The sequence below is a fragment of the Cricetulus griseus genome, assembly GCF_003668045.3.
Source record: "Cricetulus griseus strain 17A/GY chromosome 1 unlocalized genomic scaffold, alternate assembly CriGri-PICRH-1.0 chr1_1, whole genome shotgun sequence".
Classification (NCBI taxonomy): Eukaryota; Metazoa; Chordata; class Mammalia; order Rodentia; family Cricetidae; genus Cricetulus; species Cricetulus griseus.
Genome location: NW_023276807.1, coordinates 49,179,477 through 49,251,565, shown reverse-complemented (window position 1 = coordinate 49,251,565; position 72,089 = coordinate 49,179,477). Strand labels below are relative to the sequence as shown.

General features: G+C 41.7%; 1 protein-coding gene across 1 annotated transcript; it reads left to right on the top strand.

The window, feature by feature from the left end:
• The first annotated feature begins 21,603 nt into the window (after positions 1-21,603).
• Positions 21,604-70,776, top strand: LOC103160853 (prolow-density lipoprotein receptor-related protein 1). The gene is made up of 33 exons (XM_027391243.2): positions 21,604-22,124; positions 25,234-25,347; positions 27,422-27,541; positions 28,203-28,442; positions 29,278-29,403; positions 31,535-31,654; positions 34,944-35,069; positions 35,541-35,744; positions 36,770-36,938; positions 37,240-37,408; positions 38,220-38,445; positions 39,575-39,700; positions 41,004-41,228; positions 46,355-46,666; positions 48,016-48,228; positions 50,084-50,266; positions 50,753-50,968; positions 52,679-52,911; positions 54,865-54,994; positions 55,156-55,340; positions 55,986-56,172; positions 57,059-57,277; positions 57,655-57,835; positions 59,118-59,319; positions 59,408-59,572; positions 59,890-60,090; positions 61,811-62,360; positions 63,219-63,344; positions 65,233-65,343; positions 67,652-67,888; positions 68,254-68,731; positions 70,214-70,313; positions 70,703-70,776. The coding sequence occupies exons 1-33, from the start codon at positions 22,049-22,051 to the stop codon at positions 70,730-70,732; spliced, it is 6,300 nt and encodes a 2,099-aa protein (XP_027247044.2). The 5' UTR covers positions 21,604-22,048; the 3' UTR covers positions 70,733-70,776.
• Positions 70,777-72,089: the final 1,313 nt, after the last annotated feature.

The following is a 72,089-nucleotide window of genomic DNA, read 5'->3' as shown; positions in this document are numbered from 1 at the left end:
AGTCACCTGAAAAGGCAGGTCCACCAGAATAGCAGATTTATGAAATAAAAATTTAAAGCTATAGGGACAGGACTAGAAGGATATAGTAGTACCAGTCATAATAGGAGGGCAAAAACTTTCCATGATAAAAATAGGCTAAAGGAATTCATGACTACTCAGCTTTACAGAGGTACTTAGAAGAATGCTCCAGACTGAAGAGAAAAAGAATTCCAGCCATAAAGCTGCAGGGAAGGATAAGTCACACTAGGATAATAAGTATGAGAAGAAGAAAACACCAAACATTACAAAATCAGCATAGTGTGAATGAATACACATGTTTAAATAATAACCGAATGTCAATGGTCTCAACTTCCCAATCAAAAGACACAGAGTAGTAGATTGGACTAACAGTCAGGAACAAGTCTGCTTGCTGTTTTTGGGAAACATACCTCACCACAGAAAAAGGGTGAAAGGATGGTAGAAGGAATCAAGCAGATGCCTCTGTTCTAAGAGTTGACAAAATAGACTGCAAACCAAAGCCAATGAGAAAAAAGTAAAGGCTCCTTCATACCAATTAAGGGAACAATCCATCCACAGGACATTATGATTCTAAATATGTATGTTCCAAACATGAGTGAAATTACTTTCATAATACATACTTTACTAGATGTAAACTCGAAGATCATCTCCAGTACAGTAGTAGTGGGTGACTTCAGTAGCCCACTCCCACCAATCCACATGCCAGGACAACAAAGAGCAAAAATACATATCTAAATGAAATGATGTCATAGATCAAATGGATTAAACAGACATCTATGGAACATTTCATCCAAACACTGCAGAATATACATTTGTCTTAGAAACCCATCAAACTTTCTAAAAAATATATCATATATTAGGGTACAACACAAATTTTAACAAATACAGGAAAATTGAAATAATTCCTTATATTTTATATGATCACAATGGAATAAAACTACAAATCAACAGCAACAAAAACTCTAGAACATACAGAAACTAATGTAGATTAAACAAACACTATTGAATAATGAATGCATTCTTTAAAAAATCAAGAAGAAAGTTAAAAAGTTCCTAGAATCAAATGAAAATGAAAACACATTTACCTGAACTTTTGGAATACAATGAAAGCAGCCCTAAAAGGGAATTTTATAGCTCTAAGTATCTACATAAAGAAAGCAGACTGATCTTAAACAAATAACTTAATGATGTACCATATGGTCCTGGAAAAAAAAAAAAAAGCACAAGCCAAACCCTAAGTCTGCAGTTAGGAAGAAATGTAAGATCAGGGAAGGTAGCAATTAATGAAATGGAAACTAACAACTACATTGAAATACAATGAGTCAATGAAGTAAAGAGTTGGTTTCTTGGAAAGATAAACAAGACCCATAAACCTTAGCTAAGCTAACCAAGAGAAAGGGAGAGAAGTACCAAATTAGTAAAAGTGGACATGAGAGGGAAGCCATAGTGACAGCTATCAGTGAAGTTCAGAAAATCACCGGATCACACCTCACAAACAATATTCCACTGCATTGAAAACTTCTAAAGAAATTTTCTAGTTATAGATGGCATACTCAAATTAAACCAAGATGAGATAAATTAAGCAAATCTATAACAAGAAGTGAGATTGAAGCAGTAATTAAAAGAAAATCTCACAACTAAAAAAGGAACAGGCCCAGATGGATTCACTGGTGACTTTCACTAGACCTTTAAGGAATTACTAAGACTTGTTTTCCTCAAACTTGTCCATAAAACAGGAAAGGAAGGAACACTGTCAAACTCTTGATGGAGTTAGTAGTGTCCTGATACCCAGCCAAATAAACATGTAACAGCAACAAGGAAGTTATACACCAACCCCTCTGGTGAACATAAATACAAATCTTATAAACAAAATACAAACTGGATTATTATGATAAATTTAGCTTTAATTTAGAGACATAGAGATGATTTAATATATGTAAAACAATAAATGTTATAAATTATGTAAATGGATCCAAGGCATATCACATCACGATCTCAAAAGATAAAGAAAGGGCTTTTTGACAGATTCTAGTATGTTTTCATTATAATGGTCATAAAGAGACTTAGAGTGTTTTGTTCTGTGAAAAACATCATGACTGGAAACTACTTGGGGAGGAAAAGGTTAACCTCACTTTACATTTTATAGTTCATCATGAAAAGAAGTCAGGGCAGGAGCTCAGAGGCAGGAACTGAGGCAGAGACCAAGTAGGAATGCTGCTCACTTGCTTGCTCTTCATGGCTTTCTTAGCTTGCTTTCTTACAAAACCCAAAACCATCTGCCCACAGAAAGCTGGGCCCTCCCATGTAGATTATTAATTATGGAAATGTCCCCATGCCTAATAATAGGCCAGTCTGGTGGAAATAATTCCTCAACTGATGTTCCCTCTTTCCAGGTGACTCTAGTTTGTGTCGAGATGACAAAAACTAACCAATACAGGTCATGATCTAGTAGTACTAATAGTACTGAATAGACACAGTTATTGAGTAAACCAAATTCTCTTTGGGGTGGGGGGAGTAAAAGGAAATTAACCCTATCTGGTTCTTCCAGGGAACAGAAGCAACGAAGAGAAAGAAATTGTTGGGCAACATTGGGGCAGACATCTAGGAGGGGCATGTGAGAGGCACTGAGGGTTGAGCTCAGGTTGGGTAATGGCCATAAAGCAAGCATAGGAGAGACAGAAGAGAACTGATGGAATTACCTGCCCCACTGGACTCTAGACTGAACCACCAAGGCAGGGTGAGCACAGTATAGAGATGTTAGAACTCTATGTTGTGATCACCTGCTATTGCCATTGCCTGAAAGCTTTCCATATCTGTGCCACTTGGGGTTTCCTTTTCATGATAATTCCATGCTGCAACAATGATCTCTATATTCATGTTGCCTAGAATTCATATGCTGAAATCTAGTAATCGACTTCATCTGTGAGGATGGAGCCATCATCAATGAGATTAGTGGTTCATTTTTGAGTCTATAACTCTGTCCCCAGTACCTTGCATCTTCTACTGCAAGAAGACACATCCCAGACTGGCTATCTGTAAACCAAGAAGGAAGCCATGACAGACATTGAATCTGCTAGAGCTTTGATGTTGAACTTCCCAGGTTCCAGAACTGCAAGTGTGTCTCTGTGTAAGCTCCCCAGGTTATGGTCATAGCACCGAATCCCAGATCAATGTGTGTGATAGAATTTATCACTGATGTCTTAAATAGCAAGTGATAAGCTATAAACAAAACACCAACAACACACTATTCCTTTCTACAACTTCCAGGTCTTGTCTCTGAAGTTTGCATTGAGTCTTCAGTAAAGGAGAAGCATGGGAAAAGGGAGTTAATGAAGATAAACCTAAAAGGGAACAAATAGTTAGCCCACTCTAACAGTCAGTGACATTTCAATGACTTCTTATAAGTGGAAAGAGTGACTTTTTAAGCTGAAATACTTCACGAGTGGCACAAGTTTGGATAAGGAATGAAAATGGTCATTGGTGAAGAAGTGGCTTGTCACTAAAATGGGCACAATGTCAGAGTGCTTGTTGTCAACACTAGATTTTGCCAGCCTCCTGTTAACCACACACACACACACACACACACATACACACACAGAGAGAGAAAGAGAGAGGGGGGAGAGAGAGACCTGGGAGATAGTTCTCAAAAATTTTATTAAGGTTGATGATGATTCTTTTAAAGTGATAGTTGGCCACATTACCCAACGAACCACTAAGAAAATTCACCTAGATTTGACTCTAAGCCCCTGTGTTGGTTTTCTCTTCTTTCTTTTTTTCTATCAAATTTCTTGTTTCTCTTCTTTAAATCTTTTTAGATTCTTATCTCCTAGCTGTCATCTCACCATCTTTTCCCTTTTGTTGTCTTTGTCACATATGGAGACACCCACACAGTTCTCTGTTACTCATCACGAATAAGTCTAAGTGCTGAAGAATCAACTCACTGATGGAGATGCACTATCCTTAATGAACAGAAATTATCAAAGTTTATAATCAGAAAATACGATTTGAGTCAAGTTAGTCACTGTAGTATCAGTCGCTTCTGTAAAGCTATAGCATTATCTGTCCTAGCATTTTGTCATTAATCATACACTTTGGAATTTCTGCCAGTAAATTTGAAACATGAAACTACATTCATAATGGTCACATTCATCAGATTACTATAACTTATGCATATACTATGCTAAACACATGCTCCGGTTCCCATGAGTCATTTTTTGGGGTGTGTAGTCCATTAATATGCTATTTTGTTAGTTTAGGTTTATGCTTATGATTGAGTGGGATGTACTTTTTCTCAGGGATGCAATGTTGGCTTAACATTTTAAAGTGAATCAATGTAACACACCATACTAACTAAATAAGGACTAAATCCCAAGGTTATCTTAATAGATGGAGAGAAGGCATTACACAAAATCCAGTGTCAATTTACTATAAAAAGTACCAACTAGGTAGAAATAGAAGGACACTCCCTAACATGTATGGTAAACCCACCATTGATATCTCAATAATGCAGGAAGACTGAGTGCTTTCCCACAGGATGGACAATAGCTTTATTCTTGGCTCAACATTAGAAGCCTTAGGGGAAACTGAACTGGCCAAGCTTGCATTGCATGCCTACATCCTTCTATCATGGGCAGCCAACAGGGTCTAACTATGGTGGGAGGCAGGGACCAGGCACAATAGGGAAATGTAGATGCTTTTGGGAAGAGCCCAAATTTCAAATGATTAAAAGGTCAGCTACGTATAGAGTTACAGTGAGACCTTCTTACTCTAAGTATCGTGGTGGGTTTTTCCTCTCACTGCTATGCTTTTCAAAGTGTACCACTGATCATTCAGACAATTGTGTGTGTGTGTTTGCATGTATGTACACATGTGTGAATTTATGCATACATGTATGCATGTTGGTATGGAGAGTATAGATCAAATTCAGGTGTCTTCCTTAATTGCTTCCCTACCTTACCTTCTGAGGCAAGGTTTCTGACAGAGTGTAGAGCTCCCCAAGTGTTCAGACTGGCTGTCCTCTGGTCCTAGGGAATCCTTCGGTCCCTGTCCCCACAGAACTGGGATCACAGGCATGCACTGCCATACTGAGATTTTCACTCATGTGCAGGAAATCTGAACTTGGGTCCTCATGTTAGTGCAGCAAACATTCTACCTCCTGAGCTATTCCTTCAGCCCTCAGATAATGTTAAAGCTCTTAATTATGAACATTAATGTTATTAAAGATGTGTGGTTAGTGTATTTTGAAATAGAGTTGGTTGGCTAGACTCACTCACTCCCCAATACCTCCCCTTTTGGCAGATCACGTGTAAGGTGACTCTGCCCTTCTGAGGACAGTATGAACAAAGCCAGCAGGGTGTGTCAGGTTTCCTATTTTTAGTTGGTAAACTACTGCATCATCTAGTTAGAAATTAGAGAATTACTGTGTTAGTTACCTTTCTTGTTGCTCTGACAATGTAGCTGTCAAAGGCGACTTAAGAAAGGGAGGATTTGCTTTGGCTTGGGGTTTAAGGGTAGAATCTATTACATTGGAGAAGATACAGCAGTAGGACTGTGAGGCAGAGGTCTCTTCCTACCTGTTCAGGAAACAAAGAGAAATGTAGGCTGGTGCTCCACTGCCTTCCTCCTTTCAGCCTCATAGTCTAGAACCTCATGGAGTAGTGCAGCCCACATTCAGGCCAAGTCTTCTCTCTTCCCTTCAGCATCTCTGGAAAGAACACCCCGGTCACACACATAGACGCATGTCTCCCAGCTGATTTAAAATCCAGCAACAGTGAAGATGACTTTACTGTACTTACAGCTCTCTTCCTCTACCTGGATGGCTTCTTTACTTCCTGATGCTCAGCCTGGGCCCAGTGTGAATTGTTTTGCATCTTTGTGTACTAAGCATTGAACCCCAGGTCATCACCAACCAAGCTGCTGCTGAGGGACTCTTTCCTTCCTCATTGTCTCCCTGTGTTGAATCAGCTTTTCCTTCTCAGAACACTATTGGGGGTTGTAACGAGCAAGGCACCATCTTATAGTCACTCCTTGAAAGCCTTCAGGAGCCCTTGAAGTAGATATTTTGGTAAGAATGTGAATTCACTTTAGTGATTTTTCCATATTTTTTTTATTCTTTCAAGTTTCTCTTCAGCACAAATGATTTTAGATAAGAAATTCCATTCCTTTATTGTACTTTGAATCTTGTCAGTGTTTTTGAAATTGTGCTTTCAAACTGGGAGTGCTCCCCTTTCATTCCAGTACTTGGGAGACAGAGGCAGGCACAGATCTTTGTGAGTTTGAGGCCAGCCTGGTCAACATACTGAGTCCCAGGCCTGAGAGAGGTGGGGGACAGAGAGGCGGGAGGAAAAGAAAGATTGAGAAAAGTGTGCATTCAATAATGCCCCCTCTTTGTTAAGGGTTTTTCAAAATTTCTCCAGGAATTATCTTAATTTTTCTTGCCCTCATCCTACCTGTCTAACCAGCTTTATATTTTGCTAATGCCCTGTAAAAATCCCTCACTCAAGTGATTCTGCACAAACAGCCATTTTTAGATCCTTCATCTGTGCCTTCACATTTTCTATTCTTATCAACTGTAATGCTCTTTATATGCATATCTTATCTGTTCAATATTATCTCAGTTTAATGTACTCCTTGCAGCTGTCCCAGACTGTGCCTCCCCCACTCCAATCCTTGTCTTCCTATGTTTGCATCCATGACACACTCTGCATGCACCTTCCTGAGCCACACTTATCACACCATTCTGCAATCTTTGCTTTGCTGGTCTGTTCCCATTGTGGAAAGTGGTAGGAAATGGTATTAGTCAGAGTTCTCCAGAAACACAGCACAAACTAGACAGGTAGATCAATTGATCAATAGACAGACAGACAGACAGACCGACAGACAGACAGACAGGTAGGTAATGAACAGATGTATGGATGTATATGTATATAACCCCCAGTTCAAATGGGAAGCCCTGAGAATCAGATGTGTCAATTATAGAAGTTCTGTGTCAAGTGCAAAGACCCAGGAGCCAGAGGGCTGATGGTGTAAGCCTCCAGGCTCCAAGAATGAGGATCACTACTCTGGGGGCAGGAGAAAATGGACATTTGAGTGGAGCACTGCCTTGGCTCTGCCTCTGTCATGTTGAGGTCTTCTATAATTTGATGCAGCCATCTGCATGGATGAGGTTATTTTCTTTTCCTGGTCTGAGTACTTAAATACTAACCTCTACTAGAAATATTTTGACAGAAATACCTCCAATTAACATCTGTGCATCCCATTGCCCAGTCAAGTCAATACATAATGAACAGTCATAGTCATGCATCTTGAATACTTTTCAATCTCAAATGCTTGGTGTTATGTAATATTACAAAATCTCCTATGGCCCAGGGAGCTGAGCCAATTAATTATCTTAATATACTTTAGTTTGAATCAACTAGGTCTAAGCATGCTTGTAGTTTTATTAATCTTATTGATAATGATGCCTTCGCTATTAGATTCAACTCAAAAGGCACTAATTGTATTTGATAAGAATTCTTCCCTAAGGATGATCAAAGGCTAATGGATTAAAATTTAAAAATCACAAATAAGGCAAGAAAAACTAAAATGATATACTTTTATATTTTTCTTTGTGTGTATGTATGTGTATATGCCACATGTATGGTGAAAGAGGCCAGAAGAAGGTGTCTGATCTGCTGCAACTGTACTTCCAGGAGTTGCTGAGCCATATGACAAAGATGCTGGGAAATGAGGTTGGATCCTCTGAGAGAGCAGTAAGCACTCTTAACTGCTGAACCATCTCTGGAGACCCCAAAGTAGAATGCTCAATAGCAGTTCAGCTTAGTATTCATGACATATCTTTATGTAAGACACTAATTACTAAGATGTTGGTTCACTTTCAACCAAACATTGAGATTTATGGAAGTACAAACTTTCATTATGAAAATATTTTAATTTCTATATAAATAGATTTTAGCTCTAAGGCTATAATCGTAAATGCCAGATCTTCTACTAGAATATGTACAAAAATAGGAAAACTTTGAAATCAAAATTTTCTAGGAAGAATCTTAATAATGCATGAAAATTACCTAATAGAATTCTAGATATCCTGGGTTTGATGTCTAGATTTTGATTTTACGCATAGTTCAAATTTCATAGGAATCCATTTATTTTATGACACTATTTCAGGTAGCTGCAATGGAAAATTTCAAGATGTGTCAATGGTCATAGACATGTCAATGGTCATAGACCCTAAACATACATAACCTCTCCTAGTCTCAGAAACTAAGCAGAATCAGGCTTGGTTAGCTTTGGATGGGAGAAAAAAATGAGCTCAAGGTGCACCTTGTTGAGCCATAGCAAATGTCAATAAAATGCATTTTCAAACCATGGACATCCTTCAGTAATGGCAGAAGGAAACTGCCCTTAGGCTATAGATCAATGGGTCCACTCATGCAACAATTTTGGGTTTTTTTTCTTATCATGTATTATAAAAATATGCTAGGGCTGGAAAGATGGTTCAGACTGTAAAGTACTTGCCGTAAAAGCAGGAAGCCATGAGTTGAGATCTCCAGTTAAAAACATTTGATGTGCCAAGGTGCATGCATAGTCAAAGTGCAAGAGAAGCAAAGACGGGAGGATCTCTGGGGCTAGCTGCTAGCCAGTCTAGCCAAGTAATAAGCTCCAGGTTCCGTGGGAGATTCTGCTTCAAAACATAAGATGCAGAGTGAGAGAGGAAGGCACTTGACATCAATCTCTGACATCCACACACATGCATATTCCCTGCGTGAGTGCACACACGTGATCACACACATCAAATGTTAGATGTTGGGTCTCAGAGATGGTTAAGACAAGATTATTGTCTTATAGAATGAAAACACTGGGAGTTGGGGAGATGATCAGTGGATATGTGTCTGTTTTGCAAGCATGAAGACCTGAGTTCAGAATCCCAGCACCCACATAAAAACAGAAGCTAGATACGCTGGCGCAGGTCTGTAACCCCAATGCTGGGGACAGCAGATACTTACCCAAATTGATCATCTTCAGGTTAAGTGAGACCCTTTTTTGTAGGCAGATGTTTCTTTCCTCCCTGCCAGTTCCCAAATATCCAACATGGAGATTTGATATGTGTTATAAGTGCTCAGCCAATAGCTCAGGCTTGTTATTAGCTAACTCTTAGAGTTAAATTAACCCATATTTCTTATCTATGTCTTGCCACATGACTTGGTACCTTTTCTCAGTACAGCATGCCTATCTTGCATCTCTCTGCATCTGCTCATGATTCCAGACTCCATCCTCATCCTCCTACTCTGGCTCTGCCTCCCAGTCTCTTCCTGCCCAGCTATAGGCCAGACAGTTATTTATTAACCAGTGAGAGTAATTCACAGTGTACAGAAGGACTATTCCACAGCACTTGCCAAAGTAGAAAGTGATAGAGGAAAATACTCACTTTCACCTTTGGCCTCCACACAGGCACACATAGGTGCATGTCCACTCATATACATACACATACATGCACATACACACACACACACACACACACACACACACACACACACACACACACACACACTGCACAAACACATACACACACAAATTTAAAAAGTAAAAACTTTCAAGGACACTGGGTGCCAGATCTACAAAGACATAATTAGAGTTCAAAGGTATGCAATAATATCAGAGTGGTGACTAGTGTTGTGATTTTTTTCTAGATTAGGTCATTTGAGATAGAGTGACCATCCTAAATATCGGTTCTGGATCGACTATGAATGCCATGTGACCAGCAGCTTTAAGCTCTTGCTACCAGAACCCACTCACTGTGATAGACTGTACCCTCAAGCTGGGAGCTAAAGTAAACCTTTTTTCCCCTAAAGTCCTTTGTCAGGGTACTTCACCAAAGCAATGGTAACTAATATAATTGGTAGTCCACAAACTGCCAGCAAAGTCAACGTTTTTAGTTATAATGCTGCTCAGATAATTTAAAATGTTTTAAATCTTTTTGCTTTCAATATATTTTACGTGTAATGTTTATGAATTTTATTTCTGGAAACAGGTATATATTTTTCCTTTTCTTATCCCTATTTATTTATTATTTGGGGGACTGGGTCTAAGGTACAGCAGCCTTGAACTCACTATGTAAGTGAGGCTGACCTTGAAGTTCTGATCCTCCTGTTATCACCTCTCACGACCATATATTGTTTTTAATTCTGATAATATTTCATAATTTTACTTTGTAGATTTTTGAAAAACTTAATGTTTACATGATGTTTAATACTATACACATTGTGAAATGATTACCACAACTAAGCTTGTTAGTATTCCCTGTCACCTCACCCTATCTTTTTATGATATGAATACTGAATATCTACTCAGCAAATTTCAAGGAAGCATGACATTATTATGCATTATAGATATAATTCAGTACATTAGTTTTCCCGAACATACTATTCTTATAACTAAAATTTCATAACCACTGATACAAATCCCCCATTTTCCTGTTCCCATCCCCTGACAGACCTTCTGTTCTCTGCTTTTATGACTTGGACCCTTTGGGATCGTGTAGTATTTGTCCTTGTGTACCTGACTTATTCTACTTAGCATAATGTCTGTGTTCACTCACATCATTGCTAATGGCACAGCCTCCTTCTTCTGTCAGTCTGAATAACATTCCATTGTGTCTGCGTTCTCCACATTTTCTTTGTCCTTTTAATCACTGATGGGGGCTGAGGCTGTGTTCTTATCTTTTCTATTGTGGATACTGCCTCAGTAAACATGGATGACATTTTTTTGAGATACTGATTTCAATGCCTTTGGATGAGTACCCAGAAGCAGAATTGCTGGATCGTGCAATGAGTTTTATTTTTAATTTTTTAAAAGAACTTTGATATTGTTTCCCACAATGCCTGCATCAATTTAAGGTCCCTAGTAACTGTGCACAGTCCTTTTATTCTACACGCTCTTCAAGGATACATATGCAAACATACCTAGATGCTCTTTGCCAGGAGCACTGAGCTTTACTTCAAAACTGTCTGATACATCTTTGTGGCTACCCAAAGGCATGGGAAGACATATTTCTCAAACATGTGTGGTGCTCATTGCCACTTTAACAAAAAATTCATAGTATTTGTTGCCAGTGTTGAAGTTTAGAGTTTTAGAGGTAAAATTAAAATTCCCAAAACTTGTATCTAGTATCTTGCACTTGATGCTTTCCCAATAGTTGGGTTATCTTTCCTGATGATGTCCTTAGAAATATTAACAAGTGAAATTTTAAAATATTATATTAAAAATGTGTGAACAGGGCTGGAGAGGTGACTCAGAAGTTAAGAGCGTTTGATGCTCTTGTGAAGGACCAGAGTTTGACGCCCAGGAGCCATATTTGGCAGCTCACAGTTTTCTGTAATTCTAGCTCCAGGGGATCCAATGCCCTTCTCTTGTCTCCTTGGGTACTTGCATGACTGTGGAAGGTGCATATGCACACATGCACGTGCAAGCACACATACATACACGCACACACACACACACACACACACACACACACACCACACACACACTCACACTTTTTAAAAAATTGTTGCTATTTGGAATGTCCTCATATCCTAATGAACCAGTACAGCCTAAGTGACCAAATATTACAAAGTCATACATGGAGGAAAGATCTATACAAAGTACAAGGTGTAGGAATGATGTTAGTAAGACAAGATGTAATGCTGGCAGTTTCTGATTCCACAGGACTACTAGGTATGAAACTATCACTTCTTAAGTTTTGGTGTTAGTGCCTGTGCTAATTTCTTTGAGAGACAGAAACATCTTGCCCCACAGTTCTGGAGGCAGGAGTCTAAAATAAGAGGTGTGAGCGAGACCATGATTCTTTGCATCTCTAGGGGAAGATTCCCCCTGTTCCTTCCAGCTCCTCAAGAACCAGGGTGGTCCCTGGTTTGAGGCATCATATCCCTAACTCTGCCTCATCTTTCCATAGCATTCTCCCCATGTCTTTTCATATATCTTCCCATGTATTTATACCCAATGTCCCGATTCTATTTTATTAATCCTATAGGATTTGGACCCACTGTAATCAGCCCATCTGATTGGTTAAATTTGTGATAACTGCATTGTTTGGAAAAGCCAGGAATTAGGACTTCAACACATTCTTTTGTGTGGATATATAGTAACCATCACCATTGCAAAGGCATATCTATGCTATCTGGAAAGGCAATACTTTTTTTTATAGCCAACCACATATCTGTGTCTGATGAGATTTTATTCTAGACTGAAATCAAAATACCATTTCCTAACAGACTGAGTTTTAAAGCCCATATGAAAATTCAGCTGTCTTCTGTGAAGGTCAGTAAAGAGATTTTTGACAAATGTAAAACAGTGTGGTTGAGCTCATTGGCTTATTTTAGAAAAAAATGACTTTTTCATAAAATATGTTACTACCATTAATGTGTGACAGGCTTATCTTTTCATTAACTACAATTATAACCTGTGGTATGGGAAATCTTGATAGATACAGATAAAACTTGATAAAGTTTCTTACTGAGGAGACGTCTTCAATAGCTTTCAAACCTTTGCTTTAGTGATAGTAATATGGATATTCAATAACATCTCTGAAACTCAACTGTGTCTGAACTCTATTGTATTAGTGACTTTCCCCCATGCTGTGGAACAGAACACCTGACAGAGACAACTTAATGGAAGAAAGATTTACTGTGGCTGGTGCCTGGTGCCTTCAGATGGTTCAGTCCATCATGGCAGGAAGGATATGGTGGAATGGATTTCATGCCATTGCAGGCTAGGAAGCAGGAAGAAGGGAATGCCAGCAGTGTTGGCTTTTCCATTTTCCCTTTTAGTTCTATCCAGGTCTCCCATCCATGGCGTGGTACCATGAGCCCTCAGGATGGGTCTTTCCCTGTTCTGTTAATGTGTGTGTCCTCACAGATACACCCAGAAGTGTGCCATAAACCTGAGGTGATCCTAAATCCAGTGGAGTTGGAGTGAAAACTGACAATTTTACACTCCAGGAACTGTCTAGTTCATGACTTTAATAGGTATGCTTTGTCTGGTCAATAGAATCCCACACTGTAAATGGGTAGTTTAGAATTTAATAAAGGACTCCAGTGAACCAATGTGCCGATGTTGGCAACCATTGTTCTGTGTAACTTTCTGCTCTCTGGCTTTTTGGTCTTCAAGTTCTGGCTGCTCCAGGCTGTCTCTTCCGTTCTGGGTCCCCATCTGCTTCCAGTATTGGTAGAGGACGCTAGATAGAAAGTCTAGACATTATGGGGCTCCTTTGCACTTCCTTCACAGGGATTACTCTCTTGTGCTGTCTTTGCCAGATTCTTGGAAACATTTGTCTCATAGTTTCCTCAGTTTTCTAGTTACATAAACTGGAAAGTCAGTATCTGTGCTGGCAAGTGTTTATCATCCTGACCCAATCTAGTTTCATCGAGGAAGAAGACTCTCAATTGAGAAAATGTCCCCACAGCTTGTCCTGTGGGCATTTTTTATTGATATAGGTAGATTCAGCTTTCTGTGGGAAGTGCCACCCCCGAGGCTGGTGGTTCTAGGTGGTTTAAGAAAGCAGACTGAGCAAGTCATATTTCCAGCCTTTGAGATTTCATTTAATTGTTCTCTCCTTATACTTTTAATTAGCAGCAAACACCCTTATCAACATCAAAAATCTATTTACATGTAGTTTGCATTGTACTGAAAACATTAGTCCAGTGGGCTTCAGATCATCTTTTCAGAACTACCTCTGTGTGGTAAATAAAGTTCCCTACAAGAAATTACCTCATGGTGCAGTAAGAATGTTAAGAGAGTGGCTGCTTCCTTACTTTCAGTTTTCCTGAAGGAGACTCTGAGGTGAAGATTTTAGTGGAAGTGGCTTATTTTGGAACATGATTGCTGGAAAGATGGGGTGGGAGCTTGTGAGAAAATGTGACAGAAAAGAAAATGGAGTGCAAATGTTGCCTGGCTGCTACTGTGGCCAGCTGCAGGATCATCAGAAAACATGCTCACCAGTTATTCTACTACAAAGTGTGGGAATCAAGGTACTCAGTTACCAATGTCTGTCAGCCTCTGGCTGATGGCTGCTTCTGGGGAGTATGAATCCCAGTATCTCACATGAGAAGGTACAGTAGGAGATGAAGACCAAGAAATACACACAGTTGGCAGCTGGAAATTATGTGCAGAAGTGGTAATGGATGCAGAGGCTGGGACAGGACAAAACTTTTGCTACACACAGTGATTCTGTTGAGGGTGGTCTTACACCTTCATTCAGAAGCAGCCAACAGTTGCTAACAAGAAAACTAAATGGACCCAAGGTTATATATACATGTGTACGTACACACACAGACACACACACATATACATACATACATATAAATGTGTATATACATATAACAATAATAAAAGAATTTGGAAGGGAGCATGGTAGGAGTTAGGAGTGATAGAGATTCAGGGTTCATGTATGAAATCCCTCCCCAAAATTGTAAAAAAATAGAACTCATTTTTCATCTCCTTATAAACTTATGAACTTGAAGTTCATCAATCATGTCAATGTAAAAAGTGTCATAGGCATTAAAACAAAATGTAGGTAAGTAAAAGAAGAGGAAGAGAATGAAGAAGACATGGAAGAGGATGATGATGAGGAAACCAGTGTGTCACCCACTGCAAGCTGAATACTTGAGTTGGAAAGACTTGTGTCACATAACTTTTGAAGCTTAAAGCAGTATTTAATTTTAGTGACAAAAACATTCTTGCCTTCTACATCACATTTATCTTGGAGTTTAGTGAATGTTCTTTATATCTAGGTTACATATCAGAGATATAACTGTGCTGTTTCTCCTTCATCCTTGCCTGCTGTAGTCTTCAACAGTAAAGCCAGCATGATCCTTTACTAGCACAACATTCCGTTGTTCTCAAAAAGCCTTCCATAAAGTCCAGGAGAACTTCTGCAATGGTGGACACATTCCTTCCATGCCTTCCCTGTGCAGTGTGGAGCCACTAGGCAGCCATCAGCTGCCCAGCACTGTGGACCCTGAGCACACTGTTAGGCCTGACATACTGGGTGGAACATTCCTAGTGACCTCCCGGAGCACTGAGTAAGTCTTTGCAATGTCTGTCACCACCTCTGAGTTTTGCCAATTTGCCACAAGTCAGGGTCATCTGGGGAGAAGGAACTTCATTTGAGAAAATTCCTCCATCGGACTGGCCTGTAGGCAAGTGTGGAGCATTTTCTTGATTAATAGATGATGTGGGATCCACAGTGGTCCAGGCCTTCCCACCACGGGCAGAGGGTCCCCGGGTGGCATAAGAAAGCAAGATGAACAAGACATGACAAGCAAGCTGGTAAGTAGCATTCCATCCTGGCCTGCTTCATTTCCTGCCTGTGTATAGGTTCCTGCCTTGATTTCCTGTCCTGACTTCCCTGGATGATGGACTATAAACCATTAGCTGAAATTACCCCCCCCCCAAGCTGCTTTTGGTCATGGTCTTTATCACACCGATAGACAGCTGACCAAGACAGGACCTCTTCCACACTTCTGGGTTCAGATCCACTTGTCCCTCACTCTGTATCAGCAACATGGTCTCTTTGCTTCGCTTTGTTGCTCCCACATGCTTCTTGTATTCTCTGCTTTCAGTGTTCTTTCTTTAAATATCTTCATGGCTCAGTTCCTCACTTGCTTTAATTGCTGAGTTTAGAACATTTACATTTTGTGTGCTTATTGATTGAAATCTATGCATCGACACCGCCCATGGACTGTTTGTTTTATATTTGTACCATCTGTCTCTTACTTCTCTTTTGGCCTCTATTTTCTTCTGCTTTTTTCCCCCTCAGAACTAACACTTCCGCCTTTTGTAACTTTGTATCTCTGAGGGCTCATTGGCCTCCTTGTTTTGTGTTCTCAGTGGTTGTTTAGAGTTTATATTGACCACATTGTAACTTGGGGTAACATTCCAGCACTGTACCCCCTGCAGCACACAGTCACACTGAATGTAGAGTCTTCTTCCTGGCCTTCGAGTCACTGTTGTCACATAGTTGTCTCCTGTATATGTCATGAATACTAAAATTTGCCATGTTTATTTTTGCTTTAAATAGTTAACTACTTTTCAGAGAAAATAAAAAAAAATGAGATGTTCAATATTTCTGTTGTCCTTTTTCCTTGTGTAGATTCAAGTTTTTGTTCTTGATCTGGTGCCATTTCTCTTCCACTGGTCAAAGTCCTTAAACAAGACTTACTTTCTTTTTTTTGTTTTATATTTTATTTATTTTTATTTTATGTGTATGAGTATTTTGCTTCCATGTATGTACCTGCATCATGTGTGTTCCTGGTGCCCAGGAGGCCAGGAGAAGGCATCAGATTCCCCCTCCCGGAAATGGGAGTTACAGACAGGTGTGAACTGCCATATGGGTGCTAGAAACCAAACCCAGTTCCTCCAGAAGAGCATTTAGTGGTCTTAACCACAGAGCCATCTCTCCAGCCCCATTCCCATCCTTTAAATATTGTTTTAAATAAATCAGGTGTGCAGTTGACAACATAATCGTTCAGCTTTCAATATGATAAATTTTGTACTCTGTTTTTCCTGTTCAGGTTTGTTTTTTTTTTTTTTTGTATACAGAATTTTAGGTTGACATTACATTTGTTCCTTTTTTCTGTTAGCATTTTAAAGGTGTTGCTTTGCAGTTTTCTGGCTGGTAGAGTTTCTCCCGAGGCTTCTGCTGTTGTTTTTGTCTTTGTTTCACTGCATATGTATCATTTTGCTCTGTAGCTCTTAATATTTTCTATTCATCATTTGCTTTTTATTTTTCAAAAAAGATTTATTTTATTGTGTGTGTTTCCAATCTTATGATATTGTGACATGATGTTGTCACAGAACTATGCAATAGGTTTTTTTTTAATCATATAAATATTTTTAATGCTTTAAGTCTACAGTTTTGTGTTAGGCAACATTCATAGTTGTCCTTGTACACAAGTTGGACATAGGCAATAGAGTATCATTTATTCTGGGAGAGTTTATTTATTTATTTATTTATTTATTTATTTATTTATTTTCAACAGGAACACATTATGTAGACCACGCTAGCCTTCCTTTAACTCACAAGAATCTGCCTACATCTACTTCTCCAGGGCTTGTATTAAAGTCACGTATCACTACTATGACCAGTTAGGAATATTTGTTGCTCACTTAAAAGTCCTGGACCTATGAAGTCTCTACCAAATACTTTAATGCTCATTGAAGTATTTTCACACTTGCTGGAGAAAACCCAGTTCCTTCTAGACAATTTTGGAATTATTATCTATGATAAGATGTTCTTTCATTTATTCAATATTTAACTTATATGTATGTGTGTGAGCCTGTGTGGGTATAAGTGAACCATGTGTGTACAGGGGACCATGAAGTTCAGATGGAAGCACAAGATCTGCATTGAATCCAGGTCCTTTGCAAGAGCAGTAAATACTCTTGAACACCAAGCCATTTCTTCAGCCCCTGCAGTAAATTTTCTTCATTTCTCCTGCCCTTGCCCAGCTCCATGGCATTTTACATGATGCATACACAAACTGGTCCAGCATCCTCTTAAAGGGTACCATGTACAGATTTCTACATTCTTTGTCTGGATTTCTTCTCTTTGGAGCTCTGTCCTGCAATTCTAGCCTTCTCAGCCTCCCAGAACTCTCACCCCTATGCTCTAACAAGGTTGATCTGTGTGATCTTCCTTTTCCTGGGATCTAACCAGGAAGTTACTCCCAGGGAAGTGGTAGGCCAATTGTTTGCTCTCAGTGGTCACCACTCTAAACTGCCTGCTGTTTCCTATATTCCAACCAGTTTCCTTGTGGTGTGTGATGGTGTTTCCCAGTTCTGTATTCTCCCTTTGTCTTCCTTTTGCACAGGTGACACCTTCTCCGTGAGTGTCACATGGCAATGTGCTTGAGTGTTGAAACACTACCCTCTACTTTCACCCTATATTCCTCTTACTTTATTTTCTCCACAAGAATCATCGCTTTTTAATAAACTATAACATGCTGATTGATCTTATTTTTTGCCTGTCTCTTACTCTACCCCTTGCTGCCAACCAAATTTACTAGAATGAAAGCTGTATTGGTAGATACTTTGTCTGTGTTATTTATCAGTGCAACCCTGAGGGCCTAGAGCAGTGCTTGGAATGTTAATCAATATTATGATGAATGATGTTCTGTGATGTTACAGTTTGAAATGAAATGTTCCCCTAATACACATGTTTTGAAGTTTTGCTCCCAGTTAGTGATGGCTCTCTGGGGGGCTGTGGAATATATAGTGGCTGTGGCCTAGTTGGCAGACATAGGTCACTTGGTCACTTTGAAAGTGATGCCTAGGCTCTGCTCTGACTGTTCTCTCTGCTTTCTGGTCTGCCATATTGTCAGGAGTCCCTGTTTCATAATCTCCGGGTGCCATGAGCTCTACCATGATGGGCTGAATGCCTCGAAACTATGAGCCAAACTAAATCTTACTTCCATTAGTTGTTTCTCTCACAGGTGGTCACAGTGAAACAGAAATATTAATGGATTTAAGGCTGGTGGACATTTCTAAGATTGGCATCTGGAGGTCTGAACACTGAGAAAAGAGAACATAAAAACAAACATAAGGAAATACAGTTCAACACAGTTTCTGAACTCAACAAGTCAGTTAAGAGCCAGTGAGGTGACTCAGCAGGAAAAGGCACCTGCCACCAAGACTAACTTCCTAAGGTCAGTCTCCAGGAACTATATGGTGGATGGACAGAACCACCTTCTCTGAGTTGTCTTTGGCCTCCACACATGTGCATGGCCCATCCCTCCCCACAAGAATAAATAAAATGAATGTAATAATTTTTTAAATTCAGTCACAAAACCAGATTAAGTTGAAGATTCTCAAGACAAATCTAGTCAAGTGTTAAACCATGCTATGCAGGCATTACCTGCTGAGGAGGTGAGCTTAGAGGAAGTGCGTGCTCTGAAAGGGCTTTGAGACTTTGGAGCCACCAAAGATCAGGAAAAACAATCTGAAATGCTTTCTATGTCCCTAAGCACCTACGCTTCCTGATCTCTGAGCCCACAGCATCACTCGGGGGTCATTCTTTTGGTTGGGGAACAGAAAGCAGAACAGCCAGTGATAGACACAGTGAAGGAATGGTGACATTAGAGATAAGAGTGAGCTCACTGGGGCTCTGCATTGGGTTGTCACTGCTTCAACCTGTAAATGTCCAAACAATTCAGGTGTGCTATCTCACAACCATGGGAGTCACTGATCTCAAGTGACTATGATAATACAAGGTTATCAGAATCGCATTCCTTCTGGTGGCCATTAAGAAGAATCCATTTAAAAAAAACAAAAAACATGTTGAGTTCCTAGAAGCTCCCCATTTCTTTGCTTCATGACACCCAGCCAGCTAGCTCATCATTCTAACCCTGGTTCCTATCAGAATGCGCTCTCCCTACCCATGTCCTACCCTACCTCCCCACTCCCAGAAGAATTCTTGTGATTATATTGAACCAATGCAGGGTAATCTCCCATTTTAGAATCCTTAATTTAAATACATATGGGAAGTGTTCTAGCCATTGTCTTAGTTAGGGTTTCTATTGCTGAGAAGGGACAGCATGGCCATAGCAACTCTTATAAAGGAAACATTTAATTGAGGTGGCTTACAGTTCAGAGGTTTAGAACAGGTCATCATGATCGGACATAGCAGCTAACAGTTAGACATGGTGCTAGAGAAGGAGCTGAGACTTCTACATCTTAATCTGAAGGCAACAGGAAGTGAACTGGATGAGCATAGGAGACCTCAAAGCCCACCCCTACAGTGACAATAACAAGGCCATACCTTATGCCTATGCAACAAAGCCATACCTCCTAATAGTGCCCCTCCCTATGAATTTGTGGGGGTCAATTACATTCAAACTACCGCAGCCACAGGCTTTGAGTATTAAGATATAGACTACTTTTAGTCTATTGTGTGGGAAAATATTCTGGCTACCACAGACTTACAAAAAGAGACAAAATGTCACATGTGGGGAGAGAAAAAAAAAGGACAATGAATATAACTAAAGAAAATGAGGTCCAAAAATAAAATGATTTTAAAGACAAATTAAATGTTATGTAATTATATCACCTATGTCTACAGTTTCTCTGCTGCTAAGAGCTTTTAAGAGCCAATGCTATTTATAATACAAACAAAAAAGCAGCCATTATGGTGTATATATGTTATGGACTACATGTTTGTGTCACCCCACAGTTCACATGGTGAAATTTTAAGATGATAGATAGTGATGAGATAGTATTAAGAGCTGGAAACATTGTGAGTTAACTAAGTCATGAGGGTGAAGCCCCCATCATTCGATTTGTAACTAGGCAATGGGGTGTGGAGCCTCCATCATGGGCATTTAAGGGGCATACAACAGGGCTTGCTTTGTTGTGTGTTCTTCCTCATGTGAGGATTTGACAAGAAGAAAGCCATCTACAAAGCAGGAAATGGCCTCTCAGCAAACCCTGAATTTACCAGCACCTTCATCTTGGACTTCCAACCTCCAAAACTGTAAGAAAATAAATGTCTGTTGACCAAGCCATTTATCTATGGTAACTTTTTGTAGCAGGCCAAACTGGCTGAGACAACATATAATCTCATTTAACTGATGAATGGTCCCAGGTGTATAGGTTCCTGTGAGAGCAAGTCTATATGCTCTCTGCTCTGATTGGCTCTCTTTGCCACTGGATATTATTAAAGCATCTAAAATCATCTGATTTCAAAGCACAGACATTACAGCAGAAACCAATCTAATATCTTGGAAGATTTTTGTTAAAACCAGGCATTTTTTAAAAAGTTGGCTTATGCAATCAATGCATACAAGACATTCAAAGAAAACTTCATAGCATATGGCATTGTGGTGCCTTTGGTTCAGTGTGATGGGGCCACAGCGAACATGAAGAGGAGGTATGAGCTAAAGCGAAGCTGTGGCTACAGTGCTGCAAATACGATCTAAGGAGGCACTTTGCAATTCATTTTTCTGTTTCTATTTTTTCTGGTGCCTTATTGCTGTCTCTCATTCCCACAGACTATAAATGCTCCTTGCCAGTTTAGCATAATAAATTCTAACTCCATTCTGTTCTTTCCAAGAAGCTGACATCCACCTCCCCTGGCTTGCTGGAGAGAAAGAATGTTGACTTCGCTGAGAAAACCGGGTGGGAGGAGGTACAAGGTGGGAAGAACCGGTGAAAACCGCTCCACCCTTCCTGAACAGTGGTGTTCGTGAGCAGGATGGTCACTAGCTAAGCTTGGGTTCGTGCTTAACTCTGTTCAAATTCGACTTGCCCAGTCAGTAACATAGACTGAATCAGGAGTGTGTTTCCGGACTTTAGCCGTGAAAGAATGGTGTCTTTAGCGTCTTCAACACCATCACTGAACCTGGGTGGGAGAAAGGTTGAATTCTGCCTAGGTACACAGAGAAGGCGCTGGAAGGGGAAAGGAAGTGGGGCTGGGAAGAGATGCTCGATCAGGATACACCACAAACACGTTGGGGTTGAGGTGGAGAGGGGACGGGGAGAGGGAGGAAAGGAGAGAAGGGGAGAGGAAGAGACAGGGAATTCTATGCTTTGCAAAGTGAAGTTAGAGCACCAAGCATACTACATCACCTGAGAGACAGACATGCTTCGGGTTTGTAAAGGTAAAATCTCTGAGTGAGATTTCCAGGTGTTTTGTGTGTAGACCAACCCTTTCTGTGTCCCTAAGGGCTAGCTCCCAGTGAGCCCAGTTATATTTCCAGTCCCATTGAGGATCGGGAGACGCAAAGTCCGCATCCACAATGCGAGGAGACCTTCCTGGATAGTGGCAGGTCTTGCCCTGATAGCTCTTGATAGCGCTCGCACAAGATGCGCACCGGCACACCCCAGGCTTGGATTCAGCAGCCTGCAAGGAGGCGTGGGTATTGTACCCCACCTCCACCGCATCCCGCGCCCCTTGCCTCTCGCTCCTCCCTCTAGGGCTTTCCTCACTCAGGCGCCTGGCGAGAGAGCAAGATCCCAACGTCTGTTCCTCCCAGGCATGCGGGGCCGGACGCTCCTGCTTCTTTTTTCGATGGTGCAGGTATTGCTGGGCAGCGTCGGGCGCTCAGGGGCAGGTGAGTGGGGCCGGTGGGCAGGGGCGCCCTTGGATGGGTCGCAGCTCGGGTTTGCAGGGTGCAGAATGTACGGTGCAGGGTAGCAGTAATGTACTAGCAGCGCGCTGCAGAGACAGAAGGCAAACTTCAGGCGGCCTCGCCGAGCTAAGCGCTAAGCGTGAAGTCCCCCGCTGTGCAGTGGCAAGTAGGGTATAGAAGGGTGAGGCCGGGCACCCTGCAGGGACAGCCCTGGATCATCCAGGATTGCCAGGCCCTTTGCAAACCTGTGGATAGGAGGAGAGGAAAGGTCAAGGACATAGGTTCTCTTTTCTCCTATGGGGTCATCCAGTAAGTACAAGAGGCTTAGCTTAGAACACCATACCTTTTAGATTGTTCCTTCCTCAAAGTCCAGACCTGGTGGGACTCGCTTCCTAGCTCCAGTTTCCCACAAGTCGCCGTGGGGGTGGTTTATAAGCACTGAGAATAGCCACTCTCCAAAATCTGCTCCTGGGAAAGAATGGATGGGAGGACTTCCTGCAGCACCTGTCGGGGCTGCCTTCATAGACACATCCAGAGATGTGATCTGGGGAAGGGAGGACAAAGTGTCGCAGGGTGGTGGAGACAGGTACAGTTCCCGGTGGATGAAGATGCTAGCTGCTGATGTCGACAGAGGTCGGAAGTACCCAGCATTTGAGAAACACCTGCCTAGTGGGGCTGGCAATCCCCCCCCCCCACACACACACACAGGTGTGCCTGATCCTACCCCAGTCACAAAGGGAAGAAGGCACATGTGAAGTCGTGTTTGCATCTTTAATCACTTTAATCCAACTTTAATCACTTTGGAGGAGACCTTCCAAGGCTCCGGCCCTCAGGATTTGTGCCTAACCTACCTGCTCCAGCATCTACTCTGTGGCTGAACTCCCCATACTACTTCTGAAACAGGATTTAAAAGTCATTTGTATTTTTTTTAACTAAGCAGTGAGTTCATGTCTTTTAGTAGAAACTTATCTTTTCATGTGCTTTAGGACAACATTATTCATAATTATGAGAAAGTCACTGCAAATTTAGTGCCAATAGATGTTAGCAAATGCCATATAAATGCCTTTATAGTAAGCCCCCACTTACATTATGAAAGTATGGAAAACCAGTCTGCAGGTAATGTCTAGAATTCATATGCATTTTTGGTTCCTAGATAGATAATCTCCGAGATAAAATATTCTTCAGTTGTGGCTCACCTAATGGTCTGAGATTTTGACAGTGAACTGCAACCCTGAGATCTTTCTTCAAGGATCTGCTTCAAGAGGTAGCAAAGGAGTTACTGTTTTGTGAGCATTGATTCAGTAGCTTCTGTGTCAAACAGCTTTGTGCTTGATTGAGGTTTCACTTTTTAGGATCACTTGTAGCCTAGGCTCATTGTAAACACACACACAAAAAAAAACTGCGGTCACATTATCAGTGTGCAAGAGGGTACACGGAAGAAATGGCTCACTTGACAACTTCATGACATGGCTAAGGTTTTTAATTGTAGATGGGGGGGGGAGCAGCCAGAGGCATCTGAAAGAGTCCAGAGCAGAGCGAGAAAGAAGTAGACTGAACATAGCTAAGCAGACTGAACATGGCCAGGGCCAGGAAAGTGGGGTAGGATAGTGGAGTTAGCAACATAGTAAGAGACAGAGAATACAGCATAGTGACAGAGAGAAAGAGCGTAAGAGAAAGTGCTAGAAGAGTAGACACTAGCCAGTTATAAAGAGGGTGTAAAACTGGGAGGAGAGAAGGGCCAGGAGACTGGTGTGGGTGCTTTGAAATGTGTAAGAAGTGCTTGAGAATAGAGCCTGAGGGAGCCCAGGAGGCCAGCAGGGCTTTGACAATGGAGCCATATGTCCCTTCTGCCATAGGTAAGGAGAGTAACTCCTTTTGACAAGTTGGAGTCACTTTCACAAGTTCCTAAAAATGCCTGCTTTTATCTAACCACCATAAATCCCCCTATAGTACAGGTTAAGCTCATTTCTTGGTATTCAGACAGCTTGAGACCTAATAGTCAGTCAGCATGTAGTCCAACCAAAATGCTTCAACCCAGGGGGTCTGTTGACTGAGCCTGTCCCCATAGTAGCAGTTACCAGACATCAAATGGTCTCTGCAGCTTTATTCATATGATAGCCTAGATGGAATATGAGGAGATGTTAAAGGTGGCAGCTAATCCAGTAATAAACAGTATTCCTGGGGGCTTTATTTCTAGTGCTTTTTGTAGGCTGCATTTGCTTTAAAACCAACTAAGTTGATAACATAGTCTTAGAAGAAAACAAGTAAGACTGGGATACAGTCTCTTGAGAGAAGCGGTCTGGAAACAGCCTTCATATCCACTTTCATCAATTAGCTACCCAGGTTGCTGCTGCCAGAAGAACTTCTTGAGTCACCCATACATAGTGTAGAGATTCCAGCAGGTACAGGCAATACAGCTTAAGTTTTCTAGGAACCAAATATTGTCTTTCCTCTGGAAGAGTTCGCTAGTAAATCTAGTATCCCCCTGAGGATATTCCACATCAGGCTTTGGTTAACCATTGAACACCAGACCTAATAAATAGAAGCTCATGACTTGAATGAAACAATATAAATTCAATTTGCAAATGACTCAAAGCTTCCAAATACTTATAGCAGAGCTGTTAGGGAAGTATCCCCTAAAAGGATGTTGTTTTGGACTGTCAACTCCGACTCTCAATAAACATGGGTCTGTACATGTCTAAGATTAAATGCAAGCACTTAGACTCCAAGTCTTAGAACTAGACCTCAAACTTGTAAGTGCTCACCTTCCATAGCTTTGTGACCAAGCTAGAGCTGGACGTACTGCACCCATGTCTATTGGGGCATAAGCATGAGTCTCCTTCAGTCTAACAGGAGTTAGAGGAGGCACACAGTAAACCTCCCTGAAGCAATTCTGTTACCAGAAAGACGCATGGTTCCCAAGGAATTTCCTGGTGAACCCAAGTGGGATGGGGAGGGGGAGCTTAGTCCTCCTTGAGGAAAGAAGGTCTTTTACCATGACACTCCATGTCTTCTTACCATGAAGAAATGTTGCCTTGTGCTGTAGAGGCCAGAAATTCTCATGACTCTGCTTCTTGCTTATCTAATGCAGGTGAAATAGAGTGCAACAGGACACGGCAAGTGGCTTGTGGTGAAAAGTGCATTCCTGTGGCCTGGCTCTGCAATGGGGAGCAAGAATGCCCAGATGGGACAGATGAGCAGTGTGGTAAGCACTTCTCAAGATGCTACCATGCACCAGCCCTGGTGTCCAAGTCCAGGGTGAACATTCCTAATGTGAAAATCTGAAATGTTCTAAAATCCAAAATGGTTTAGTTCGGACAATGATACCACTGTGGGACATGCTACACCCGACTTGATGTGATGGGTCTCAGCCAAAAAGACAGGTTTACTGAAAATACCATATAAAATTACCTTCAGATTGTGTGTGTGTGGAGTATATTTGAAACACAACCTACTTGGCTGGCTGAGACAGGAGGATCACAAGTTCAAGGCCAGCCTAGGCTATTGCCTTTGTTTGACACCAGCCTGGAAGAATTATCAAGACCCTGTCTCAAAATGAAAAGGTTGGGGGATGGTATATAGAATGTGCAAGACCCTAGGCTGATCCCCAGTGCTGAAAAAAAAATCAGCATTATTTAGATTTGGACCCATTCTTGTGATACTTTAGTGTGTGTGTGTGTGTGTGTGTGTGTGTGTGTGTGTGTGTGTGTGTGTGTATGCAAAATAAATGGGAAAAAACCTTAATATGAAATACTTGAGAAAGTTCCCAGCATTTCAGATTCAGGATATTTGATGTGTATTTGGTTACAGTGTCCATCCTCATGGTTTTTGTCCCCTGAGGGGATATTCAAACATGAGGAGTGTTCCTGAGTGGTCACAGGTTCTCAAAGACTAATCCACACATCTTCAAGCAGTGGTGGCACCACTGTAAGAAGCAAGTTTGCACCTTAAATTTAGATTTAAGCATTGGTAACCATATTAGCTTAAGTGGACTGACTCAGAGGCTCTTGCAGAAGCCTTACAGACCACAGTACTCAAAGCTCTTTTGCATGCAAATTGTGCAAAAAAAAAAAAAAAAAAGAGTACAAAACGGTGAGAAACCAAGTTAAATATTTGGCAAGTACTTTGCTGCTATAAAGCCCTAGTTGTCAGTGCTTAGTGTATTCAAAGCCCCAGGTGGGCCACCTGAACGCTAGGAGAGGCAGAATGCTTCGAAAGCAATGAGTCCCATTCCTGTGTCGTGCATATAAGACGGGGAATAAAGTCCTCATGAAGAGAGAGGGAAAGAGAGAGAGAGAGAACACACACCAACGTATTGGTGAGAGTGAGTATGCCTTTTTTCTTTCATCCCACTTTCTGCTTCTTGGGTGGTCACTTGCTGTTTCTAACATCACATGAAATATTTGGTATCAAAATATGCTCGGGACTCAAGGTACAGCTCCAGGGTTGAGTGTATTTGGAACATATACAAAATCCTGGGTTAAAATCTAGGAATCAAGTGATATGCCAAAACAAAGAAACAAAAGAACAAACAGAAGCTGGGCGGTGCTGGCGCAAGCCTTTAATCCCAGGACCGAGGCAGGCAGATCTCTGTGAGTTCGAGATCAGCCTGGTCTACAAGAGCAAGTTCCAGGACAGGCTCCAAAACTACACAGAGAAACCCTGTCTCGAAAAACCTAAATAAATAAATAAACTTAAAAAAACAAAAACAAGCAAACAAACAAACAAAACCAAAAACCAAACAGAAGCTTGAGTGTGCTTGCTTTGTTGTATGGCCCTCAGGCATGTTACTCATGCTACTGGCCCTGAATGTAAGTGGCACTTTCCTAGGCACTAGTGCACCAGAATGAATTTTTTAAAAGGTAGAGGTGGTGGGTGGGGGGGGGGGTAGAAAGTGAGCCAAGTGTGAGTATTCATCTCTCTCTTATTCCTGACTTAGGGTGTCTTGTAACCAGCCACCTCACACTCTGGCCGCCATGCCTTCTCTGCCATTATGGACTATATCCCTTATTAAACTGTGAACCCGAATAATTTCTTCTTCTCTCAAGTTGCTTCTGTTGAGTATTTTGTCACAGTAATGGGAGATGTTAGTTTTACTATAGGGTTGTTACCAGGAGGGTGGAGGGAACCAACAAGTCCAGGGTTGTGATTAGTGTCAAACTTGGAAGTAGTTATTGCTTTGCAATTTGAAGTATATGACATGAAATCCAGTAAACTGATGAACTCTGACAAACTTGTCTTCCTCCATGCCTGTTCTTGAATCCAACTCTGGCCTGAAGAAGAAAGATGTCTTGGACACCTACAAGCCTGGCAGTGTGATGATGGGAAGTGTATTCCCGTTAGCTGGCTTTGTGACGGTGCCAGTGACTGCTTAGATGGCTCCGATGAGGTGGGCTGTGGTACGTATGACTTACTTTAAAAACTGCACCCATTTATTATTTATGTGTGTTTGTACAGCTGCACATGCATGCATGTGCCCCAGACACCATCCCATGTGGGCAGAGGTCAGAGAATGACTTGGGGAGAAGACAACTTGGGGAGTCAATTCTCTCCTTCCACCACTCGGTTCCCAGTGATAAAACAGTTCCCAGTGTTAACAGGCCCAGGGGCCAAGGCTGCTACTTACCAGGCCATTTCATCAGCCTTGCACAAGTTATTTTCAACAACGCATCATCTCTCTGCTCACTCATAGCTTGTATCAGCATCACCAGTGCTAACTGAAAGTAAGCCACAGAATAGTCTTAGGCTATGTGGGCTAAGCCAGGTATTATATTGTCTTTGGTGTTACAAGAGACTCTCAGACCCATTTCTTTGTTCTTTGTTTGTTTGTGTTTTTTTTCTCCCAAAATTATTAGCTTTATCGACTTTTTGAAAACTTCTTCAGGGAGAAACTTCAGTTCAAAAAGTCACAACCATGTCCCTAGTGATATACCTAGCTAGAATCTCTTAGTTGTTAGTTTCATAGATCAAGTCCACTACATAGTCATAGTACTTACCTGGATAGGCATGTCCATCGTACTCCAGCAGTTCTGCCTCGCCCACCTAATTCCTGCCTTTCAGAGTGCTTGACAGCCTGTCCAGACTACAAAATCCAGTGTCCGGGAAAGGCTCAGTGTCTGGATGCTGGGGAACGCTGTGATGGCCATCAGGACAGTGAAGATGAGTCCACAAAAGCACACTTTCCCCACAGCCATTGCCTGGCTGGGCAGTGGCAATGCCAGAACAGGGCATGCATCATGGACACCTGGAAGTGTGATGGCATCGATCATTGTGGTGACGCCTCAGATGAGGAGGACTGTGGTACGTACATACGTATGTACATACATCTCTGGCTTCCCCACTTAAGTTTCAAGGGCTGGGTGTAGCACATGGGCTGTTCTGCAGCTACATTTAATCCCTATCACTGAGGCTACTATCCTCTATCTAAAAGCGGGTTGCTCCCTAACAATAGCCAATGCATAGTTATCCATGGAAACACAAAAGGCTGCTTAAATAAAAACTCTTGTAATGTATATGCTAAATAAGCACTGCCCAGTTTGTTCCCAGTGCTGATGAGCCATCTGTAGAACACCTGAGCACCAGTCTATGCAGGAAGCCTAACAACAGATGACACCTATTCCCACATAGTGAACACTGAGGGTGAAAAAATTCCCACTAAAAAGTGCAAAGCCCAACCCCAAAGTGTGGCGAGCATTACATTCTTTCCTGAACAACCCCCAACCCCAGGATAGTGGTGCCTCTAGTTTCCTGATGAACTAAAATCTCAAACTTTTGTGGAGTTAAAGCTGCAAAATTTAGCATGCTCCGCTTCTAACATTTGTACAATTAAGTGCCTTTTAAAGGAATACTCATTTTGGGTCAAGCGACTGACTCTAGTACAATTTTAATTCCAACTATTTGAAGCTAGATCAGTCAAGTTTAACATACTTTCCATCGAGTGCCCAGATGTCTTGCTATTTTTATGATTGAGTCTAAAGCCCTAATTCTCTGAAAAAAAAAATCAGTTTGAAATGACAAGCTTTACTTTCCAGCCTTGAATTGCTTGGGCTATGGGAATATTGCCACATAACCCACTGAAACGATAGTCTCTGACTACACTCCTGTCCTATAAGTAGTAGTGAAAAAGAATGTTCAGCTTCCTCTACAGCCTCCTGTCCAGAAGGCACTGTTAGCTGTGATGGAGGGAAATGCATTCCAGAGTCTCGGATGTGTGATGGGGAAGCCGATTGCACAGATGGTACTGATGAACCCAGTATGTGCGGTAAGAAATTGCTTCCTCAGCTTCAGCCGGGAGGTGGGAAAATGGGATGAACTAGCTTACTGCCTTAGTTACTGGACTAATTACTACTTGATTGACTGTGACAAAATAGCTGGCAGAAGCAATTAAGGGTGGAAGGATTTATTTTGGCTGGCAGTCACAGGCTGGGTGAGACGGCTGTCCAAGGGCATCCTGGGTATGTGTTTGCTGCTTTGCTCATCTCTGCAAAATGGGATGCAGAGAGATGGGGCTGAAGCTGTAACTGTAAAAGACAGCTGTAACTGTAAAAGACATACCCCCGGTGGCCCACTTTTGCTAGCTAGTTCCCGTGTCCCAAAGGTCCTACGCTTCCTAAAATAGCACCATTATCTGGGGAGTGCATGTTCAAACACGAGAGTCTGGAGGTGACATTTAGATTCCAACCCTAACAGTTATCATCGGGGCCAACTCCTTGGGAGAATGCTTAAAATGAAATGCATACATGGGCAATTACCTTTGTCCCTTACATTGTACTATCTTGCATTTCATTTATTACATTAAAGCTCCTGGCTTTGGTTTTGTGAATATGAGCAAAATCCCTTAACTTGCAAAACTTCAAGAGCTATTTTCATTGTGTAGCTTTAAGGAGATGGGTTAGCTAAAAACATAAATATTGTACTGCTTTGGAAGTCTGGGATAAAGCCATGAGTGTAGCCTCTAATGTTGGTGGCATACAAGTGGCAAGGGCCACACCCCTGGCTGAAGCTCAGCCATCTATAGTACTATACATCCTTCACCAATCTAGAAACCCCTCTACAGGGAACCTCCACTGAGCCTGGTGCACACAAACGCTTTTGCTCAGCTTTCAGCTTGGGGATCTTATATGACCCAGCACAACTTTGCAGATTCAATACAATCAAACCTTAAAAACCAGTGAAAGCAACAGAAACCATTTGGCAAATGTCTGGGGGAGGAATGAATCAATTTATTTAAGAAAAAAATAAGATAGAATTCTCCAAGGATGATAAAAACCTCAGAAAGCATCTTTTCTGGTGAGGAGAGAGGTTGTTGAAAAGTAACTCTGATTTTTTTATACAAGGTTTCTCTCTGTGTGTAGCCCTGGCTGTCCTGGAACTTGATATGTAGACTTGCCTCTGCCTCCCGGAGTGCTGGGATTAAAGGCATGTGCCACAATCAGCAGGATGTAATGGACTTTTTGACCTTCTGGTTTTCACTAAAACAATCACTGTTGGATGTGCAAGAAAAGTGTCTTAGGGTTTCTATTGCTGTGATGAAATACCATGACCACAAAGCAAGTTGTTGAGGAAAGGGTTTATTCAGCTTACACTTCTACATCACCAAAGGAAGTCAAGACAGGAATCTAGATACAGGAGTTGATGCAGAGGGTGTAGCCTCTGCACCGTGGAGGGGTGCTGCTGCTTACTGGCTTACTTCCCCTGGTTTGCTCAGCTTGCTTTCTTCTAGAACCAGGGATTACCAGCACAGGATAGCACCACCCACAGTGGGCCCTCCCCTTTCTGGTCACTAATTGAAAAAAATGCCTTACACCTGGATCTCATGGAGGCATTTTCTCAATTGAGACTCCTTTCTTTCTGATGACTCTAGCTTGTGTCAAGTTGACACACAAAACCAGTCACTACAAGCAAAAAGAGTGAGCATCTTACCTTAAGTCATTTTGTCATCTGTCTCCTATCCCCTGTGCCTCTAAAGACTCCCCCTAAGGCTTCTGAAGAAATTTTGTACCATCAGAACCCAAGTGGGAGTATGAGCAAACCAAGCACAGCTTTGGTTCTGACATAGATAACTCTATTGCATTCATAAACACAACATACAGGGCCAAGTGTCCCCATTACCCATGGACCCCACAGGAAACACCCAAGGGGGTCTTGGCTTTTCTATAAAAGGGAAAAAAATACACCAGCACGTGAAATCATCCATATGATAGCTTGGAAAGAAATGCCACTGCCCTGCTCCTAGGCTGCCTATCTTTCCCCAGCCCCATACTCCCAGGTGAGAGGGCAGGATCAAGGGTTGTCCCTAAGTGGTCATCTGTTCCTCACCCGGCACAGAAGTTGCATGATATAACATGGTTTTAAAGCATTAATCTCCATGGAGTTCTACCTTGTCCCTATAGGTAAAACCTGTTCCCTGCTGAATGGTGGCTGTGAGGGGTCATGCAGTGATACCCGATGGGGTGTCCAATGTTCCTGTGCATCAGGGTGGCAGTTACAGCCTGATGGATGGAGCTGTGGAGGTCAGAGCTCACCTGCCTCATCTTTTAGAAACATTCTTATTGTACACAATAAGAATTTTAGTCATGTACACAATATGAATTTTAGTCATTTTAAGTGTACTGTTACTGATGTTTACATTTATAATGTACAAGTGTCACCACCATGCATTTCTAGCTCTTTTCATCGTTTCAGATAGAAATTCTCTCTATGTAACAATAACTCCCTAAGCTCCACAGCCTTTAACTTATGTTAGCCTCTCCTGACTGTTCCTGTGAATTTGTATATTCTACGAATTGCCACATAAGTGGAGTCACACTGTGTTTGTCCTTTTGTGTGTCACATATCTCTAGGGTTCATCCATGTGTCAGTATTCCCTTCCTTTTAAAGGCTGAGTGAAATTCCATGTTTTGCTTGTACTGTATTTTACCTATTCAGCTATTGATGGTGCATTTGGGTTGTTTCTGCTGTGTGTGTGTGTGTGTGTGTGTGTGTGTGTGTGTACAACATTAGCATAGCTTTTGCTGTAGGAATATACATTTTGATCCTTGTTTTCAGTTATCTGGCTGTATTCCACAAGTGGAATGGTTGGAGCACACCTATTTCCATAAAGGACAAAATTTTAATTTCCTTGTCAATTCTAATTATTATTCTAGTTTATGGGAATTGCAAGTCAATTATTGACCAAAGACGAATTACTAAGTTTAGTGTCCTACCTTATGGAGCTTAAAGAATTTCTGTCACTGAACAAATATCCTCCTCACATCACAGCCAATCCTCAGGTCTCTGCAACCAAGGCTGGACAGATGGTGGACTTAAAGTACATTGTATTTTTGTTCTTCCTTGTCCCTTTTAGCTGACTTTCTCCAGGCCATTCAGTCCTCAGATTTCATTTCTCTCCTTTGTAAAATGGGATAATGGAAGCAGAATGGCTAAAATAAAATTTACATATCTTCACTATTCTTAATAATGGAAAAAGACCAGTAACCTATAGCACCTATCTATAACAATACAGGATGATAATTTAGGTTGAAGTATAATGCAAACATAAATGATCTGCTGTGTTGAATGTGTTCACCAAAAGACAGGTTGAGTTCTGCTCTGGGCCTTATCTTTGTACTCAGTCCTCTCTTCATGATGGACTTGCAGGCCTACCCACCTGGGAAGGCTATAAAATCATAGTCTACATTGGCTTTAAATTAAGACTTCATCAAGAGATGTTATGTAGGCTGGTAATCCTTTACTCTATGTCTAAAATCTACATATGAGTGAGTACATACGTTTGTCTTTTTGTGATTGGGTTACCTCACTCAGAATGGTTTCTTCTAGTTCCATCCATTTTCCTGCATATTTCAAGAATCCATTGTTTTTTTCCGCTGAGTAGTACTCCATTGTGTAAATGTACCACATTTTTTCTATGGATTACCAGCCTACAATCCACACTGCCAGAGAAGCTAGTAAACAAGGTGGACCCTAAGGGAGACATACATGGTCCCCAGGAGAAGGGGAAAGGGTCAAAATCCCCTGAGTAAATTGGGAGCATGGGAAGAGAGGGGAGGGAGCTAGGACAATGAGAAGGGGAGAAGAGGAGAGATGCAGAGGACATGAGGGAGCAGAAAGGTTGAGTCAGGGGAAGAATAGAAGATAACAAGAATGGAGATACCATAATAGAGGGAGACATTTTAGGTTTACAGAGAAATCAGGCACTAGGGGAATGTCTGGAGATCTATAAAGATGACACCAGCTAACAATCTTCAGCAACAGAGGAGAGGCTACCTTAAATGCCCTCCCCTGATACTGAGATTGATAACTGACTTATATGCCCCCTGATAGCCCTCATCCAGCAGCTGGTGGAAGTAGAAGTAGACACCCACAACTAATCACTGAACTGAACTGGAATCCGGATGCAGAGAAGGACGAGTGAAGAGCAAAGGGGTCCAGACCAGGCTGGTGAAACCCACAGAAACAACTGACCTGAACATCAGGGAACTCTTGCTCCCCAGACTGATAGCTGGAATACCAGCATGGGATCCAGACCCCAGGAATATGGGTTTCAGTGAGGAAACCTCGGAAATCTACAGGACCTCCTGTAGTTGTTCAGTACTTATCCCTAGCACAGGTGTGGACTTTGGGAGCCCATTCCACATAGAGGAATACTTCCTGAGCCAAGACATACAGAGGTGGGCTTAGGCCCTATCCCAAAGGATATGATAGACTCTGATGACACCCTATGGAAGGCCTCACTCACCATCCAGGGGAAGCAGAAAGGATATGTGATAGGTAGGGTTTTAGTTGTTGGTGGTGGTAGGGGAGGACAGGAGGGAGAAGCGAACTGGGATTAACATGTAAAACAATCTTGTTTCTAATTCAAATAAAATATCTGCAAAAAAAGAGAAGACAGTTAAATAAAAAAAAAGAGAGATGTTATGAACCCACTTTGAAGTTTATTACTTATAATTAAAATTTAATAAGTCTTGACAATTTAATTTAATTTATTTTATTGTTTAAATTAAATTTAAGTTATTGGATTATTAATTCTTCATTAGAAGCTGGTCATGACCCAGAGAAGCATCCAGGTAGGGTTGCAGCACACTTTTTGGGTTCTGACTCATGGCAAAGCTTGGATGGCTATGAACTTGACTGTGGCCATGCATCGATTATCCTGTGACTGAAAAATATTGTTATGCACTAGGATTATGTGGTTTAGGAGGAATAACTTTTTCCTAAAATGTCCCCAAGGAACCACTTTCCTTCCTATTATAAATAAATAAATCTCACATAATTTTGTTGTTTACCTGAGGGAGAGTCCTGTTTGGTTTTTGTCATTGTTTGAAACAAGGTCTCATGTAGTAGAGGGTAGAATTGAACCTACAACGTAGCTGAAGATGAACTTGAACTTTTGATTTTCCTGTTTCCATCTCCCCAGTACTAGGTTAACGGGTGCATTTCACCAAGCCTAGTTCCTGCCCATAGACTCTGAAAACCAATAGAACCTTAGTTCAATTCGGTATCATATCTGTGAGCATGCCCTTTTGTGTCTGCTTAGATAAAGTGTTCTGTGGCAACTCTCGGCCCCAACACTTGCCATTCTGAAACAGATTCTGGTGTGACTGGCTAAAAGTATAGCCTAAAAATGTTGCTGGATTAACAGATTGTATTTTATGCCAACCACATCAGGGCTCACTGTCCAGAAGCTTCAGCTGATTTATATTCATATGAATGGGATCTGTGGTGAGCCCGTAATTTCTGTGCACTAAAATACTGAAGCTATAGCTCCTGGGTCATCTCTAACTTACGACTCTCTGTCATCAGATGTAGATGAGTGCTCTCTGGCATATGATCCTTGTGGCCAACTATGTCATAACACACCAGGCTCTTATTCCTGTGGCTGTATTCAAGGTTACCAGCTCTACAACGGCACAGACTGCCAAGTTACAGGTGAGTTCTATAGTCAAATCAAGCCCAGCTTCTGCTCTATTCCAAAGATGCTGTTACTGTGACAGGAATTGTCTAACCAGATTGTCAGTTGCATTGAGTATCTTTAAAATGGCATAGTTACTCTGTAGGCTATAGAATTAGGAGCTCCAGAGAATCAGCCAGTTGAGTTTTAATTTGGCCTGTGCTTCTTTGCCTCAGGTTGCTCATATCTGACTGCTATGTGACAAGCATGTATTGGAGTTCTGTCTAGGTGGGAGCATCTAAATCTGAAATCAAATAATGCAATTATGTTCCAACAATTATCTTTAAAGTGTCAGGGGAAAGGAGGGACTAAGACAGCCCACAAATCTCAGAGTGAGCTTTGTTTATGCTTTAGGGATGCTTTGTTTACATCTAGATGAAGGAATGATGTCTTTAGTTAAAGGGAAAGTCACAAAAGAATAATATGTTACTATCTTCCTTCTACTGCAGATGATGATGTTAAAATTCTTATAGCAGCAGATAAAGAGCTTGGTATCCTGGACCGAAGAACGGGCATCTATGAGATGTTGATCTCTGTAAAATCAAGGCCCAGTTCTGTTGCTTATGACCTGAATAGAAACATGTACTTCTGGGTAGACAAAGTCTTGAATGTATACATCCTTGGGAAGCCAAACTCTGTTCCTCTCTACCCAGGTATGTTTTTTGGCATTAAAATTTAACTTCTTAAGGCTTCCCACATTACTGCTATAAAATTCCTGAGACTGCCAACCTTAAACAAGAAGAAGTTCTTTTTTGAGTTCAGATTTTTGGAGTGGCCAATTAGCAGCACATCAAGGCAGAAATGTGGGGGAGAAAGCTGCTCACTCCATGACAGCTGGGAAAGAAAGGGAGAGAGGACCAGAACATCATCCTACATTCCCCTTCAAAGGGATATTCCCAATGACCTAAAATATTTTAGTAGACCCCTCATTTAAAGGTTTCTACTACCTGCCAATAATAATGCCCACAAGGTGGGGGCCAAGCCTTTAACCAATTGTCTCTTTGTGATACAACCCACATTCAACTTAAGCATACTGTAAGAAGTATCTTCATCTCTATCTGATAAATATCTATATCTATATATGGGAAAGCTTTTATGATTTACCTGTTATGAGGCATGAGAGTGTATAAAATTCCAATATGAGACATGTATGTGATAGGGTGGCTCCATAAGGGCATCACACAACATTGCTTGTTCCCTGAAAGTGCTTTTAAGAAAGGTATAAATCTTGGGATGTAGCCTTAAGCCAGCATCTTCTCCATCACTAGGTATTTGAACTTGGGTCTTAACTCCTTTGAACTGCCTCTCTAAGATGAGGACACTAGCCAGAGTTCATCTCTCTAGGTAGAGGTAGGAATTAACCACGTAACATAGTGAAGAAGGGCATAGTGAAGAAGGTTAGTGGCAGACAGAACTCATCATAATTCTCAGAGATCTCAGTGGTGGCCAGGGTCTGAGTTGAGGCCACACGCTCTCATACTCTTTGCTTGGGCTTCTCCTTGGGTGCTCCATGCATGTTGGAGACTCTGAGGAATGCCTCTGGCCATTATTCTTTGAGTCCTATCTGCTGCATCATATAGATCCAAATCAGTTGTTGAAAAGTCTTGTCAAATACTATTTTCAAAGCAAACATAGGCATAAAAAACTGCAAGTGTAACTCCGTCTCCTGTGTCAGCAGAACTTCCCCCCGTGAGCAGTGTTTCTCTGGACTGGTTCACGGGACAGTTGTACTGGGCTAGTAGTTCTGCAAGGGTCATCTGTGCTGGCTTAAGTGATGGCAGAGGCTATGTCAAAATCTTGGAAAAGGATCTTGTGCCAGAGGAGCTGGTGGTGTTTCCTGCAAAGAAGTAAGTAGTGTTTCTCTTGGAATGCACCCCAAAATCTCTTGGCATTTTACATACTTAAGAAGAGAGCATGCCAGCCCTAAGGTTTCATTTGCTCCACAAAATTGTTTGTACATCTTTGACTGAATTCCATGTAGCCAAGCCTTTCCATGCCTGATGAATATGGGAACTGAGCTGTCCAGCTTTGGGTAGCAGGACATTAACAAAGCTCATAGGAGAGAACTAAGGGAGTTGTTGAGAATAATGTGTGGACATAAGTGAAGGCATTTTTGTTTTGAAAACCGTGTACTCCTGCTGCTTGCAGGTATTTGTACTGGATAAATAGAGGTGAGAACAGGGTGAAGACTGTTGAGACTGCAGGAATGGATGGCTCTGACAGGAAGACACTAGCAGTGGTGACCACAGAGGAGCCTTTGGGACTGACACTTGATCATGTGACTGGCAGACTCTACTGGATCAGTGGCTATAAAGAGGTACTACAGATAGGCCTAGAGGAAATGGGAACTCTCCTTTGCTAGGAGCTAGGAATAGGTCTACAGGTATGCACCTGTTTCTGTGATGGCCAGCATTAACTCCATGCAGTAATTTGCACTGCAAAAACAAGAAAAGCAAGGTTTAATTGCAAAGCATCTTCCAGTAGAACAGACTGTGCCAACAGCTTGGGAGACTCGGTGTGCTTTTTTTTTCTTTTTTTTACATACTCTATAGCCCAATAGTGTTACATTTTTTTTTTTTGCAGTTATAAAGGACATGATTTATGTTGTACCCATTTTACAAGATGTTTTTAAGATTTCTGGGAATTTCCATGGAAGCATATAGTTACTTAGGCGCTTTAGAGCTATACTCAGAACTCCAAGGCCTAATGTTGCAGTTTCTAATATCCCAATATGGGAATGACAAACTAAAAGGTCACGATGACATAGTGACTAAAAGCAGAAATTCACAGCTTGGTGAGTCACATTTCCAAGTCTTGTTTCCTACTTGTGATTTAGGCTGTTCAGGATGCTTTTGTGGGTACTCATGGCTCTCTCTGAGAATACATAAAACACCTACCTTGTGCGGCAGTCACAGAACAGAGTGAACGGCATCGGAACATGTCTGGATGTAGAGCACATGGGATAGCAATTCAAATCTGAGCAAGAATCACTACATGTGATGACTTTGACAATAGACTCCATGATCTTAGATGAATTCCTCCTTATAGGCTTGATGTCACAGGCATATCTAATCAGCTCCCAGAAATCTCTGATGCTATCTCTAACTCACGAGACTCTAATCCTTCAGTCCATAGAGACAGTGAAAGTGGACGGCAGTGGGAGGTACACCTTTCCTGGGATATTTTTGGATGGTGAAGACCCCGTTGGCCTGGCTGTGTTTGAGAATGCCTTCTTCTGGGCAAATCAAACTCAAGTGATTCGTACCTCACCCAGGAGTCCAAAGGAGAGACAGGTGTTGCTCCAAGCCTCCGTGTCTGCTCTCTTAGTCCTCCACAAGTCCCAGCAGCCCAAGAGTAAGTGACCCTCTTGCTTCTGAATTGCTGAGATGGAAACTGCCCAAGATGAAAACTCAGTATGTGGTCAAAACTTGCTGTTTTGAGACCAGATGTGTTTTGGTCCCTTCTCCTTCCAGCTGTCCATAGGACTTCTAAATATGATCAAAAGCATCATGGGGAAGCTCATTCCAAGTTCTGTGCCCTGTGTCTGGCTAAAGCATCAGGTGGATTTTTAGAGCCTGGGGTTTTGAAAATATAAGCTCTGTGCTGGAGTTAGCTCATCAGTTAAGAGCACTAGCCTTTCTTCCAGAGGATGCAGGTTCAATCCTTATCACCTGATTATGGCTCACAACTGTCTGTAACTACAATCCCAGGGAATCCAATGCCCTCTTCTCAGGCACCAGGCATGTATGTGGTGCACATGCATACATGTAGGCAAAACACTTATGCATAAAAGGTAATAACATAAATTAATCTAAAAGAATAATTATGAAAAAGGAAGCCTAAGATGTCCATGGAGGGGAGGGTGGGGATTATATTCATTGACATCTGGACTAATAAGGGAAAAACAAAACAAAGCCTGGTATCTGGCTCCTAGCCAGAAATCAAATGTTCACCAGGAAGGAATTAAAAGCATTTGCTAACATAAATTGTGTATCATAGTCAACCCAGATGCTGCTGTGTAATGTGTCTTTTTATTTATTTTTATTTTTTGGGTTTTTGAGACAGGGTATCTTTATGTGGTCCTGGCTGTCCTGGAACTTAATGGTCTTGTACTCACACCTCTGCCACCTGAGTGCTGGAATCAAAGGCATGCTTCACCCTGCCAGGCTAAGTGTGTCTTAGAAACTAACCATGGTTGAGAATACAGATGCCTTTAAGGGAGTCTCCCAGTAACCATTCTTCCTTAACTCCAAGGGAGAAGGTGCAGTTGATTAAAGTTTCTTGACCATATTTTAAGACATTGGAACACTTGTATGACAGCCAGTCAGGAGACCAGCATAGTTCAAAGGTCAGCACACCCATGTAAGGTGACAAGTATATTTGGATTCTTCTTAAGGCAGACCAGCTTACCTCTTCTTCAGTACTGAGTTCTGAATGGTTTGGACAGAGAACCTGAATCTATCTACTGTTTCTTTTTAAACAGGCAGACATTTGGCATGTATTCCAGGTTCTTGCAGCCACCTATGCCTCCTGTCCCCTGTCCATCCCAAGGGCTACAAGTGTGTCTGTCCAGAGGGACTGTTTCTTTTACCTTCTGGCACATGCAGTGGTAAGTTCCCTGGTGAAATGGATGCAGTTCAAGAAGGTTTGCTCCAGTTTAGCCTAAGAATATGACAGATTCCATTTCTGATCATCACAACTCCTGACTTCATCCTACTTTATTTTTCAATTTTGTTTACTATTATTGTGAGAGGGAGCACATGGGCACTACTGTGTGCATGTGTCCATCAGAGAACAGTTCTGTGGAGTTGGTCCTCCCACCTTTCTGTGGGCTCCAGAGATGGAACCCAGGCTCTCAGTCTTGTGTGTCAAGCACTTGTACCTCCCTAGTCATTTCATGAGCTCTCTACTCCTCTTGAAGGCTAAGCGATATTCTGCTTTATGTATCTAGTTCATCTATTACCAGAAGATTGGATTTGATTTCTTTAAAGCATAAAATGGCATGCATAATTCAGGCATGCATGAAAATTTCACAAGTGAATCAATAGAAGTGTCTTCTATGAACCCTATTACATATCCTGACTTAGTTTGTAAGCAAAGTCTCTGCTTGAACGCTGTTTTAGTCTAGTATTGTTAACACAAATTCCCCCATGTTGTTGTTTTATCACTAAAATATTAAAATTTACACAATCTATTGAGTATTTCTACTTAACCTATTGGGTTTTTAAAACTAGAACATGAAAGTTTTAAGAAGAATAAATCATGTAAATATGTTTATGCTCCAACTTATTTTTAAAGACAGTTCACAGGACCAGCTTTGAATGGACCGTGGTGGGATAAACTGCAGTTGCCAAGCAATCTTCCCAGATTTAGTTTTGAGCATTATATATTGTGTGCTGTTAAACCACATACTCAATTTTTCTTTAAGTAAGAGAAAGCATTAAAAAATCTCTAGTAGCCTCGAGGTGGTGGTGCACACCCTTAATCCCAGCACTCAGGAATCAGAGACAGGTGGATCTCTGAGTTAAAGGCCAGCTTGATCTACAATCTGGACTACATTAAAAAATAATATCTCAAAAAACAAAATTAAACAAACAAACAAACAAAAAATCCCCAGTAGCAAGACATTCAGTCAAGTGGTACAGCATTCCAGTGATCCAGCTTTAGCCTTCCATTCAAAACCAGAGATATTCAGTGCCTTGGGAAAGCTAAGCAACACTAGTATTTGCTTAAGCAACCCATGTCTTTAGAGGTTATGGTGGTCATGTGGTCATGTGTGTGTGCTGCAGAGACAGAGATATAAGAAGACACTTGTATGCGTGCCCGAGCTTGAGATGAGGCAGCTCTCAGAAGGGACCCCAGGACTCGTCTGCTGAAAGGTCAAATAATGAATCTCTCCCTTCCCTTTGTAGAATTCAAAGTTGTGTTTTCTTCTGGCAAACGCCTGTACTTGTTGAAAGTCAGCGCTATGGGAACCGCTGTAGAGAGAACTCTAGTCGAGGAGCATTCTGGGAATCTCTACTTACTGGATATTGATTGGAAGAGGAATCTCATCTATTGGTCAAATGCCCAGGGACGTCTCATTTATTCAGCGGGATATTCAGGTCAAAAGCAAGAGATTTGGACCCAGCACACAGGTGAGCTGTGGTGCCATCTGGTTTTCTTCCTTTCTTTTCTGGTTCTAAAATGTGTAGGGCCAAAAAAGTGTAAACATCCCTAGTCTGAATGTATTTCCATGCCAAAGACTAGGTGTGACTAATTGAATGTGGTATCTGTTATTGACCCATTGTTCTTAGGCATGACCTTGGCCATAAGACTAAATAGAGGTATAAGGGTTTCTTTTTATTTTCCTTTCCTGACTTTAAGTCAGGGAAGAATAGGAAAAAAGGGGGGGCTTTCATTCTTCAGTTTTGCATTGCAGATTTCTCATACTCTAATTTAAAAGTCATTTGCAATGCAGATTTCATAGAGAAAAAGCAAGATATTTTCTTAATATGGCAATATATATTTTTCCTTCCCACACTCCTAAATGCTGCACCTCACTCCTCAAGTTCCCCTCGTTCTCCCTGAATGCAGCAAACATCTCCATTGTGAAGGACTGAGACTTGAGCTCCAGGGCGAGTAATTAGATTTCTGAACTTCTGTATCTGTGTGCTCTGCCAAGTGCTAAGGCTATACCTTACTTTGAGAAGTGCTTTTGCCACTTTCCTTGGGGATGTACAGGACACCCAGAGGGCTGGGTAAGTACAATGGCTGCTGAATAGCAACTTCTAATGCCCCGGTCAGAAAACATTCAGGACAAACTAACCGTGACAGCACCTAAGAGCTATGTGTGAGATGCCTTATCGAGCATCTTCCCACTTAATGGAAATGCTACTTTCTCCCCACTGGCCGGTCATACTAATTGGCTTCTGCATTGCAGTTGTATCAAGGACTGCTGGTTTAATCTGAGCTGGCTCTGTTGTGGAGCAGTGATAGCTTTCCATAACTATAATAAATGCCCAAGGTGGTCCATTTGTAAAGAGAAAATCCTAACCGAACAAATGAGGCACAAATAAGAGAAAAAGTTTGTTTTAGCTCTTAGTCCATTCAGGTTTACAAATTGTTTTTTTCTGGTGATAGTACTGGATGCCAGTGGTGGGAAGTGACTGTGGACCTAAAGTGCTCACCCCAAGACCAAAGAGAAAAAAAAAAAAGGAAAAAGAAGGTACTGAATGCCCATGGACACTTTGAGGGCACATATTCCCAACTGCTTGACTGTCTCCCATTGGTCCTCATCCATTAAAAGTCCCACAGCTTCCCAATAGCACCACAGGCTAGGTGGGCATCAAGGCACTAACACGTGAACCTTAGTGGGGTATTCAAGATCAAAACAAACTGTAGCAGTGGCTAAAAACAAAACAAAGACAACAGTATCACTCCTGATAGCCAGATATGTTCATAGGTTACATGGCCTCGTTAAAACCCATCAGGACATTTAAGTGTCCTGAGGTCAGTGTTTTCTCTTGGGCACATTACTCTTGTGCTCAAGTTGAAAACCGAGGCCCCAAATCTCCAGTTAAAATTCTTGGTGACAAAATGAGAGGATTTCATAGTCTATGACTTTAAGTACCAATGTGACATTGTTCAAAGAACATTCTGTGAATCTGGCAAGTAGGGTTTTAACCTTGAATACGCAAAGGGCAAAGATGAAATCCGTAATTCAACATGAGTGCTCTCTCTACGTTGAAGAGCCTGACAAGGGAGAGAGAGCACTGAGCTTGGGCCAGAATGACTTCATGGATATAGAGAGAATTCTGACCTAATCTTTAAAAAGTTCCTCCCATGAGAGGTTGTGATGTAGTAAAGAAGGGCCACCACCCTAAAGAAAGAACAATGAATAGTACATTAAGCCTCCTGTGTACTGGCTTCCCCATAATACACCACTCCCTCACCCTGAGTCACCATTCATGTGTTTGTCTACCCCTTCGGAAGTTAATGTTGAGTCCTCACTATCATGCCCTGTAGATGTGCTACAAAGAGGATGACTTTAACAACTGGCTTTCTGGGTATTGCAGTTTGGATAAGAAAGGAATCCCACCCATGGCCCAGTCATATATTGTCTGAGGACTTGGCTTCCAGGTGGCATTGTTGAGATCTAATCATTAGGATGTTGACTTCATCAATAGATTAAACCAGCAAGGAGTTCAGAAGTGAATGGACTGTGAGAAGCCAGAACCTGGCTGGGGGAAGTAGGTACAGCTTGTGTTCTCCCTGCCAACTTCCTGGCCATGGTGAGGTAAACACTTAGTCCACTATATGCACTCTGTCACCTTGTCCTGTATTACCACATAGAGACCCAGAAGCACTGGTGACAAATGGCTGTAGACTAAGCCATGGGCAGGAATAAAACTTCCTTTCATTACTTTTTATTCCACCTCAGATACCTTGTAGCAATGACTAAAAAACAGAAACAAAGACTTAATAGGAGAAAAATATGCATGCATATTCCTTGACATGTGCTTATAATAAAGCTCACTGATGAATAGTGCATAATCTATGATTTTTTTAAAAAAACCTAAGATTGAACATTTTATCTGGTAAAGTTGTAGAGGAAGTGTAGTTGAATACCATTTAATACTTTTGTTTCTATAAACAAGTGAAACAAAGGCAAAGTGATGAAGACACAATGGAATTAGTTCCTCGGTGCCATAAGGATAGTTTCAGTGACCTCGATAATACATTATAAGCACTAGAAAATGATTCTTGCATTTTTGGATTTGTTGGATATTTAGAGTTTAATTTCGCATGTAAGTGGAATGTGTGTGAGTAGATCAGAGGACAGCTTTCAGGAATCAGTTCTCTCCTTCCACTACGTGGGTTCCAGGGATCAAACTCAGTTTATCAGACTCAGTGGCAAGCACCTCTACTCATCTTCCTTTTCTGAAGTAGAGATTAAGGGTTCACAAACTTTGTATGAAGTGCCAATACTAACCACCACATTTGGTGGCTAGTTGTCATTGTATCATGAAAACAGCATTATACAAGGTATGAAATACTAGCTATCTTCCATGAAAAGTTATCTATATAAAAAGGCAGTGGACCAAATTTGGCCAAAGGTCAATTATTTATTATCTCTAGTCTATAGAACAAAACACAATCAACCAGCAACCCCAAAACAAGTACACTCAGATATGTGTGCTGACAGTTTTCATGGTGTAAATACTCCCACAATGCCAGCTTCCAAGCTACCATGTAACATGGTTAAAATGGATTTCAGAAGTATTTGTGGAAGCAAGCTTTACACAGTATGTTCACCATTCAGGAATGATTGACTATAAAAAATGTGTGATAGAGTTTGCCACAAAAATCTAAATGTCCTTGAATGCCTATGTGATGAGATAGGTGGGCAAATCCACAATGGTTCATTTAGTGATGTGCAGTCAGTGTTTTATAAAACTACTTTGAGGCTTTATGTGTAAGGTATATGGGAAACAAAAACAATATTGTTTTTAGACTCATGTCCCCTTCTCAACCAATCTAAAAAATCCATAGAGAATTCCAAACCCAGAACCACATGCAATTCCACAATAAGGAGTTCCAAGCCAGTAATAGTAAATTTTAATAAGACAATTAAGAATATATATTAGTTGGGTATTACTGTTAGTAAATCAGTATGATTGATTTAATTACTTACAGTGAACCTCCACCTTGCAGATTTCCTGGCTGTTGTGAGTTTGTGTGGTCAGCTATAGTAACTTAACCATAAAATAACAGATACTATTCTAAGATTTCCTGTTTTGTTTTGTTTTGTTTTTTTTGTTTTTTGTTTGTTTGTTTGTTTGTTTGTTTTTGGTTTTCAGGGTTTCTCTGTATAGCTTTGGAGCCTATCCTGGCACTCACTCTGGAGACCAGGCTGGCCTTGAACTCACAGAGATTCGCCTGCCTCTCCCTCTGCCTCTGCCTCCCGAGTGCTGGGATTAAAGGCCACCAATGCCCAGCAAGATTTCCTGTTTTAATTCTGCTTGTAACAACTCCATGAGAGAAGCATCCTTATCATGGATTTGAGGAAACTGAGAAACAGGGTTTTGAGGAAAGCATTCTTACCTAGCTGGATACTGCCCTTAATCTTTTTTTTTTAATGAATTGTTAACATTTTCCTTTTTTAAAATTTTATTTATTTATTATTTACATTTATTTATTTACATTCTGCCTCCACAAATGCCTGCATGCCAGAAGAGGGCACCAGATCTCATTATGGATGGTTGTGAGCCACCATGTAGTTTCTGGGAATTGAACTCAGGACCTCTGGAAGAGTAGCCAGTGCTCTCAACCTCTGAGCCATCTCTCCAGCCCCCTGCTCTTAATCTTAATGAATCCCTAGCTTAGCTCTGACATCAACTAGCTATACTAGGCATGAGCAGGAAGGGAAGAGTGTTGGAAATTAGTGCCTAACTCAATTATCACACCTGGCTTAAGGTTTCTATTGCTGTAAAGAGTCATCATGACCATGGCAACTCCTATAAAGGAAAACATTTAATTGGGACTGGCTTACAGTTCCGAGGTTTAATACATTGTCATCATGATGGGAAGCATGATGGCATACAGGCAGACATGATCCTGGAGAGGTAGCTGAGAGTTCTACAAGCAACAGGAAGACAGAATGACACTTGGCTTGGCCTGAGCATCTGAAACCTCAAAGTCCAACCCCAGGAACACACTTCCTCCAACAAGACTACATCTACCCCAATAAGGCCACAACTCCTAATAGTGCCACTCCCTATGAACCTATAGGACCATTTTCATTCAAACCACCACATTACCCATGTTTTTAATGTACTTGGTCCTTGTCGTAACTACACCTTCTCATTGTAGATTTTATTCCCTGTGTCTTCTCTTGGTGACCTTGCATTCTATCTGAAGGGATGTCACCTGTCCTAGTCTATTTTCCTAAAGCAATTTCAGCTCTAGCCCTTTGATGTATAATTGATTGATTTGCATGTTGACCTGTGAGAAGAAGGAATATTCCTCTGAAGTTACAGGCCTGTGTTCAAATGCAGGCCACTTGGACATCTTCAAGATGTAGTGGATCTTGCCAGGTGGCTGTGAGGACCATTTGAGCTCAAATGAGAAGCTTCTGGATCCAGACTAGGCTTTATGAGTCTCATGTTGCACAGAAGTATCTCCTGTAGGGACTGGTCTCCCTCCTCTCCTTGACCCATTTGAGCCAGTATATGAATATACCTAGAAGCCGTTTCTAAAGAAGCCTCTCTTCCTTCTACAGTCTGCTCTGCAAATGTGGACATATCCACCGGGAACCTGTTCTGGTTACCCTGTGACCGAGGTACCATTCAGAAGACCAGAGTTCCCGGCGCGGAATCATACACTCTCTACAGCACGAGTTACATTATCCTGCAGTTGCTACTTGATTGGCCCAGACGGGTGTTGTACTGGGTGGAGAGTGGGAAGCCCCTGCAAAGCATGACTCTTGATGGCAAAAACAGACAGGAAGTTTGGAGAGGCACCTGGGCAGCAGACACTTGGATGGCTTTGGACCTTGGGTCTGCTAGTATCCTCTGGACCACCAAAGGGTTGGGTAAGTACTGTACATTAATACGTGGGTAGAATCTGAGGCCATATGCCAAAGCCTCTTTTTTAGTCTAATGCTTCAAGTCATTTCTTTCAAACTTAAATTAGTATATGTGTTTTGGGCTATGGTGGGAAATTTTGTTTTAAATTTTTAACTGACACATAATAGTTGTACATACATATGGGGTAAAGTATGATATTTTGACACCAGTATACAATGTGTATTGATCAAATTATAGTAATTAGGATATTCACCACCTCAAGCATGTGCTGTTACTTTGTATAGAGAATATTCAAAATCTTTCTTCTAGCTGTCCTACTTATTCTGAACATTGCTTCCACAAAGACTTTAACTCAAAATTTGACAGTTACTGCAAGGCACTTATTTCAAACTTTAAAAAAAAATAGAATACCAGAAATAATAGACTCAAGAGCTTAAAAAACATATATGTAGTTGTTTTTCCAAAAGTTTGTTCCAAATTTGTTTTTTCTTCCATAAGTAAAAATAGCAGGAACAAACATCCTCTGGGAAGGAGGTACCAGAGCAATGGTTACACCTTGGTAAAAAGGTGTAAGCTGCAACTTCACAGTGATTGCTCATCTTCTTACCTAATGGCTACCTTGGGGCCTCGTGGTAACGTGATAATAGCCATGGTTTTTTTGTTTGTTTGTTTTGTTTTGTTTTGTTTTGTTTGTACACACTGCTTTTCTATTGCTGTGATAAAAAATCATGACCAAAAGCAACTTGGAGAGGAAAAGGTTTGCCCAGCCCTCCAACTTATGCTCCATCACGACGGCAGGGAAGTCAGGGCAGGAACTCAGGTTTCCTGGCAGAAACCAGGAGGCAGGATCTACATCAGAAGCCATAAAGGAGTGCTGCTTACTAGTTTGCTTCTCCTGGCTTTCTAAGTTTTTTTTCTTATGTAACCGGGACCACTTGCCCAGGGATGGAACCACCAACAGCAGTCTGTGACCTGCCACATTAGTCGTTAATCAAGACAACACCCCACAGGCTTGCCTCTGGGCCAACCTAACAGAGGCATTTTTCAATTAAAGTGCTCTCTTCACAGATGAGCCTGGCTTTTGTCAGGTTGTCATAACACCTAACAGCACAAGACACATTGAGACAGTGAGGTCACAGCTGGTGTCTCTGTGTGTCAGACCTAAGATCCCCACTTTACTGGAGCTTACGATATTCACTGGCTACTTTTAACCTACAGAACTAAAACCTTTGAAATTTGCAAGGAGGGCAATGTGCTTCCTTGGAGCTTTGGGTCTTTGGACTTATCACATAGCACATGGGCCTCCCACCTTGCCTTGGGAGACAGGTCAATCTTGATTCTTATTCTTCCCTAGGGTTGCACAGTTTTAGTTTATTAAAAAACCGAACATGCTCACTGAACCAGTCTTGGAGTGATGTGGTTATGGCAGCCCATGAGCCTTATCTGGTGACGGCAGACAAGGCAGCTCTTACGCTGTGGAACAGGAAGACACTGGAGCCCTTCTCCACACTGAAGGAGCCACACATAAAGAAAATGATCGTCTTGGCAGAGAACCAGGAAGTGCCAGGCGAGTCTTTCTTTGAGGGACTATGCCCCATGTTTTTTTAGGGTAAAATCTTGGGTATCCTTTTGTTTATATTAGCAGTTGTCTCTTCCTTCCTCGCTCCAGTAGTCTCCCTCCATAACTGGTTCATATTCTGGGAGTTTAAGAACTGAACACATTTTTCTAAGTTCCTAAGAGATTTAGCCAGTAAACAACGACCATAAAAGTTGTAGTAGTTCTTAGAGAGATCAATCTGCTGTGGCCCTTTGGGGAGAGGTCTTTCATGTTAGTGTATTCAAGGCTCTTAGTCTGATATTAACATAGCTAGCTATAAACAGTTCCCGAACTGATTTACCAAACAAACCAGTCTTTCATGAGACACATAGCAGTGACATTGTTCAGGGGACCCTCTGTGATGTACCCCTAAGGCTGTGGATACAAGTTAATATCCTCTACCAAAAATATTTAGGACCAAAAGTATTTCAAGTTTTGGACCTCTGTTTTAGGCTTTGGAGTCTTCTTCAGATGCATAATGAACTACGTTATAGATGAAACCCAAGTGTAAGCCCAAAATTCATTCATAATTCATGAATACTTTATGCAAGTAAGCTAGAGGTTATTCTCTACAAGAGTCTTAGTGTGCCTGCCTTTGGAGAGTGATCTGCCACATGAAGTCAGGTGTAGAGGTTTTTTGTTGTTGTTGTTTTGTTTTTTTATTTGTTTTGGGTTTTTTTGTGTGTGTGATATCATGTTAGATTAAGAGAGTTTTAAATTTTGGAGTCTTTTGGATTTCAAGTTTTTGGACTGGCGTGTTTAGCTTGCTCCAAGGGAAAACATAATTCTTCCTTTTGCTGGGGTTGGGTCAAGGCAAAGCAGGCTTCTGTATCATGCTTTCATATAGTCCTTTGTCAGAAGGAAAAACATCCAGTCCTAGGTTATGAAGCAGAAAAAGAGGAATTCCCTCCCCTAGTTTCAGAGGCTTCCTTGGTAGAAACAGCTGGGTATATAAAGGAAGATAGAAACCAAAGGGATGGAACCATTTTCTCTCTCTATCCCATTACACAATCTCCCATCTCAGCCTTCTCGGTGACCCATTTGGCTCACTGGTTGCTTTATCAGGATAAAGCATTATCTTAGAAGTCACAAAGCATCAAATCTAAGGATATATTCCTGAGGTGGGCATGTGCAGGTATAGTTAACCTCCCTGCTTTAATCCTATTTCCATCTCTAACACATCTGTTGTTGGCAGTAGTTGCTGACAAATGCTATATAGTAACTTGTGGCACTGTTACTTCTGCATTTCGACAAATGAGTGCCTAGCTTATGCCGGCTCTCATCCCAGGTCAGGGAACCAGAAGGGCTCTCATGCATTACTTAAGGGTAGGGACACATTCTGAGAAATATATTCCTAGGTGGCATCATTGTGTCACCATTATAAAATGTACTTATCCAAACCCAGGTAGACTGACAGCACACCTACTCCAAATAAAAGCAGTAGGTTTGTTCACACCAGTTAATTGTAGTAATTCTGCGACAAGAAGTTTTTGGCAGTTATGCACCGTCCTGTGTGTAGCCTGTGATTGATAGAACATGATGTGATGCAGTTGCACTCTGCTTTTCATTTCTCAGATGCAAACAGAGCATCAGATAGCTCAGGGAGGAGAAACGAACTTGCCCAAATTCAAAGCCCATAGATAAGGGTCTATGTAGCTCACTTACCTAAGTGTACTTACATTGGGTGCTTCCACAAGCTCTTATAATGTAGAGCCATGTGGACACTCAGTCCTTGTGTGGCTTTCCAAGGGAGGAGACAGTGGGAATCTGCCCCACTGCTGGGCCCTCCTGGACTGATTTGCTGAAGTGACATGATTTACTCTAGACCCTGGGCTTATGGAGACAGTGCCTACTGTCTCTTCTCCTCCTCCTGTTCTCTGCACCCGGTCCTCTATCCCCTGCCAGGATGGGAAGGGATGCATTCCCAGGGAGTCCCTCTGCGATGGTGAGCTTGACTGTCAGGATGGCTCAGATGAAGACAACTGCTCCCGGGTCTGCCATCAACCAGGTTGGTCACCCTGTCCTTGGTGCTTTGTGCCAGAGTCATCTTCAGGCACACGATAGGAATTGCCAGAGTATGTCCTTAATTGTGACATCCAAACTTCCTGTGGACATGTTTGCATGCCATCATCTGTCGGAATGTTGATTCCTTAAGGACACACTTCGTCCATCTGCCTGTGGCTGTTGCCTGGTTGCTTCCTTAGATTTGCTACATGTTTCAGTATTTGCCTTTTATAGGCTGGTCCACAGAATGACCTAAATGGCCCGCTTACAAGAGTTGGTGGTCATTTAACAAGTCGTCAATTATGTTACCAAACTGAACTAAGTCTCATTTGATAATTGACCTGAGCACATTAGTAAGCTGGCTTCTGTGTCAACTAGATATCAGAATGTAGATCAAATGAGACCCCCTCAGACACTGGAATAAAATGAGGTCATCTCATTTTAAATCTTCCTTCTGACCAATGCTAGTCTTGGGCCTTTTCCATGCTAGGGGTCTTCCAGTGTCTGGATGGAAGCAAGTGCATAGAGGAGAGGTACCACTGTGATGGGGCTCAGCAGTGCACCGATGGTTCTGATGAACTGGGTTGCTGGAGGCCTGCTGAAGACTGTTCGTTGCGTTGTGACAACAAGACCCGATGTATCCCTAAGAGTTGGCGATGTGATGGGAAGCTAGACTGTTTGGACAGAAGAGATGAGCAAGGATGCAGTAAGTTCCATGAGCTTCCCAAGGGGTGTGTGTGTGTGTGTGTGTGTGTGTGTGTGTGTGTGTGTGTGTGTGTGTGTGTGTAAAGAGGGCTGCCAAGTCTTGCTGTGTAGCCCCCGGCTGACCTGGAATTCATAGAGGTCCACCTCCTTCTGCCTTCAGAGCTCTGGGACTAAATGAATTGCTACTATGCCTGCCCCTCCCCAGGATGTCTGGCCTCCAGGAGCACTTCCAACTGTCTTATATTTGATTCATCTTCTTTTGGGAAATTATGATTCTATAACCTTGCTCTGAGTGATAACCTAAGCATTGCCCATCATTCGGGTATTGAACCATTGCTCCTGGAAAAAAAAAAATCTAAGGCTGAATTTCTTCAAACCTCTGGTCACAGCACCTTTACATTCCAATCAGTATATTACTGAATTGTTTTTGTAGCCCTATTTAAACATGCTGTTGATTTATTAACAATCACATCTAATATAGTCATTTGGTTCATTAGACCCACCACAGCCTTTTTCTTGGTGTGTGTGTGTGTGTGTGGCAGAGGGCATGGTTTGTTATTGAGATAGATTCTCAATGTATAGCCCTGGCTGGTCTGGAACTTGCTGCACAGACCAGGATGGCCTTATGCCTCTGTCTCCCAGCCCAGTATCAAAGGTGTGTGCCACCAAGCCTGCCACTGCTTCTTCTTGTACTGGGAATGTATGATAGTACTTTCATTGCTCTGAGGTTATTGAAATAGTAAAATCACCAGAGTGTGAAAATTTGGAAAGTATAGTTCTAAGTATAGCACTAAGGATGTTGACTAACAGTGTGAGAGTTGACACAAAAGGAAAAGGCATAGTGTTACCTGTTTATCCTAGCTGGGAATACACACACACACACACACACACACACACACACACACACACACACACACTGTGCATTGTACTTACTATAGAGGTTTAATAGTAAAGGATTGGAGCTTCCATCACAAGAGTATTTCCTTTAGGGGAAACTGGTCTAGTTTCCAAAATTATTTTTTGTCACATTAAAGATCTACTTCCCTGGATACTTTACATTTAGTCTTTTCACTTGCTGGACCATATCATTTATAGTTCTTGTAACTCTCCCTTCATTTTTATGGGCTACAGAGTCTTTATTTCTCTTTCTAATAATGAGGTTCAAAGACCAGCATCATCTTGTGGGTGGGGCCTAGAATTGGAGTGGGAAGAGTTGGGTGGGGCCTCAGCAGGTTTGCTGTGGATCAAGAAAACATCATAAATAATGGGATACTTGAAGATCCTTGTGCTCTAGATGGAGCATACCTCTGATACCTATTTGCATCCTTTTCTGGGACTAAGTCAAGCAGTTTTTGTCTGTAGGCATTGAGTCCAACAACATGAATTATAGAACATGTTGAATGTTAAGAGAAAATTTCTTTTATTATTAATGAATAAAGCTTGCAGAGGGTGTCTTCACCTTGTCTATGCCAGGTTCTGTCTGTAGGTCCATCCCTGTCCCTCAGTCCTGATGTTCAAGACCAAGACAGGACTGGGTCATTAAACTGATAGTAGGTCCTTCCTAGTGTAGCTCTTACCTTGAGATGATTTCCTGCCTGATGGTACTTGTTCCCAGGGTGACAGCAGAACTTGGGAGAGTCTCTAAAGTGTTTTTCTTGAAATGGATTTCTTCATAGTTGCCTGAGCTCTTACCCAGTGTCACCTTTCTCAGTTCGTGAAAAATGCAGCTCCTCTGAATTTCAATGTGAAAATGGCCAATGCATATCTTCTTCTCTGCATTGTGATGGGAACCGAGACTGCCTGGACCACTCAGATGAGGAAGGCTGCCCTGTTGCCTTACGGTGTCCAGAAGGGGAGATGAAGTGCCCAGAGAGTGGAGAATGTGTGTTGGCAGAGTGGATATGTGACCATGATATAGACTGCAAAGATGGAACTGATGAGAAGGTAGTGTACTCCTCCTTTAGAAATACACAGAGGTACCATTGCCCCCAGAGTAGCCAAAGGGAGTCAGTTCTTGGATCTTCCCAGGATGCCAGAATCTGTGGATGCAAATTCTTTCATAGGGGGTGGCATAGTGTTTGCTTATAATAAACCCATGTGCTCCCACACATTAAATCCTCTTTAGGTTACTTATAACAACTAATGCTGTGTTTCTGCTGAGTAAATAGATTCAACACAGTATTGTTTAGGGAGCAGTGACAAGAAGCAATCTGTTATGTGCATGGTAAAGACTCAATATTCAGAAATGTTTTTGATTCTCTATTCAGAATGGCTTGCTGACTGTAGCTCTCAAACACAGTGACACATGCTCTCGGTTGGGAAATTCAGGAAAACACAGAGGCAGATTAGTCACCCATAGCTTCATCCGAGTGTGACCAGGAGACTGCAGAAAGTCAACCTTTTAAGAGGAACTTGTGTTGTAGGAGAGCTGCAAGGATTAGAACATGATCACCATGGCTTGAATAGCCAATCCAAAGCTGAGCTCTGAGACTGGATAGGCTTTTACCCTAGCTCCTTTGAATTGTTACCACGAAGCTTGCTGTAGCTCAAGAACTGTCCCAGATGCCACCTGCTTGCACATGACCTTAGTGCTCAGAAGCTGGGAATATGTCTAAAGGCTCCGGGTTTGAGCAGGTACAAAGATGGCACCTCCCAAGTCAGAGGAAATGCTAACGATGCTGTCTGTCAATTTTATTTTTATTTTTGCTGTCATTTTTCGAGACCAGGTTTTTCTGTGTAGCCATGGCTGTCCTGGAACTCTCTCTGTAGACCAGGCTTGACTTGAACTCATAGAAATCTGCCTGCCTCTGCCCCAGGTTCTGAGACTGAAGGTAAGTGCCACCACTGCTCTACAATGCTATCAATTTTAATTCACCGGAGCATGTATCATTGTGGCAGAAAGAGCTTTAGGATCATTTCTTGGTTTGATTCCTTGGCTTCTGTTATCCAGATGAAATGAAGATGTCCCAATTAATCATTCCTCCACACTTTATTTATTTATTTTTCTGATTATTCACAGAACAGTTTATTTGTTTGCCCCACCACACCAGGCAGGCCACTCCTTGTGAGAAGAGGTGCCTATAGTTGTATTCTGCTTGGATGCCGCTTGCCTCCACAGGAGGGAACGCTGTGCAGGATAGCCCTAAGTTCAAGAGCCTGAGCATAAGTCCAGACTTAACTGCATTTGAGGTTCTTGTCCTCCTCAGTTTGGGTAGGTGTTTGAGCGTCAAGGCGGCACCAATTGTCTAATTGGCATTCCTAAAGGTGAAATGCCAGTCTTTCTCTAAGTTTATGGTCTGCTGGAATATGAGGCTGAGCCTCACTCCGGTCCTCTCCAGGCATGGCAAGTTTCTTCTCTAGAGGCCAGACAACACCATAGACCATTACCCAAGTCGAGGAGAACATGCCAGGCATGACATGAGAGCATGGCAGTCATTTTTCTCCTTGATGAGATTGTAAACAGCAATGAAACAAGGCCTTCATTGCTAAACATCTAAACACAACAGGATGGAAGCACGTGTGAATTCACAGAGACTTAGGCATTATGCATGGGGCAGGCATGGACCTGTACCAGACGGGGTCCTAGAACTGAAAGGAGAAGTACACCCATGCCCCTATCCCCAACCTAGAAGCTATCTCCAGTTGATAGCCACTTACAAATAAAAATGTAGTTTTCTCTAAGGGAGTCTCACTGGAGAAACAAGCTACTCTTAAGGGTAGGCTGAATGTGCAGCTACTGCAAGAGACTGTCATAATTTGTGTCCCCTTTGGGCACTTATGTTTCATCTGGCATCCTTCCAGAAGAGACTTGAGAATAGTCTCCTTGACTGGGGTCTTGTCTAAATCTTCGACCCCTTCTTAGCTGGGGGGAGGCACTGATTATCACTGTCTCCTCAGGACTGTGACTCCAAGGTGCTTCCATGTGGCCCAAGGCAGTGGGCCTGTGGAAGTGGAGACGAGTGTGTGCCTGATTTCTGGCACTGTGATGGACAGAGCGACTGCAGAGACAGCAGTGATGAGGCTGAATGTAAGTGCTCACCATTCTCACTGAGGCAGGTGCCCAGAGCTTTCATGCAAATGCTGCAGTCCACCCTCTTCTCATTGGAGGGATCTTGGGAGCCATGTAGGGGAGTGAGGCTTAGGGCTGGATTGTAAAACCCTAGTGGAAGGCAATCGCTTCCCCAACAGGTGCTCCACTGAAGTGCCTGGATTCTGAGTTCCAGTGTGCTACTGGTGCCTGCCTCAGCTTCAGCATGGTGTGTGATGGCCGAGAGGACTGTGCTGATGGTTCAGATGAGGGTGGAGAGTGTTCTTCATCAGTATGCAGCCCAGGGCGATGTTACCATTCCTGCTACCTGTCCCCAGCTGGACCAGTGAGTTGCTGAAGTTACTGTTTGTTCTCTATCAGTCACATCTGTGCTGAGCAAAGCCAGAAGTGCACTCATGCAGGTTTGTCCCTGATGGCACCTTGATCTCAAAGACCCGTGGCCCTTCCTGTCTCTTCTTAAGCTGTGGGAGAAATATTGCATGGTGCTAAGATGCAAACATCTGGGCAGATCAGGAAAGCACCAACCTGAAAGCTGCTTCCCTGTGGATATTTGGAATCCACCATGCTCTGAAGTTGAGAACTGGCTATGTTAAAGGCAGTATTACTCAGCTGCATGCAGTGAGCTCCAGTCTCATAGTCTAGCAAAAGAAAGCCTTCTGATATTTGGTAACAGCAGCTCGCTACTGGCAGATGACCAATTCAGTTAGCTTCATGTGCTTCTCTTATGAATGCAGTAGAGGCTCCGGTGTCCTGGGCTGAACCTAGCCAATGTTACTCTGGTCCTATGATGGTTAGAAGGGCATACAGGGAGGTTGATGAGGCAAAGAGAAATAAGTGACTGTTCAAGGCAAAAATGCTTCAGTTGTCAAAATGGAATGTATAAACATGCGAATTTCATAGGAAGATCAAAGTTGTTTTGTCAATGTTCTTCTGTCTTCAGACTGTGTTGATGGCCTCTTATCTCTTCCAGGTGTGTGCTTGTGGCCCAGGCTTTCAGCTGGAAAGCAGTGGTCAAATCTGTCAGGATGTAAATGAGTGTCAGCAGCCAGCTGGTCGACCTTGCAGTCAGACCTGTATCAATACAGAGGGCTCATATATCTGTGCCTGTCACCCTGGTTACTTGCTGGGCCCTGATGGGCACACTTGTAAGGCAACAGGTAACCTGAAGCTGGGAATGTCTTCTATGTCCTGGATCATGAGTACTAAATCTCTAACTCTCTAATGACTGTGGGTCAACCTAACTTATCCAATATTTCTTTCCTTCCCATCTGCCCCAGTATTTCATTCAGAGCCAGATTAATGCTTATCAATGAATGTGTGGTTAAAGAAAATGTGGTGTATATGCACAATGGAATTTATTTGGCCATAAAGAAAAATGAAATTAAGTCACTGACAAGAAAATGAATAGTACTGGAGATTATGTTAAGTGAAATAAGTCCGATTCAAGAAGACAAATATTGCAGTTTTCCCCCTCTATGTGGAATCTAGATTTCAGTATGAAATGTCATGAAAGGAATTGGGGGACTTTGGGTGGGGACAAAGTGGGTTAGAAGGGGTAGGATAAGAGACAGTAAGAGAGGGAAGAAATAAAATATCACACATTTTCTATCATATTTGGAATTGGTGCATGTGCCTGTGTGACATAAAAGCAGAATGGGGACTGTTTGAAGAAAGGAAGTAGACAAGCACTGTTGGGGAATGAAAGTGGACGGAGGGAACAGATAGGAGCAAGGTACAATGATGTGTATAATGCAAATGTCACAATGAAATTCACTATTTTGTTCACTAAGTAGGAAAATAAAAAAGATGTTGCCTTTAATTTAAGCTAATAATTACTGTATTCTATATACCCTTAAGTCTGGTTGTTATGTAACCATTGTGTTATGAAGCACTCCTTCCATTTGAGCTAATTGGCAGCCCAGCCTTGGCAACAAGAAGCCAAACTCCTTGTACCTGGCCATATTTTTTTATTCTTTAGCCTGTGCTGATCTTCCCTGTATAAACTCCTTTATGGTCACATTGAAAGCCATTTCTTCTTGGCAGGTGCTGAACCAATCCTGCTTGTTGCAATTGACTTTAACCTATTCCTTTCTGGGCTGAGAAGCTTAAAAGAAGATATCCTGGCAACTACGGACAAGAACCTGGCTATTTACTCAGTGGACTATGACTTAGTGGATCAGAAAGTGTTTTGGGCAGATCCCAATGCAGAGAGTATAAGGTGGATAAGTATGGCCACAAAGAAGGATGGGATGGTGGTAAGAGGTAGGTGTGTATGGAAAGCTCTTATTAAATGTACAAAGTATAAACCACACAATGAGGGGCAATTAATATAAACATGGGTTAGGATTTATCTCAATAGTAAGGAATCAAGGCTTTCTGGTTAGTAAGAAATAGAAAGCCACAACAATTGTCATCTCAGTGAATATGGGTTCTACCAAGCTGCAAGCCATCAACCATTGCTTTAAATGATCATCTTCCTCTACAATAGTATTTTGGAACATATTGATAGTTTTCTAGGTTGGATATTCATACAGTACTTGGAAAATGAATGACTATGGCATGCTAGTTTAGAATCTCTTGGTTTAAGCCTCCTGAAGTTATGATTTAGCATAAGCATACCTGTTGAATGGTCTCTTTAGGGATAAAGCCAGACTGTATAGTGGTTGACTGGATTGGAAGGAATCTCTACTGGACTGATAGGGGAGCTGGCCAGATTTTGGCAATTCAATTAACTGCTGTTGAGAGAGGAAAGTCCGAGTTCACAGTTGTCCTGGATGATGTAATTCAGCCCCATTCTTTGGCTTTGGATCCCCTAAATGGGTGAGTCAGGTGTCAAAACACCTGGTCAAGAACCTTAAGCTGGTTATCCCAGCCTAGTTCTACTTTGATGCTTGTGTTATCTCAATCTAGAATGAATCAATTGAAAATGTGTGTGGTTTTAGATCTAGTGCTGATTTGTGTCAACCTGATGCATGGCTATTAAACATCTCAAAATTTTGGGAGAAGTTCCAAGTGCTACTCAAGTCACAGTCTACAATGGTTTCTAAGACATACAAATAGACTCCTGGAACACACTTGTGATTTTTAAATGGCAGATAATGAGAGAAGGGAACTAGTAAGGATAGTTAATTCAAGATCATCTAGATTTGAACTAAGCTTGAGTGATTCAGCTTACAGTCCTTTCTTTCTAAAAAGGCATGGTGATTTTGTGCTTTTAAAAATTGTGTGTGTGTGTGTGTGTGTGTGTGTGTGTGTGTGTGTGTGTGTGTGTGTTTGCTGATACTACAGCACACATGTGGAAGTCAGAAGACAACATGTAGGACTTGGTTCTCTCTTCCCATCATGTGGTTTCCAAGAATTGAACTCAAGTGGTCAGGCTTCAAGGCAAGAACTTTTTCTACTGATCCATCTCTCCAGCCCAAAGACACACAAATTAATGCTCCCAGTCTGTCACTAGGATGACTATATGTGTAAAAAACATAAGAAAAAGATATAGGGAATCTAGGGTCAGTGATACCCCACATTTGATATCATCATTCTTCTTTCTTACCTTTTAACACACCTCCTCAGGAATTTTCAGCACGAACTCCACCACACTAACAGTAGTTTCTGGTGCATTTAACAGCCACAGTCAACAATGTGGTCTCATCTAGACATCCACCCATGATAATTTTTAGAGCTGTTTTGTATATTTTTAACCTATTTTTATTTTTCCCTTTTTATTTTCTATTTTTTAAGCCCACCTTCTAGTTAAGGAAAGATTGGCAACATCCCTGCATCCTTTCCAGGCTAGGGATTATTGAACTCCCTAGCTTCTTGTGGTAATTAATAACAACTAAACAATCACTATAAAGTTTCACGAAAAACTTTCTTCTAATATTTTACAATTATAACTAAGAAGATGAACTAATTAAAAGTTGAGGAAAAGATTAATTGAACCATAAGTCAATATTTTTCCATTTTGTTGTGATGATGTTGAATTCTAAGCTACTGTTTTTTAGATCCATTTGTAATCTTTATAAGTCAATGTTTTAAGAAATGAATTGATAGATGTTTTCTCTGAGGTGATACACTGCCTTAAAACTGGCTTTTATTCATACAGATTGATGTATTGGTCCGAAATCGGAGAAGAACCTCAAATAGAACAAGCAGGAATGGATGGTAGCAGCAGGAAGATGCTTGTCAATGAAGGCCTTGGCCAACCAACTAGCATAGCCCTTGACCAGTTAAGTTGGAAGATATTCTGGTCTGATGCGAAATTTCACTGCATTGGCTCTGCCAACCTAGATGGTAGTGGCATTAGTGTAAGTGTCCTCTTGACATTAGGCTCAGTTGAAATATCATGTGTCTTGTGTAAAACTCACCCCAAAAAGCTCACCTTCACCATTGTAGATGATGCAGCTAACACAAATCAAGAGCCCCTTTTCAGTCGCTGTGTTTGAAGATGAACTCTTCTGGTCTGACCTAAAGACAAGAACAATACAGCGTGTGGAGAAGATTACAGGCAAGGACAGGGCTGTCCTTATCAAGCGTTCTGGACAGCCCTTTGGACTCAAGGTATGTTGAGTATCTTAAAGTATCTCCCTGGTCATCCAGGTAAAAGATATGCTTATGAGCTATCCATTCACCAAGTTAGGTAGCATCCACCCACAGTGATTAAGAACATTATCTGGGCTGTGGTCATAACTCCATGGTAGAGTGGTACTTGCTAAGCAGGCACGAGGCCCTGTGTTCCACCTTTGTACATAAAGACAGAGAGAAGAAAAGGTAGAGGGTGAAGAAAAAAAGGAAAGGGAAAAAGAGGTGAAGACAATTGATTGGCTTTCTATTTGGAAGGATTTAGCACTTAGCAGCATCCAGCTCTTTTCTTACAGATAATGCATGAAGTTCTCCAGCCCAGGTCTTCTAGTCCTTGTCTGGACATGGGATGCTCTCACTTGTGCCTTCTGAGTCCACGAGCCAAGGGAAATTGTCATTGCCCACTTGGCCTCCTGCTGGCAGATGATGGAATGACCTGTGTCTCCCTCCAAGAGTCTGAGTTTGTGTTCCTAGTATTGCCTACTGTTCTCACTCAGGTACTGTTCGAGAGTTTGCCTGACATGTCTACATTTCCAACCCTTGGAAAATTCTTAAAACAGAGACTAAAATTCTTAAAACTAAACTTAATGTTTAGTATTCACTGTGCTCTGGGTATCCTGTACTGTAGAACACTGAGCTTAAAAGGGCTATGGTAACCAACATAGGGTTTCTTGAAATGCATAAATGAAAATCATGCACATTTTAATTCCTTTAAGACATTGACTCTCAGCTTTCCTAATGTGTGAACCTTTAATACAGTTCCTTGTGTTGGGGTGACCCCAACCATAAAACTATTTTTGTTGTTACTTTATAGCTGTAATTTCCTACTGCTGTGAATTATATTTTAAATACCTATGTTTTCTGATGATCTTAGGCAGCCCCTGTGAAAGGGTCATTTGGCTTCCAAAAGGGTCACAACGCACAGGTTGAGAACCACTACTCTAAGACATATTTAGTACACCAGAACACAGTGAGGTTAGGAAGTGGAGAGGAATTTGTCTTTGTTTACTTACCCAAGGAGTTGTGAGAATTCAGATTAGCTCTGATCCAAGCAACTCCCTGAGTTCTAGCCTGGAAAGGAAGCATATTTTTATCACTTTTGTCTTAGTTGGGTTTCTATTGCTGTAAAGAGACACCATGACCACAGCAACTCTTATTAAGGAAAACACTTAATTGGGGCTTGTTTACAATTTCAAAGATTCAGTCCATTATCATGGTGGAGAACATGGCACCGTGTTCTTCATGGAAGACAGACATGGTGCTTTAGGAATAACTGAAAGTCCTATACCTTGTAGGCAACAGGAAGTTGACTGAGACACTGGGAGCATAGGAAACCTCAAAGCCCACCCCCATAGTGATACTTTTGCTCCAACAAGGCCACACTCACTCCAAAAAATCCACACTTCCTATTATTGCCACTCCATATGAAATTATGGGGACAAATTATGTTCAAGCTGCCACAGTGTCTTAAATGAATAGAGACTAAAAGTACAAACAAACATGTCCTCACTCAGAGCACCTGTCAACTTGGGAAATTGTAAAACAAGGAAACAAAATTTTGGGGTTGAGGATCAGCTCCAAGGTCAGTGGGACATTAATTAATAAGTATCATTTAAAGAGAAGGACCTTTGACAGTGATCATATCTTCAAAATACATGATGTCCTGGCTAGTTTTATGTCAACTTCACAAAGCTAGAGTTATCCGAAAAGAGGAAGCCTCAGTTGAGAAAAATGCCTTTATAAGGATCCAACTGTAGGGCATTTTCTCAGTTGGTGATCAATGGGGGAGTCCAAACCATTAGGGGTGGTGCCATCCCTGGGCACGGTCTTGAGTTCTATAACAAAGCAGGCTGAGCAAGCCAGTCAGTATCACTCATCCATGACCTCTGCATCAGCTCCTGCCTTCAGGATCCTGTCTTGACTCCTTTTGATGATGAACTATGATGCAAAAGCATAAGCCAAATAAACCCCTTTCTCCCCAAGTTGCTTTTGATCATGGCGTTTCATTACAGCAATTGTAACCCTGTCTAAGACACATGGATTTCAGGAATTTTCAGTGTTAAAGGCTCCAGGAAAGGAACAAATTAACTGCTTTCTGCTTTCAGGAGATAAAATGTCTGAAAATATTAATGTAAGAATCCTAGCACCAATGTGATACCGAGATAAGAAAAATAGAGTAGACTCAACCAGTGTCATCCACCTAATTTCTCCCCATAGATCTATCTGAAAAATCTTAAGACTACACCACAACAAACAACTGTACCGGAACACAGAACACTTCCCTTTACCAGTGTCAACCAGCTGGCATCAGTGGATTATCTTGTCCAGGAAAAGGCCCTTTACCTGTCAGAGCTGAATACCAGTGACATCAGGCTACTGATGCTGAAAGACCCAGGGATACTCTCATGGCGGAGAATCATATCAGGGAAGGGGACAGTGGTTGACTTTGCTCTGGACTGGCTGAGTGGAAACATATATTGGATTGACAGTGAGAATCCCCACATCAATGTTGCTTCCTCAAAAGGCCAGTATCCCATTGTCTTGCTCAGTGAAAACCTTTACCACCCAACCTCTATTGTCCTCCACCCACCTATGGCAGTCATGTGCTTGGCAGACCTGGGATCACAGGATGATGGGAGACATGGCTCCAGCATTGAATGTGCCTCTATGGATGGCAGCAGAAGAAGGGCGCTATGGCTGAAATCCCAGGTACCTGTGGGCCTGGCCTTTTCCGATTCAGGGACCCGAGTATACTGGGCTGATACTGGTAAGCAATTAATATCTACACTCTAAATATGAACCTGACAGACCCTGCACTGGGTAATGAAGTTCTGGTCAATGATCTTCAGCCATAACCTCAATGGACTTTCAGATCTTTATTTTCATCTGCCAGCACAGTAGAGACAGGAGAGTCTTTTCCTAAGTAGCAGAGTATAGCCCATAGAGTCATGCAGTTGCCCTTTTGTGAAAGATAAGACTGAGAACTCAAAAAATATGAATAATAATGGGGTGATGGTTCAATGGGAAAAGCATCTGCCTTACAAGTCTGAGGACCTGTGATTAGATCCCAAGAGCCCGTGTAAAGCTGAGCACCATAGCACATGTTGGTAATCCCAGTTGTCCCACTGGAGGTGGGAGCTTGTGGGACACCTAGCCTGGTATATGCAGCAGCAAATAGCAAAGAACCTCTGTCTCAAACAAGAAACCTGACTTTGTCAGCTGACCTCAAAACATATACTGCGACACAAGCAAACCTGCAATCGCATGTATACACATGACTTACATACTCACTCATCATGTATACACACACACACATCACATACACTATATATGTAGTGCATGCATATATACACTATGCACACACACACACATACAAATCACTGTGAATCACATGCTCACACCACATACACTATATATAGTATATACATTCTATACATATATGCATATATATGCACTACATAGATGCAAATCACTATGAATCACTGTTATTGAGAGGTGAATGAGGAAGAATTGATTCCAAGCCTGAATGGCAGTGTCATCCTGAAACTGGGACAAGACATAACAAGTTCCAGGATATAGTACAGCTGTTGGGACTAAATGAAATTAACTGAGCATCTCTTCCTAGGGCAGGGGCTTATACAAAGCATTCAACTAGATGGCTCAGGATACACAGTGAACCACCAAGGAGTTAAGGGTCTTCACCTCTTTGCATGTGGTCAAGACATGATGTTGTGGACAACAGTTGATGATGGTAAGTCTTCTTGTATAGACTGAACTGTGATATGAATTCACTCCTGGAATCCAAAGAGTATCTGCTTCTTAGCACCCGTCCCTAGCAGTGTCTTTCTTTTAGAAGAATGACTGGCTTCCCTAGCCTAAAAAAGGTTGTGTAACAGTGCATCTATGGCTTGGAGGACCTTTCCCTTTGTTGGTCAGTCTCTATGTCAATGGTTCTCGACCTTCCTAATGCTGCAAAACTTTAATACAGTTCCTCAGGTTGTGATCACCCCCAACCATAAAATTAGTTCATTGCTACTTCATAACTGTATTTTTGCTACTGTTACGAATCATGATGTAACCATGTGATATATATATAGGATATCCAATATGTGACCCCACAAGGCTTGCGACCCAGGGTTGAGAACCGCTGCTCTATATGACTAAGTTCAGGTGACAAAATTTCTGTATTTCATTTGATGGTCCTTACTGCTTTGTTACCTATCTGTCACTTCAACAAAACACATCTGACAACAGACTCCTGTGGAGAAAGGACTTGGATTCACAGTCCCATGGGTTTCAGTGTACTTGTCCCGGTTGCATTTGGATCTTTGGTGAAGAAGTATACCATGATGTGTCATGTGGTAGAGAAACAAATTCTCCCATGGATGCAAAGCAAAGAGAGAGAGCGAGGAAGGCCAGGGACCTAAAATCTCCATCTAGAGCATCCCATTAATAATCTAGCTTCCTTCCCCTTAGTCGCAAGCTGGAGACCAAGCCTTCAGTACATGGACCCTTGGCCAACTCTAGTGCAAGAGAGAATGAGCAGGAGTTGGAACTAGGTGGCATGCCTTCTCTCAGTCACTACTTATTCCATCTTACCAATCAAATGAAAATACCTGTTTTAGTTGATGAAGTACACATGAGGTTCAAAGTGGATTATACAACATTCTTTGTATTTTCATTTTTAAATAACCTTTTCTGATTCACATTTTCAGACATGTTTATTGTTATGTTTGTTCTTATTCAAACCCCTATTACCTTCAGAAAACCCCATTCCCTGTCCTATCAGTACCCCCTTCCCCCTGCTTACTCCTGCTTCTGCTCTCAACGCACACACACAGCTTTATCTAGGACTCAAATATGGCCATTTCTAGCATATTAAGGCGGTGCCAAAAAAATCACGGTGTTCTATTACCTTACAGTGTCTATGCTAGATTCCCGTGACTAAACTTCTGATGAGTATCTAGACTTGATGAAACTGGAGAAAATATTTAAAATAAACCTGTCTCCTTAAGTGTCCAAATGTCAATCAGCCACAGCAGAACAAGTCCTCAGATCCTGCGCCTGAGGGTCTGAGGTGTGTGACGAGCTGCTTCCCATCCACTTTAGGATCCCTCATAGCTCGTCCTACAAGTGAGCCATTCCCAGAGATGAGTTCTAATGAATTTGGAGACAATCCTCACTAATTGCCTAGACTACATTTATGTCTCGCTTGTTCTTTCTAGTTCAACATTTATTAATATTCTAGTTATAATTTATTGTCATGTAACCTTGAGTTCGTTTATTTTTATGTGTTGTTTTTTTTTGAGGCAGTGTATCATTCTGTAGCCCTGGTTGGCCCCCAAATTCAGTTTTCCTGCTTCAGCCTCCCAAGTGCTGGGATTATAGGTTTTTGCTACCACACATGCCTAACTTGAGACTTTTTTATTGGAAATTTGTCATTATTAAAAGTCCTCTCAGAATTTCTTTCTCACAATAAACCCAGAAAAATATATACACCTATTCTGAAAAATTCTTTTTGCTTCTTTGTATAACACAGATGAGTTAAAGTGTTTCTACTGAATGGATTTCTTTGCCTGGGAATGGTTCTGTCATGGATTTTATTTCTGCTAACAGTTACTCGCTGGCTTTTGTTTCAGCCCAGATCACCAAAGTTTGGTACAACAAAGCTCAAGTCTCAGAAAGCCAATGGTTCCAAGTAGACCAGAAGATTGTAGACTTAAAAGTTTATAGTACACTTAGTCAACAGGGTAAGTACACCTCCAATGACTGTGACAGCATTGCAGTCCACTGAGCACCCACAGAGGGGACACTCCACCCTATCATCTCCTTGGAATGTCTTTGTTTTCCCCAATTACGTTAAAAAATTTCTCTCTAAAATTCTTATTGTTCTGCACAATGGTCTTGCGTGTATGCAGTTCTCTATAGTCTGGGTCAGGTAAACCATTGACCCCATTGTCTTATGAATTGTGTACCAAACATGGGCTGGGAATTGGTAGATTTGGTGTGCTGGCTTTCAATGGCTATTACTATAAACATATGGGAGACAGCCAACTTCTAAGAAGGGGACTTTATTCTAGCTCGTGGTCTGCAGGTTCCAGTCTTCAATGGCTGTCTCTTTGCTTTGAGATCTATGACACAACAACACTACATAACAGGAGTGTGTAGCTGGCAGAGAAATAATGTGTTCTACTCATGTCTGAGAAGAAGAAGTAGAAGAGACTAGAATCCTAGAATGCTCTTCAGAGGTGTGCCTCCAGTGTCTAAATAACTCCCACTAAGCTGTATTTCTTCTATTTCCAGCAACTTTCAATAGAGTGATGCTGAGGTCGGATCCTTTAGGGGGCTCTTAAGATCTACATTATAAAACCTGAGTCTGTTTTCACTTTCATTCTTTTAAATTTTATTTTATTTTTTCCCTTCATGTACCTTCCAGACTCTGGCTTCCAGCAGTTTATGTTGGATTTTTTTTTGTTTTGTTCTGTTGCTTTGTATATTTGCTGCGCTTGGGATCTAACCCAGACCTTGTAAACACGGGGCCTGAATGTTACCAATGAGCAAGTCTCCTCCACACACATTTTTTAATTGAAAATAGAGTTTTTCATATTGTACACCCTGACCACCGTCTACCCTCCTCCAATTCCTCCTAGATCCTCCCTGCCTCTGCACCCACCCAAATCCACACTCTTTCTTTCACTCACATTAGAATACAAAAGGCATCTAAAAATAGTGGCGATGATAAAATAAGGTAAGATAAAAGCAAATCATAATAGGACAAAATAAACAAACAGGGAAGAAAAGAGCCAAAGAAAAAGCACACTAAACACATACAGACACTAAACACACAACATTCACATACACAGAAAATCCATAAAATCAGAAACCAGAATGTATCACTTTGTTCTTGTGTACTAAACACTACTAATTTTATAATAAACAAAACACCACTTGAGAGTTGAGAAACACCTGGTAGTCGGTGCAGGTAGGTGGCTCTAGCTTGGTGGGGGCTGAGGTGGAATGATTCAAGCTGAAGGCCTGTCTGATTTACAAAGTGAGGCTATGTGTGGACCTTAGTGAGAGCCTGTCCTTAAAGAAAAGGGGTTGGAGGATCAGCTTTAAAGAAAAGGGGTTAGAGGATCAGCTTGGCTCTTGCCTACTTTGGGTCAAATCTTTAGTAACACACACACACACACACACACACACACACACACACACACACACACACACAGACAGACACACAAACTCTGAAGCAGAGCTAGCCTTCATTCTACTTACCATCAGTTGTATCTATATTTGTTGTTGTCCGAACCTCAAAGCATGGGCTTGGGAACAGTCAGACATGATGAGCACATTAGTCTTAAGAGTATGTCACCCCATTGTTTTTTGTTTGTTTGTTTGTTTGTGAAAATCAAACCTCCATGGAAGCATGCTAGTCACGTGGAAGCTGCCAGTCTTGGTTCAACAAGGAGATAATGTTTAGACTTCCTCCAAGTGACAGATGGTCACTCAAATTTTCTGTTATTTAGTTCTTAGAGCTGGAAGGAGGGAGCTTTACACCCTTGTGTAAGTTTATCTGCATCACATACAGCTCTGGGCCACCAAGCCTGGAATGTCCCACATGCCAAGACCTCATTAGTAGCTTAAGACTGAGCCTTGAGGGATGATCCTAAATGACAAATGGCTCCCTAAATCAGGCTATAAGAGGGACAATAAACCTCCCAGCTTCCATGCTTCCAACTAACAATAGTTTTATTTCCAAGGCCTTTCTGGTTCTGCCATTGGATGGGTTTGGCTGAAGCATGTCCACAATGTAGTCTTGAATAATTAAGAGGTTCCCTCAACTTTTCTTAAGGTGGTTCCTTGTTAAATGTTTAAAGCTAAGTTGATCTATGAAGAATTATCAATTAACTAAAAGGAATCAAATGGAAGAACTGCCTAATTTGTTGGAAATGTCTGTGCCTTTTGAGGATAATGTATTTATAAGAAACTTGTGGGAAACTCTCCCAGAGCCTAATCTTACTTAATATAATTTTGGTTTGGGAATGGGGGAATATGCAGGTAACAACAGCTGCTCAAAAGATAACGGAGGATGCAGTCATATCTGTTTACCAAATCCCGAGGGCAAGACTTGCAGGTGTCCCAGTGGATACTGCTTGGTTGATGGCCACACATGTGTGGAAGCTGTCCAGTGCTCTCTGACATCACGATGCTGTAATGATGGTCAGAAGTGCATTTCCATGGAGCAAGTTTGCAATGGTCATGATGACTGTCTGGATGGATCTGATGAAGTGGATTGTGAGTACCTCCTACCAGGCTCCGGTTGTGCATCAGTATTCATGGCTTTTGGAAATATCCAATTCAATACTACCCCTTAAATATTTACCCAATATATCACTGCCATGTTAGCACTGATTTTTGTTACTGGACACATGAAATCTCTACTTGTGGACAACTAGATATAAATTATTATAGATTCCCATGAAAAGCTAATATGCCTTCTGGTTGTTAGGACAGGAAGCATGAGCATGCACTATAAGGCTGGGCAGTTTTACATTGTTTGAAAGGCCCTCGATTCCATCAATTTAAATAAAATGACTGAGTATCCATAACCTAGGGGAAGGAGATTGAGCAAACAGTTCCATCTGTCTTGGTCTTTATAGGTATTAATCCAGGTAAAATTCATTCAACATCAATACATAAGAAGCCAGAAGCTCGGAAAAGGTTGACACCACAAGCTTCCGAACCTTTCCAGGCTACTGAGTCTACCACAGGTGAATATGTAGGACAAAACGGAATGAGACATCCTGTCAGGAAAACACTAAGCACTCGTATGCCTGCACTAGAGAGCAAGGTCCCCGAAACCAAGGGAAGAGAGGCAACTGTTCAGTCAAAGGATTTACAGGAGGCAAAGCGTATGCCCTGTAGCCAAGACTTTTGCAATGGGAGAGGGATCTGCACCATGGAGGGAAAGCTGAGACAATGCCGCTGCCTGGTGGGATATAGTGGAGAGTTCTGCCAAGAAGGAGCCCATGCCCCTGCCACTGGCTATGTAGCCCTGGGTGTAGCCATTGCTTTAGCAGCTATTCTGGCAGTTCTGGGGCTATTTCTACACTTCAGAAGAAAACGTAAATTCAAAAGGTGAGTGACTGCTAGTGCATTCACGAGAGAATTACTTTTCAAAGGCAGCTTATAAAATGAGTAGTGTTGAAGACTTAAGCCCGCTCTAGGAATTCATTTTCTGAGGAAGGGTTGAGATGATGAGGCACCTGTTACGTGACCTGGAAAAACACGAATGGGGTCGATCCCCTTGAGTGAGATCTGAGGTATGTGATACAGTGTGGGGTCTGAGACATTCACAAAGTTAAAATCTGATTCAACAGCTGTTGGAGACGAAGCTATGGGAATGAAAGTGAGGAGATTTCCCTATCTATGAAGTAATGGGTGAGCACCAGTGATTGAAGGAGTGTTTGTCAGGAGGTTAAGATCTGCTAGGGCACCAGGCTGGGGATCACAAACATGAATGTATGTTCTCAAGGAGACTGGGAGTCTGAGATCTGAGGGTTAGCATTAGCTGCATTGTGTTGTTTATCTCCTTGGTTGGTAGATGGTGGGCTGTCTCCCTTTTCCCTTCACAATGTCTTCCCCTCTGTATGTGTCGGCACCCTTCTTCTCAGGGAGACACAGTCATGTGGCCAGGTTCCTTCTATCTCCTTTAACTTTAGTGCCTCTTGAATAAGCCTGCCATCACCATCTACATTTCATGGACTTGGAACATTGGTGGGGCACAACTTAGCCTACACCTGGAGGTGAAATTCGGGAATAATAAAAAGAATCCACACTAAGTTTCATCCAAGGGCAAGAAAGCCACTAAAGAAACACACAATAACCAAATGGTATTACGGACATTTTAAGATACAGTAGGGAGGTGTGTTTGGAGAAAGTGATTAAGCATACTGAAAAGGAACATTAAGCAGTCTACAGACAAAGAATTATAAAGGAGCCTAATGCTTTAGAAGCTGCCTAGCTTTTCTGTCTTCAATTCACAGATGGAAGAAAAGGCAGGAGAATGCACATGTCTAATCAAACACTGGTTAATATGTAACTGGTTCAGTCTTGGTCCTCTTGCTATGCTTTCCTACTTGACTTGTGTCGCATTGCCCCTTGTCTGTCCTTGAAGTTATTTCTCATTGATGGTCACTAGCCTTCCTTCAGGAGAGAAGCAATCCTATCTTTGCTTAGTAACAGATAATAATTGACTCAAGTATTATCCACTCTAGATCATTTGCTTTATTGAAGAGATGATTAAAATGAAACAGTTTCTATGTAATTAACCATAGCAGTAGATAAATGATGATATATACTTTTTAGAGTTATCTATTTTTATATTGTGTGTGTTTGTCTGAATGTATGCATGTCCAGTGTATGTGTAGTGCCTTCAGAGGCCAGAGGAAGCCATTGGATTCCTGCAACTGGAGTTCCAGACAGCTTTGAGCCTCCATATGGGTACTGGAAAGTAAATTCAGGTCCTCTGCAAGAGCAGGGAGTGCCCTTAAGCACTGAGCCATCTCTCAATTGCTTTCTATGCAAACTATTCTTTTGGTACTGTTTCTTTGATTGTAGAACACCGTCAAGAAATTTGGACTATGATAAAGAAAATAACCAAGAAGAAGAAAATCTAATGAATAGTGAGACTTTTGTCAATGAAGTCTATGATGAGCAGGTATGCCAGGGAGTCTGGGAAGACTTTAAGGGAAGGGGATGGTGAGAGGTGAGACACCCTTTTCACATGTGGTTGTGAAAAGTCCAAGCTGGGTGAATGTGGCTGTTATTTATGCTAAACTTCTGCTTACTGAGTCTTTGGTCTTTAGCTCTGGTTTGAAGAATTACAATGGCACACGCATGAAATAATAACTTAGACATTTCAGCTGAGTGCACACATGGGGCTAATCATTTGGGGAGTAGGTTAGGCTACTATTGGATTAGTGTTACCCCAAAGTTTAGGTACTCCTTCCCCAGATGTCTACCGGCATCTCTAGGTTCCACCAATGATATTTTCTTGTTTTGTATAAATGCAGCATATGTTCTCTAACTTCAAATCCTTCCTTACAGGAATCCCTTACCTCTTTACAAGCTGAATGACCTCATTAAAAAAAAAAGAGCTGACACCTTTCAATAAATATTGCCTATGCATTTCGTTGTATGCTGTCTTAACTTCTTGAACAGTTTGTGGTGAATTTTGATTACTTCAGATGATTCCTTCTTAAATCAGAGAGGGCCATCTGGTTTTGCTAGTGGATTTCTAAAAACCGTAGATTCTTAGATATGGTGAGAATTCAGTTTGATTTACATGTAGCTTAGGTTATGACTCAGCTACAAGTGCTCTTTACCCCTAGTCACCTGACCCAGTGCAAGTCAGAAGTCCTAGATGAAAATCTTGGCTCTGACACTGACCTTGAGGTAGTTAATCCTCTGAACCAGTTTCCTAGTTTACCAAAAGAGAGTGGTCTTCCTTGCTTCTCAGAAGCCAAGTTCCTGTAGAGTGGTAAATGTCCAAGTATTTGTTCCCCAGAGTCACCACCCTAGATAAATTTCACTTCTAGGTTGGCACTCATTTATAAAAACTGTTTCCTTTATGATAACTTCAGGTGATTCTGAAATGAATGGAGCAGGTAAATATACTTTGTAGATATAGACTCAGACGCATGCTTTGTCTAATGCTATTTAGAATAACATCAGTGGATATTGTGGTCATCAACACAGGATATAGGCTACTCCTGGATTAATCCTAACTAGCTCTTGCCTGCCAAGGACCACACAAGTACTTAGCCTGCCAATATATCTGTTGGTCTTGCTTGGTTACTTCTGCTTCATGGTGAATCAAAGGTACTGAATCTGTGATGTACACAGGGTCACAATGGTATTGTGGTCTAAAATTTGGTAGGAGCAACAACCCTGGACAAATCACTTTGTCCTGTTTAATGCCTATGTGTGTCTTAGCATGGTACCCAAATCCAGTACCATGAATCTAAACTGTAACAAATCCAATATCATTTAGAAGTGTTTCCATGTTTGGATCTTTCCTAGACTTTTATGTTTTGTCTCGCAGAATGAGTTTGTATGGGCCACTAAGCCTAAAGAGAAGCCCTAGGAGGCTTGATACTGTGGGAAATGCATAAAATGTTCTGTGCTCTTCAATGAGATATGAAATCTTATAAGTACAGATCAACTTAATCAGAAGAACAAATGCCAGCGGAGGTTCCTTTCCTGATTAGGCTGTGCTGGGTCTGTCTGGAAGATAGGACAGGCATCATTAAGTTGTGCAGGAGTTCAGTTGTACATGAAACAACTCATCTCCACCTTCCAGTACCCTGTGTCCCTTCGCCCACAAAAGGAATTTCTTTTTCTACCTCTGAAAAACTAACATCAATGATCATTCTGCCCTTGCCAAGTCTCTGTCTTCACTTGCCCATGTGTGTATGAAAATGACATGAAAAAT

What these genes read in the sequence shown, in the direction of transcription:
- LOC103160853 (XM_027391243.2), top strand. Translation starts at nt 22,049, where the DNA reads ATGCGGGGCCGGACGCTCCTGCTTCTTTTTTCGATGGTGCAGGTATTG. An exon ending in TGGGACAGATGAGCAGTGTG is followed by an intron (nt 25,348 to 27,421) that starts GTAAGCACTTCT and finishes TCTGGCCTGAAG; the next exon opens with AAGAAAGATGTCTTGGACAC. An exon ending in ACCTGTCCCCAGCTGGACCA is followed by an intron (nt 55,341 to 55,985) that starts GTGAGTTGCTGA and finishes TATCTCTTCCAG; the next exon opens with GTGTGTGCTTGTGGCCCAGG.